This window comes from Panicum virgatum, chromosome 2N, assembly GCF_016808335.1.
Source record: "Panicum virgatum strain AP13 chromosome 2N, P.virgatum_v5, whole genome shotgun sequence".
Classification (NCBI taxonomy): Eukaryota; Viridiplantae; Streptophyta; class Magnoliopsida; order Poales; family Poaceae; genus Panicum; species Panicum virgatum.
In genome coordinates, this window is record NC_053146.1 from 20,115,501 (window position 1) to 20,178,654 (window position 63,154).

The following is a 63,154-nucleotide window of genomic DNA, read 5'->3' on the forward strand; positions in this document are numbered from 1 at the left end:
AAGTTTGGCCGGCACCAAAGTTTTAAAAGTTTTTGACTGTTAGAGGGGTAGTGGACCCTGGCTGTCAGTAGGGGGGCCCACCTAGGGTTCGGACAAACCTTAGGGTCGGCCGGCCCCCTGCCAACAGTTAGTGGACCCAGCCTTTTCCAACGGTCACAAGCCGTTGAGCCTGGTCTCTCCCAACAGTGCCCGGCCATTCTCCCTTTAAATAGAGGCCGAGGGGTGAGTTTTGATCTCTCACACTCAACTCTCATTCACTCACTCCTTCTCAAACTCTCTCAAACTTTGCTCTCGGGTTTTCATTGGATTTTTGCTCAAGATTTGAATTCAAGAGACCTCTCTCTCTCTCATTTCTTTGCTGCAAGAAAGAAGGAGCAACTCGCGGGTAAGAACATTCATTTCAGTTTCACTAACGTAACCCGTTTCGAGTTGCACGTGTTTTTGTTCCATCATGAAAGACTTAGAGCGGAAGGTTTCCGGCGCATTCAAGAAGATGATGGGTGGAAGTTCGTCCCATTCTCGGGGTGGCTCAAGCTCGTACACACCTGAACCTATGCCTACACCAAGCACGATGGACTACGAGGAAGAAGAACAGTACGAAGAGATGCAAGCCGATGTCATAGAGATTGATGCGGAAGATGCACTGTACCTCGACTTGCGAGATGATCATGAACGACAAGGCTACGCCATTCTCAAGAACAGAAGCTTCGTCCACACCCGAGCATTCAATCCGGACCTCCTCATCAAAACAGGTATGTACGAAGACTTCTCTAACGTTTGGCATGAAATTGGATGGGATAACTTCGTTCCCGTTGAGGAGTATGGTTCTCGACTCCTCACCATCCAACTTCTTTGCACTCTTCGGGAGGTGGAAAATGGGGTTTACTTTCGACTTTTTGGGAAAGAATATTTGCTTTCTTGGAAAAATTTTGCTGGCCACCTCGATTTCAACAAACACTGGCCAATTTCTCTTGACCAAGCTTGCCGAGGTTTTAATCGTCATGAGTTTTGGGGCCTGATTTCGGGTCAAGTTGTCCATGGCAAGTTCGCACCTCGGTGCGGCGACATTCATAATCCAACTCTTCAGTTGATGCACAAGTGGTTAGCCATCACTCTCTTTCCAAGAGATGATGTCCGACCCGTGCGCAACGATGAGTTGCTCATTCTTTATGCCATGGTCAACAAGATCAAAATCTCCCCCACGCAAGCTTTGGTAAGGCAATGGCTTTCGAATTTCAAGATGACGGGTCCTATTGAGTGCACTTCTTTGATTACTCGCATCGCTACACGTATCAGTGCCTTAGAGGGGAATTCTATTCCTTTCATTGAGGGTGACCGTACGTATATCGACAAGGCTTATTCGATCCAAGGTCACACACTCAAGAAAGGCCCGAATGACTCTTTGAATTTCTTTTACTTGGGCTATACAAATGAGATTTAGCTGCCCAATGTGGAGTTCCATTTGTATAATTGTCATTCGCTAACCATCCCTCTCGTTCCACGAGAAGGGGGTCGTAGGCATAGATCTTCTGGTTTGCCTGGCAGGATGACAAGAAGCAGGACCAGAAGGGAGACAGAGCCGACACCACCGCCTCAGCAGCCACTTCACTCATATCAGCATGAGGCCGGAGGTTCGTCATGGCACAGTGCCAGCATTGAGGAGTGGACACGGCAGGCACCAGGCTGCCGGTCCACCAGTTCCAGCTCCAGTGGAGCCCCGAACCTCATCAGACGGACGTTCTCGTCCCGAGGTTTCGGCGCCATCACCCAGCAGCTAGGTGAGCTGCGCGTGCAGGGCGACAACATACAAGAGACGCTGAACCAACATATCGATACAACCCAAGCATGGCAGCATCACACTGGCGAGAGAATCCACGACATGGAGCAGTTGCAGTTGCAGCGACAGGAGGAGTGGAGGGCATACTGCCGCTGGACAAGTTTCAACCCCGACCAGCCGTAGTGAGCCCGAAGCTAGCTTGGGGGAGGACCCCCACGAGAGGTAACTTGTATCACTTATCTTTACTGCTTTCATAACCTTGCATGAAATCCATAAAAATTTGCAAAATCAGAAAATCCATAAAAATTTGCATAACTAAACATAAATAAAAATTTACAAAAATTAAAAAACACCAAAAATATTTCTTTTAATATGTGTAGTAAGCATGGTGTAAGTTTTCCTTGTTGAGATGATGAATAATTGCTCTGTTAATTTCCTTCATATACTTAGTTACAACTTTATGCTCTACCTAGTTTTGGGTTTGGTGGCTTAAAATGTTTAAACCTTAAACTTGAAACTTGTGGGTAGCAAAAAGCATGATCCGAATCTAAGTTGTTGTGAGCTATGATATGGTTAAGTAGAGTTGCTATGATCTTCTCTTATGTGATACTTGACATCCGGAGTATTTAATTTTGAAAACACAAAAAAATATAATAAAGTTCCTCAATGATATGAAAATTCCTATCCAAAGCCATATGTTGTTTTTTATTGCAAAACCTTCCACATATGCAACATGCTATCTCATTGAGCTTTGTCAAATTATTGTGACCCTTAGTGACATTCATTTTATACTCCCATGATCAAGATCACGTACACGTTTCCACCACATGCTATGCTTCTACACTAGAAGTAAGCAAATATCCACACATCCACAAAATAAAACTCCAAGTCCATGTATGACACCTCTCTCTCAAAAAAAAATATATGTCAAGGATATGGGGCTATGAGAAAATAAAAGATGCATACCCAAAGAAGGTGTGCCACATGCTTCGGCATGTCAAGAAAAAAGAAAATAAAAGATACATACCCAAAGAAGGTATGCCACATGCCTAGGCATGTCAACAAAAAAAAGAGAGATAGCCCCTTATCCAAAAAGAAAGAAAAAGAGAGATGGTGCATACAAAGGAGTTCATACACCATCCACCAAATATATCCACACACTTGCACATCTTAATCAAGGTTTATGACTTGTTTCTCCTTTAGATCTGATCTTTGACTTAGCAAAGTATGGGAAGCAGGTATGCCTTCAAATCCTCCACACCTACAGCTCCACAAAAACAGCCATTAGAGATAGGTTGAGGAAGAAAGGCATAATAATGCCTTGGTGAGGAATTATACACATCGACCGATCCGAGAGATCATCCGAGAAACTTTATAAAATTCTTTTACAAAACCTCCGGAATGACGGTTGAACTAAAGAAAAGAAATATGAGCACTCTATGATACCGTTCTAACTCTCAACCGCCAAAAATGAGGTGAAGCTAAAAGCTCCACAGGAGTAAAGTAAGAGGTAAGAACAAAAGCTAGCTTATTCAAAATCAAGGTAAGAAGCATTTGGTTGTGCCTAAGTATAAATTGGGAATTCAACATTGTAGCAACTCCTGATCAACAAACGAGCGCCTTGTTTTGCTAAGGGACGAGCAAAAGGCTAGCTTGGGGGTGTTGTTGACGGTCGTTAAGTGTGAAATATGACCGTCAACTATACTCATAAAAGAAGAAAAACTATACCTCTTAATCGGATATCTGTATCACTAACCTAGCTCCATAGTTGTTTTCGAAGATTCATGATTTCAGGAGTACAAGTCTGGAATAAGACGAAAACACGACGAATACGCAGACAGAAGTCACAGACAATCGTGTCCTGCGTAACATGAGCAAAGGAGGCCCACAAACCAGACCAAACCGACCAACCAAGCCCCGGCACCGACCATCTGACATCAGGACCCACCAGGCAGTGTACTAGAGAAGGACGGTGCCAGTGGCAGGAAGAGGGGGTCGGTCGACCCCACATGTTAGCCATTCAGGCTGAGATTTGGCGGGAAGCTTGATCCTATCCTCCTGAAGGCGGTTGATGATGTTTCCATGTTTATAGATGGCGGGAACCGACCTCTCAAGCTATAAAAGGGGCCTCCCACCACACACACCACTTGAAGGCCTCTCTCTCTACACTCTCTTGTGACTTGTACTCCTTAGGGTAGTGGAGCTAGACTAGTACTTCATCTCCTTAGCGAATCCAGTCGTCCTCGGGGTCGGCGAGCAATCCTCGGCCTCTGGTATGGCTTTGTATTCCGACTTTCTTTATGCTATTCATTTAGAGTTCATTCTTGGCTATCTTGCTATGTTCGTAGCTTGCTTAGCCTTGATTAGTGCTTATTCAAGTTATACTAGTTGCTTGCTTAGACCAGATGATCTGTGTAAGGATATTGGTTCGTTGTGCTTTCGGGCTTGCCTTAGCATCTTACCTGTCCATCCGAAGGGTGGGGGACTCGGGAGTGCTAGGGTAGTGACTTCATATATGGGCATGGTGCCCGGGTATGCGGGATCCTTCGGATATGACGGTACTCCACGGTGTGACTGGGGTAGACCGCAGGTGGTGACAGCCCTGTCGGTCCGCTGGGAAACTACTTCTCGGTTAGCGTACTCCCCGATGTTCGGGTACTGTGTAGGAGTTCATGCAAAGATGAAACAGGACTGGATGTTCTCCAGTGCGTGTCATTCTCTCCGATGTCCCTAATTTCCTGGCACCTGCAGTTCTAAGCATGTGGCTAACGTAACTTATCTACTAACATGAATAGTATACTAGGATCTTTGCCTATGCTCCCGCTAACCTTAGGATTGCTTGTTTATTCTTTATTCATGAGAGTTGGCTGTTCTGTGTGTGTCACATTACCCGTAATTATCATTTATTTATCACTTACCCTTGTATAGTCAGTGGTCTTCATCTTACTTCATACGTGTCATGGTTATGGAACTTGTAAATAAACTTTACACTACCTAGCCATCCCTTGGGAAAATATAAATAACGATACCATGAATACTTCCGGGTGAAATCCTACAATGGTATATCCGTGCACTTGCGGATCCTTCTGTAAACGTTAAGACATACCACACGGCATTTTCGAGGCGCCGTTGCTAGGAACTAACCACTCCTAGTGATGACGCTAAGAAATGCTAACAATAACCTACCTCCAAGGTCACTTTGATCCTTCGGACGAGAAAGATGAAAAGATGATGTCTCTGAGGGCAAGAAACTATACAATATCATATGGTCACATGTACAAGTCTGGTGTGGTTGTCCCCATGGCTCAAGTGCATTACCATCGCTGAGGGCAGAGAGCTATTGTAGGAAATCCACTCCGGGCTCTGTGGCTCGCATATCGGGGTAAGACCCCTTGTGTCCAAGGCATTTGGGCAATGTTTCTTCTGGCTGTCAGCTCTAAAGCATGCAGAATACATTGTCAAAACCTGCGAGGGCTATCAGATGATGGACCACAAATATAACAGACCTTCGAACCTAACCCAACTGATACATCCAGCTTGGCCGCTCCAAAGATGGGGAATGGACCTTGTCGGACCGTTGCCAACTGCCCAAGGAAACTTGAATGATGCAGTCATGGCTTTAGAAAACTTCACTAAATGGATCGAGGCTAAGCCACTAGTCAATATAACCTCCGAGTCTGTCCGAAAGTTCTTCTGGCAAAACATCATTTGTAGATTTGGAGTCCCAAGGGAACTAACTGTAGACAATGACAAACAGTTTGACTCTCAGCTTTTCAAGGAGTTCTGCCACTCAGTCGGCACAAAGCTTCTATTTGCTTCGGTCTATCACCCACAGTCAAACGGTGCGGTGGAAAGGGCAAATGGCAAATGGCATAATCTTTACAGCCATCAAGAAGTGCTTGTTCGATCAGAAGAAAGAAAAATGGGCAGATGAGCTTCCGAAGGTTATTTGGTCTCATAACACTACCGAGTGCAGAGCCACTAAATTCACATTCAGTTTCTTGTACGGAGTAGAAGCAATGACCCCGGAGGAACTGAAACACCAGAGTCTCAAGTCGCAATGCAACAACATCGAACCTTCGATTGAGGCAGATCTAGCAAAATTAGACATCATGCAAGCCTCGGAGAACCTCCACAAATACCAATATGAAACAAGAAAGTGGAGAGATAATAAAGTCATCGACAAATTCATCTCTATAGGAGATTGGGTACTCAAAAGAAAACTGAATGCCGGAACCGTTGGCAAACTGCAGTCCAAATGGGACGGGCCTTACTTGGTTCTATACTCCAACAGGTCAGGTTCCTACCACCTAGCAGACCTCGAAGGCAATGAGCTATAGCATCCGTGGAATGCTAACAGCCTAAAAAAGTACTACGTGTAAACTAATGTAAAGAAGGCTAGGTTGCACAGCTATAAGAAATCCTAGACCTTCGATGTTGGGTAGAGTCTTTTTCTTTTCTGCATTGAGTCATGGGGCGTACTCTTTTCCTCATAGAAGGGAACCCAACACCGGGGGTGAGGTTTTTAATGAGGCGCACCTAATGTAAATCATCTATGAAGAAATGAAAACCTTTCCCTTCAAATGCTCTGACTCGAAGCAACTACAGAGTTGCAATTATTGACCATTGCATTTCATGCATGTTGGTAAGTTTACAAAATTCACAATCATAGCAAATTTCGCATACTTATCTAAAATGCCAAGGGGTTGTCGGTCAAGCTAAGACCCGAAGCTAAAACACCTTCGGCTAAGCAAAGTGCATAACGCACGAAAATGCCAAGGGGCTGTCAGTCAAGTTAAGACCCGAAGCCAAAACACCTTCGGCTAAGCAAAGCGCATAACGCATGAAAATGCCAAGGGGTTGTCGGTCAAGTTAAGACCCAAAGCCAAAACACTTTCGGCTAAGCAAAGTGCATAACACACGAAAATGCCAAGGGGCTGTCGGTCATAGACCCGAAGCCAAAACACCTTCGGCTAACAAAGCACCTATGGCATAAAAATGCCAAGGGGCTGTCGGTCAAAGACCCAAAGCCAAAACACCTTCGGCTAACGAAGCGCCTATGGCACAAAAATCGCCAAGGGGTCATCGGTCAAGTTAGGACCCGAAGCCAAAACACCTTCGGCTAACAAAGTACTTACCGCATAGACCTTTGGCAAAGAAGTACACAATGCTCAAACACCATTGAACTGCCAGGAAAATTACCGGCAAACCACCACAGATCAATCCTAGCATCAGCGCACCAAGTTCACATCCATTACAGATCGCACAACCCTCGCCAACAACCTGGATCGAAGGTCCTAACACAAAACATTCGCATAAAGATGGATCAAAAGAAGTATCCATAAAACCCCCAAGATTTCATCTCCCAATGATGCAAGAGGAGGGGGGAGACATTTTCTAAATTACGTCGTCCGAAGCTGAAATCAAGTCAAAGGAAAGCAGCAGACCCCTACAACTATACATCGTCATAAATCAAGCGCAAACATAGCAAAGTTCAAATGCTTCGCACCCCAGTCAACATCAAGTACTCCATGATGCTCGCCCCAAGACGAGCCCGACAAAATCCCTCCCACGTCAAGCCTTTCGGCAGTTCACCAAGACCTCCCAGCCCCTAAGCACCAGGAATATTACAATCAGCATGTCTCTCAAAAACTTCCCTAGCTATCACAAATACCCTAGAAGCTACACTTGCTCCCCTCGATTCTCTGCTTCATCTCGCAAGGAAGTGTCCAGAGCCACAGCACCAGCCTCAGTCGGAGGTTCATTGTCACCGGCTTGACCTCCAGAACCTTCGACATCAACCTTTTCCTGCCAATCACAAAGGGACATTAGCAAAGCACTCACGAACACAAAATACAAAAGCTTCTAGATCAAGAACACTTACAGCTTCTAGCTGCGCGACAGCGATGGCCCGCATGGTCTCCCTCCCTGATATCAGCCAGAACCTCCGAAAGAATGCCTTCTTTAAACCTTGAACACTCTCCAGCACAGAAGATAGCTCCTCGTGCGAAGGAAAATCGAAGTCTCGATCCACGAGCCGGTCTAGGTCGGCACAACCAGCATGCCTCAGGATAGCCATCAAGCCCTCTGAAGCAACTGCGGCTGCATTGTCCTCAGCGATCTCTGCGATTTCCTGAAGACCTTCGAACTCACTGAACAAACACAAGAACATCCTGAGAACCCCTTCCGGACCTTCGGCAGGAGGAGGAAGTGGCAGGGGATCACCTCCGAAGGTGGCTAGTGCTTTCTTGTAAGATTGATAAATTTCCTCGCTCTTGGGGACAATCTCCTTAAAAACAGTTTGTACCTTCGTGGTCTCATCATCCACCTTCGCCAGAATTTCATCTTTCTTTTTAGCAGCAAGCTCGAGCCCCTTAACCTGATTCCTCAGCTCCGAGACCTCTTTCTTCTCCTCCTCAACCAAGCCTTGAAGGTTCTCTATGACCTTCTCGTTATCCTCATGGTCCTTCACCAGCTTTTCAATAATTCTATTCTTCTCAGCGGAACCTTGTTCTCCTTCTCAAGAGCAATTTTCAAGCCCTCCAAGGACTTAACCAAACCTGTCATATCCTCGTTCTCCCTCTTAATACGGCCCAGCTCCCCACCCTGTATTGCTCGATCAGACCTTTCAATAGAAATCTTTCGCACGGCGATACGGTTTACCATCGCCGCACTCTGAGTAAGAGTCGCGGCCATGTCCGCAATCGCCACGGGGCTGAAGCGGGCAACAGAGGCCTCCATCCCTGGAAAAAAGAGGTGGAAAGCATAAACCTCACATCACAGAAAACAAAACCTCGCTCAAAAATAGTTGTTAGCCCCCAAAGGTAAAGCAATAGCCCCAAAAGGAGCAACTTACTTGCATCGTCAATTTCCAGCGTAGCAACTGCCTCGGTAAACTTCTTCGAGTCCGCCTCGCTTACAATCCAGCTCAATTCTAGAATCGAAGCTGCAACAGGTGTAGACGATCAACCAGAATTAGATAGCAAAACCTTCAATAGTGAACACACTAAAGGAACTCACCTCTCTCATCAAAGCTTTGCTCCGGAGGACGTTCCTCAAACGTCTCCGCGGCCAAGCTATCCCCAGACCCCACGGTGTGCACTGTTTCGGCTCTCCTATTGTCCTCAGACACCATTGCGTCCTTCGGTGCCTCGGCATCCATTTTGCCCTTGCATCCAGATGCCTCGCCCGCTGGGACAACAACCTTAGGAGAAGTCACCCACGGGGCCTTGGCGTCAGGGCCCTCCTCATCCTCATCAGACAAGTCGCCCATTATGCTCACTAGACGCTTCCTCTTTGTCGCGAGCAGCCCTTTGACATGGAGAGCCATCGTGGCCCTAGCCAGCCCTAGGCGAAAGCCGGAACCTGCGCGCATGGTACCATATTCATTGTCAAGATCAGCAAGCGACCGCACAGCACCATCACCACCCTAACCTTCCCCCCCCCCTCCGTCCTCCGCAGCTCCTTCATAAAAGAAATCGTACCGGAGTCGTCCGTACCGATAGGGTCGGTATTGGCGTTGTTGATGGTCACTAACGACCCATTTTGACCGTTAACTATCGTGCAAAAGTCGAGCATCAGAAGGAATACATGTTAGCATAGGATGATTATTTGACGAATTCCACAGATGCTGGTCTGAGAATGTGTGCAGGTGAATTTGGGCCAAAACTGCATGAAACAAGCATATTATCCAAGGCATAAATTCCTGGGCCAAGCACAAGCAAGCCCAAAGGCCAAAGGGGCCCACTTCGCAGCTGCACATGAGAGGGAGACTCAGCCCACATGCGTGACACGTCATCGATCCGAAGCAATTCCACCTCGACCAATCAGACGCGAGCAAGAAGATCCATGGACCCACCAGATCTCCAAAACCAACTCAAAATAGGCCCTTACCCAAATACATGACATGGGGGCCCACCTAACAGTCTTCTAACCAAAGACCGGGGTGAACAGAGCCAACCCACGGTCGGCCGACCAGCCAAGTCGGCCGGCCTAGTGGCGACGACCCATGGGCCCCACCGCCTCTCAGATGACACGTGGCGAGGTGTGGTTGATCCCCAATGGCGGTTGGGCTCATTCCTCGGGCGAATGGCTGGTGGCTCGCTCCTATAAATACAAGGGGAGGGGTGAGAATAGAAACACACTCACACAACACATCACACCATCTCTTCTCTTGAGTTCTCACTTGAGTGAGAGTAGTCTTAGGGAGTTTATGAGTAGAGGTACTCAGGAGGGGCGCTGGCAACGGCGCTCTTCTCCAAATTGTACCCTCTACGAGAGTGAGGGAGATAGTCGGGGGATGTGCCAGGCTTGTCGGCGCTCTTCTCCGCTTGTACCTCAACGGATGCTTATTCGGTTGTAAGTGTTCGAGACTTTCTTTGCTTATTTAGAATTAGAGTTTAGATCACAAGTTATCATCTCTGCCTTATATTAGTTGATGTGTATGCTAGCGAGTAGCATTTGACTCTAGAGTTGGGCTCCGGATAGAAAAGGATAACCATGTACGCCTCTAGAGTTAGTAGAAAAAGGCATAGACGTGGTGTCTAGGCTAGACTATACCACTCAGTTGTCTGATAGTCCCACGGTTTGTAGAGATAGCCGGCAGGTGGTGACAGCCCTGTTCGAGCCTTTTAGTAATCCTCTACGTTCGGATATTGGATAGAGCACATATTGGAACTATCGGCTTGTATAAGCTGGTCGATACCTTTAGCTCGAAGTATAATGGCGACGTGATCTCTTTTTCTAAACATAGATTCCAGATCTTAGAAAGTCCTCTCTTTTCATATCCTTCTACCCCAGTGTGTGTGTCCATAGACAGCCTGAACCTGTAGGTAGTGTACTCATGTTCCCTAGTGGATACGATACCCTGGAATACTCTTGGGTGAAAGCTACAGCGGTATCCGTGTGCTTGCGGATTTTATTCGTGACGTTACAAAATACCAACAAGCTTTCTGGCGCCGTTGCCGGGGAACGGCAGCTACATTATCTTTGGATCAGTCGTCCTCGTATCTTTTTCCTTTTCTTTCCTTCTACCTTTACCCCCGCTACCCTTGGAGCAGCTATCCTTTCCACAGCTCTCTACCCCAATGGGCGAGTTCTTTGAGCCATCACCATCTTCCTCATCTAACCATGAACTCGACCCTGGCTTTATAGCCATGGTTCGGAAGTGACCCTTCTCGGGAGAAATTCATGAAGATCCCTATGAGCATTTGCAAGAATTCGAGGAACTGTGTTCGGGTCTAGTAGTCCTAGGCATGACACAGGAAGCCTTGTAGTGGAAATTGTTTCCTTTCTCTCTTATAGAGAGGGCGGAGCAATGGTACACCCGCACGATAGGAAAAATGAGCGGTGATTGGGAGGAACTTCGAGATGACTTTTGTTACTCATTCTCCCTACCGATCGACATCCTCAATTTTGAGCAATTAGAGAAAGAGTCCATAGGTGCAGCATGGGCTAGATTCTCACGCCTTTTGGCATCTATCCCAGACATGTCTATACCCGATGAAGTATCATTGGAAGTTTTCTGCTCGGGTTTAGACATGGAAACTGCCCTAGAGCTTGACAACGCCAGTGGAGGATGGTTCGCACACACAACTCTGGAAGAAGGAAGAGACATCCTAGATAGTTTCTTAGAAGACTCTTTCTTCTCTACCGACCATAGTGAACCCCGCCGGGTGGAATCCGCGTCGAGCCATGAGAGTCTCTCAACACTCAAATCTGAGCCTTCATCTTCCACATCCCAATATTTGTTTGTTGAGCCCCCTCCCGAACCACGAACACCGAAGGAAGAAGAAATTCAACCTTCGGAGTTCTCTTCCCGATTCGAGGATGACCCTTCAGGGAACATCAAAAATACCTCGAATCATCTTAGGCACAAGGAGCCTATAAAACTGATGTGTCTTTATGAGACCCTCGATATAATTTCCCGTCATACACCCGCAATTGATTGGTCAAAGGAGGCAAAGCGTGCTTCCGAAGCGATTCGGATTAGCCCAATCTCTGCAACAATCACTTGCTCTATCAAGGGAAAACTCATAGAAGCTCTTCATGACCCTGCTACTGAGGTTTGCATCTTACCCAAGCGCCTTTTGGATACTCTCATGGGTAACAAGCCTCTAACCCCAACCGACAAGTACTTTAAAAATCCATCCGGACTGTACTTTGAATGTTGCGGGATTGCAAGGGATGTGCCTATCACCATAGACAAACTTGAGGTGCATTTAGATTTTGATATCTATGATATCCTCGATTTTGATCTTCTCCTAGGCCTCCCCCTAGAGAAAACTTCTCATGGGAGCCTAGATGAAAAGCTTAGGGAAACCAGCTCGGCCATTGCTACTCCTCATCTAGAAAATCTTCTAGCCAAGCCACTTCCCGAGCAGAACCCGCTCAAGGAGATGATGCATACATCTCCGTTCATATCATCTGAGCCCGTTCTCTTGGGAGTTCTAGAATCCTCTGAAGAATACGACTCGGAAGATAGCCTTCACTTTTGTGAAGAAGAACGTTCATCCTTCACTTTTGAGCCTCTTCCCGATGGCCTAGAATCTGATGTTCTCGACCTTGGTCGAGATTCAACTATGATCTTTCATTATGAACCTCTTGAGATGGAGAATCAATGGGCCATGGAATTTTGTGAGGCACCGACTCTAGAGTCCGAAGAAAAGGATTCCACAAATGAGCATGGGTGTTTCACCTTTGACATACCACGAAAGCCATGCTCATTCAATGCAACTCCAGAGTCAGGCATGTTTAGTGCACCGTGCACACACGAGGACTACAACCAACTCAAGGTCCTCCTCTTTAAAATCTTCAGAAGGTTGGTTGTAGATGTATATGTTTATCGTAAACATTGCAGATTTTGTGGGTGCACCGTGGCACTAACCTTGTAGCTAGCTTCAATGATTGGTGGTGAAACAATAACCCATCACCAATGATGGCTACAAGAGTTATCATGGTCGAGCTTATGACCAGAAACAAAGCACTGCCGGGGGATAGCCTAGACTATTATATACTTATTTATTTTCTTTTCAATAAAAAGCAAGAGCATGTCCTAGGATACAGTTTTCCTTCGGGTATCTTTGGTCGCTAACCATTCCAGGTGGAAATCAAAGAGAACGATGGATAGGCAACACCTACGAACATGAGAGCTACACCGACTACAACACCTCGATATGTGTTGATGGAAGAACAATCACTAAGGAGATTTGAACTCCATACACTTGAAGTTTGGCATACTCCAAGTGTGGGGGAGGTATGTAAGTATTCCGAAGTAAGATCTTTTTCTCAGTTCATATATTGTCTTGAAATTGGTGTATGTCCTCGCATCTTGCTCTATAAAAAAATGAAAAAAAAATGAAGGGAATTACCATGGTGACAACATTGAGTCTTCATCAACAAGACACCATGGTAAGTACTCTCAATGTTCTGCTTTTGACATTAAACAAAGCCCTGCCGGGAGGTCGCCCGAGGATCACCAGGTACAAACTCAAGCCTATCTCTCTTCGAATAATGCTCAATCATGCTTCATGCTCCCTTTATCTGTTCTCGTATGCTCTAGTTTGAATGTATGATTGCAACCTACATTCATAGGCTTTTTAAATCAAGCATGGTGTTTGGGTTAAAATGTCCTCTTCAGTCAACTAGACCTCGTGTCTAGATTGATTGACATTCTTGGAGTTAATACTTGTATAGATGTTGGTTGCATATATGGACTAACCCCTGCAGAAAAATCAAATCCAATTGGGTGAGTCATCGAGCTGAATTCAAATGGAAAGGTAAGACAAGGTTTTGGATTAATGTTGCACAACATACTCATGTTAATGTAATCTTAGTTCAGTCTTGCTTGAGTAAGTATCTTGGTGAGATTAAAATTTAGTTTCAAATAAATTTTAGGAGCTCCCTGGTTCTTAAAACCGGTAGAGCTATTAGTTTGTTTCCATATTTTTGTTTTTGAATAAGCACCAGGTACAAGGACAAGTGTGGGGGAGATATCTCGAAACTTTCATGCATATACACTCGAGATCTCCCACAACACGTGCACAACACCGAACGAACCAGCATGCAAAAGGCCAAGATGAATTGGTGCTAGCAAGGTTTGGCCAACCGGAACTACCACCATTTGTTCTTCATCGCGACGGTTTGCGCACTCTAACCCTCACTCTCCTCAGCCTATGAGTTTAAATGGAAGTCATTGCTTAATCATTATAATTAAACTCAAAAGGTATCCTCTGGTTTTGTGCTTCTCTATGATTTGCTTGCATACTTTTTATTCTTTGCTAAGCCTGAGCTTGTGAATCATATCTTAGGGAACCCATAATTGTTAAGTTGTTGACCAGTGTGATATGGTTTGATAGAAGAATCCTTGCTTTATCTGCTTATGTGTCTGGGAAATTTTTATCAAAAAGAAAACCTCCATAGCTTTACAACTCCATGTGTTCGTCCTACCAAAGCCATATGTTGACCTTCATGAAACAAACCTTACACATATGTGTCTTGTTGTTGCATTGAGGTTTTTCAAACTTTGTGACCCTAGTGAGATGTCATTTCATACTTGCTTGATCAAGATCATGTGCACTCCACCAGCAGAACTTCTACACTGGAAGTCAGCTATGCTATTTCATCCATCCACAAAATAAAACTCCATATTTAATGATCTCTCTCTCTCTAGTATCCTTCAAATGAGGCATGGGCTATTCAAAAAAGAGAGAGAGAAAAATGGACACATCAACGTTCATGAAAAAAAATATAATAATAATAAAATATATATATAGCCATGTCCTCATGTTATCCAAATAAAGGAGAGAGAGATTCATAAAAGGAGTATTTCATTCCATCATCCACCTTCCACATATGTGCACGATCTTTATCAGCTTATGTGATTTGTCATCTTCATGGATCCGTTGTTTGATTTTGCAATAAATGTGACACAAGTGCATGCTTCCATTTCCCTACCTTGAGCTCCACATAAGCTATCTTTAGAAGTAGGGTGAAAAGAGGCAATGCCTTGGTGAGGGTATATACACAATGAGCGACATGAGAGATCCTATGGAGAAGTAAAGCTACGGTTGGTCTTTACAAAAATATTTCCAATACCGTTCCACTCTTCAATCTCCCAAACATTTATGGTAGACACATCAAAATTCACAGACAAAGGTAAGGCCAAGAATAATTTGTATGCAGGTGTAAAATCATATGAAGTCGGGTCCGCCTTAGTTCTTGCCTTTGCTCGAGGACGAGCAAAGAACTAAGTGTGGGGGATCTTGTTGATGGTCACTAATGACCCATTTTGACCATCAACTATAGTGCAAAAGTCGAGCATCAGAAGGAATAAATGTTAGCATAGGATGATTATTTGACGAATTCCACAGATGCTGGTCTGAGAATGTGTGCAGGTGAATTTGGGCCAAAACTGCATGAAACAAGCATATTATCCAAGACATAAATTCCTGGGCCAAGCACAAGCAAGCCCAAAGGCCAAAGGGGCCCACTTGGCAGCTGCACATGAGAGGGAGACTCAGCCCACAGGCGTGACACGTCATCGATCCGAAGCAATTCCACCTCGACCAATCAGACGCGAGCAAGAAGATCCATGGACCCACCAGAGCACCAAAACCAACTCAAAATAGGCCCTTACCCAAATACATGACATGGGGGCCCACCTAACAGTCTTCTGACCAAAGACCGGTGCAAACAGAGCCAGCCCGCGGTCGGCCGACCAGCCAAGTCGGCCGGCCTAGTGGCGACGGCCCATGGGCCCCACCGCCTCTCAGATGACATGTGGCGAGGTGTGGTTGATCCCCAATGGCGGTTGGGCTCATTCCTCGGGCGAATGGCTGGTGGCTCCCTCCTATAAATACAAGGGGAGGGGGTGGGAATAGAAACACACTCACACAACACATCACACCATCTCTTCTCTTGAGTTCTCACTTGAGTGAGAGTAGTCTTAGGGAGTTTAGGAGTAGAGGTACTCAGGAGGGGCGCCGGCAACGGCGCTCTTCTCCAAATTGTACCTCTATGAGAGTGAGGGAGATAGTCGGGGGATGTGTCGGGCTTGTCGGCGCTCTTCTCCGCTTGTACCTCGACGGATGCTTATTCGGTTGTAAGTGTTCGAGACTTTCTTTGCTTATTTAGAATTAGAGTTTAGATCACAAGTTATCATCTCTGCCTTATATTAGTTGATGTGTATGCTAGCGAGTAGCATTTGACTCTAGAGTTGGGCTCCGGATAGAAAAGGGTAACCCTGTACGCCTCTAGAGTTAGTAGGGAAAGGCGTAGACGTGATGTCTAGGCTGGACTATACCACTCGGTTGTCTGATAGTCCCACGGTTTGTAGAGGTAGCCGCCAGGTGGTGACAGCCCTGTTCGAGCCTTTTAGTAATCCTCCACATTCGGATATTGGATAGAGCACATATTGGAACTATCGGCTTGTATAAGCCGGTCGATACCTTTAGCTCGAAGTATAATGGCGACGTGATCTCTTCTTCTAAACATAGATTCTAGATCTTAGAAAGTCCTCTCCTTTCGTATCCTCCTACCCTAGTGTGTGTGTCCTTGGACAACCTGAACCCGTAGGTAGTGTACTCATGTTCCCTAGTGGATACGATACACTGGAATACTCTCGGGTGAAAACTACAACGGTATCCGTGCGCTTGCGGATTTTATTCATGATGTTACAAAATACCAACAGGCGTCATCGGCCGTTCTCTTCTTCTCGGCTCGGCCACCACAGCCTTTGTAGATGAAGGCTTTGCGGATGACCGCGCCAAAGGCTTCGAAGTAGCCTCGCTCTCCAGTGCCTTTGCCAGGCCGGCTTTGGAACTCTCAGCCTTCGCTTTCCCCTTCCCCTTCCTCTTCGCGGGAAATTCGGAGCCAACATTCCCAACCCCTCGTCCACGATGGACGGGGGGCGGAAGAATCACACAAGCCTCGTAGGCCACTTGCATCTCCTCAAAGCAATGGTTGATTCGGCTCCCATGCTTGCAGACGGCCATCAAAGAATCATATTTTTTTTGGTTCCAGGGCCCAAGCAGGTTGCAGGCATCCCTCTCCACTTCGAAGACAATAGCATGGTCACTCGACCCCTCAGGTTTCTTCAGCCCAAGCACCGGACACTATTTCTCAAGAGCCAAACAAGTAAATTTCACTTTCTTCAGCTCCAGGGGGTACCAGCCACGAGACAGCAGCCAAACATTGTCCGCAATGAATTCCTCAACAAGGTCTCGACCTCCACAGGCTCGGCTAGCAACTGTAAATGCATTTTCGCAAGACCTGAACCCCGGAGCATGCTTGTTGGACTCGGGCTGGTAAGTATGCTCAAACATCTCAGCTTTCGCAGCCAACGGGTAACAAACCTCCGAAGTAGACTCGGGCTTCGGAAATTCAACCTTCGCATAGAACCAGTACTTCACCCAGTCATCCTCCCATTTGTTCTTGTGAGCAGTTGAAAGCTCAATACGCTCCAGCTTCGCCTTCTTGTTGTTCTTTCACCGAACAAACGTACAACAAGCATTTTTCGCCTCACTGGGATCGGTCTCGCCTTCCTTGAGGAAATGTAAAAGTTGATAGTTTTTTTATAGAAATTAATGAGGGTCCGAGAACCAGAGTCTTACGCTTCTCCAGCGCCATCAAGTCAGAAACACTCGCCGACACCCCGGACAAGTTTCCCCCAGAGACAGCCTGCTCCACTTCAGGCGCGTCACCTTCGGGCTGACTCGCAGAAATACCAGCCTCGCGCTCTGCACGGTGAGTGATCTGCATGATGTTAACCATAGCTAAAAATCAAAAGCAAAGCATATAAGTAAGATAGATCAAACCTCCAATGAGGCTCACAGTCTGCTTAACACGGGCCATAGGCGCAAGAGGTAAGCTCTACCCTCAGAGAAGAAAAAGCCTTCGCAGGGTCACCGCACACAGCTGAGCGAATCAAACGATGACATGTGTCGATGGCTAAAAGGAAAGCGAAGGTTGTGAAAGCTCAGAAGGCACGTCCCTTTCACCCCCTCCCCCCCCCCCCCCCCCCCCTCCCCCCCCTCCCCCCCCCCCCCCCCCCCCCCCCCCCCCCCACCCTCGCCTTTTATAGGCACGGTAAAACCGTACAGTAACTTGGCGTCAAAATCAAGAAGAAGACAAACCGACACCCAATCAAACATCACCACGTCAATACTCCCCCCCCCTCATAACCCTCGAAGTAGTGACGAAGTATTGACGTGCGAGGGGGAGATGTTTTCTCTGGAGGTTTTCATGCGAGTCCTGATCGCCGGACGAAATGGCCAGCGACCACTTCCCCCGGCGAGGGGCTACTGTTGGGGATCGCTACCTCCGGAGGCGCCATACCCAAAGGTTACAACAAAAATAGCGACTGCTACTGACCCATTTCCATAACCTTCGGCCCATTTGTCACTTTTTGTTGCCTCACAAGTCGGAGGTTTCTTCCGAAGGTTCAGAGATCACGAGCACTCGAAGGTAAGCGAAGGTCCCATTGCCACCTATGAGTGGGAGCCGAGGACACCAAGACCCTCAATCTCGAACCGGCAGGACGCATCCCAAAGGATGGAGCACCCCCGAGTCTTCAGGAACCTTTGGAAGAGCGGCAGAAGTGTAAGGATTACGACTCGGACAAGCTTGCGTGGCGTAAACGGCTCTTCAACTGAGAAGTGAGTGCAAAGACCAAACAAGACCTTCGAAGATGCTGACATAAGGGGAATCGGTATGGGCAGAGATGTAATTGTACCAAGGGTCGTAGAGTAAAGACTGATTAGGGGTTCCGAAAGTCCTGATGTAAGGTAAAAACACATGGACAAGAATGTAAATGTACCTCGAGGGTTGGGAGTTGTTGGCATTTGTTAACACAAACAGATAAATCCGCAAGCAAACGGATGCCGCTGTAGCTTTCACCCAAGAGTATTCCAGGGTATCGTATTTAGCCTCAGGGAAGCAACGGTTAAAGAAGTTGATAGATAGCCATCACGTAACTGCTAGCTAGTACACAGACTAGACTATTATGGGGTATAAGAAGGAATAGGAGTTTTGATTAAGCGACACACACAGGAGAACTCCATGATAAGATAGCAGAGCAGACAAGCAGAGCTAGGAGGTCAACGCGAGAGGTCAAGGTTCCTATTTACTTCTCCATTACTGTGGTTCTACTCTAATTCACACCAAAGGGGTCAACTAAGAAAAGGTCAAACACAGCGATTACACCTTGGCACATCGAGGCGACGGTACCTTTCCGATCCTCGAAAAGACTGGGAAGGGGTGATCGGGGTCAGGCCACCAATAGCCCTACTAAAACACCAATCCGAACATGGTGGAATACAAAGGCCTGGTCGGAGCTGTCACCTCCGGGGCTACCACAACTATCCGTGGGGTTGGGCGCAACCTCAGGTAACCGATAGTATAGACACCACGTCTAAACTATCGATTACTACTCTAGCCACATATGACAACCAGAGCATTCGGTCGAACGGAGATCCCGTGCCAAAATATAAACACTACACTTAACCATGCTTAACTAATACACTAAGAATGAAATAGATAACCATGAAGACATTTCAGTAAATAGAGAAGAATAAGATAAAGCACTTGAGTCTAACAAAGGGGCTGAGATGCCAGACCTCCGAGGACTCTTCCGAAACCTTGCACTACTCTCCCTAACTCCCAACTCCAACTAGTACTACTCTACTACATCTTGGAATGGTGGTGTTGCTCCTTGGTGGTGTGTGTGTTTTGAGGGGTGAGGGAGGCCCCCTTTTATAGCCGAAGAAGGTCGGTTCCCGCCAGAATTAAATATGGAAACACTGGGCACCGCATTCAGGAGGATAAGGACGATACTCCCACTAAAGGTGAGGCCGAATGGCGCCGACATGGGGCCGGCCGACCCTGTGGTACCAGGGCTTTGTACGTCAGTTTTCTCTGTCAAATGGGCCTCTTTTGGATGTGTAACGAAGGCTGCAATGTTTTGTATATTTCTGTTGTGTCTTCTGCGTGTTTTCATGTTATTCCCGACTTCTGTGCCTGCAAATCAAGAATCACCAAAACTCGTGGAATTCGTTATTAATAACTCCTACCACTACTATTGATGTTCATTCTTCATGTCTTTATGCAAGAGTTGATGGCACAAATTTTGCACTTAAGGACCGTCAACAGGAGTATAAATACCCCCAGCTTTCTCTACTATAACAACTTTTTTATCTTTGGAAAAAGCTTGTCCTGAGTAATTATCTGAAGGTCTTCAAGTGCTCCATTTTCCTTATCTGTCTAGTGTCCTAGTAACCCTCGGGTGCGAAGGTCCCAACATCGGCACCCACCGTGTTCTAGCTCGAGAAACAATCCCTGTGGCTCCCACAAAGAGAAAGACCACCAACCAAGCTACCACCGACGCGGAAACATCCAACCTCCATACCGTCGTGGTTCAAACCGTTGTTTCCCCAGAGCAAACCCCTACCCAAACCATCAGGGCAGACAAGCAAGTTCAAGCTCAGCGTGCCGCTCAAGAGAAGAACAAAGCCGCCATGATTAACCAAGACATAGATCAGTTCACTGAAGATGACGAAACACAACCCGATTAGGAAGACGAATACACACAAACTGCTCTCAAGCTCAAGGCCCTGTTGGCGGTCGATTTCGATGATTTTTACCACCAACATTCCTTCGGTTTTCATGCATTTGAAACTATATTACTATGATTTTTACTAACATTAACAAGTTCCATAAGTTTTGATGCTTATTTGAAGTTAGGATCAACACCTGCAAATTTGGGCCGAATTGGGGCAAATCCCAAGCCGGCCGGCCTAGGCCAGGCCGGCCGGCCTACCCCTACCACATTTTGCCATGAAACTTCAAGGGGGGCCACTGGAGCCCAGGGTCAGGTCATACCAAGATGGGTTCTACAAATTTCACAAGACAAGACCGAAAGGCCTGAACCAAGTCAAGTTGAGCCCAAAATCCAGTGATAACCCGAAGAATCAGAGCCCAATTCAACTTGAGAAGCAACATGGGTCAAGTGATCAACAAGTCGGTGCAACACGAGCCTGAGCCGAGTCAGAGCCAGGCCGGCCGGCCTAGGAGAGGGCGGCCAGCACCTAACTGTCGCCGTTGGAGCTACGCAACCGCTACCGACCTCCATAAAAGATCCAGAGTGTCCCTGCAAAGACGGTGGCCACGCGGCGACATCCCCAGGCCGGCCGGCCTAGGGGAGGCCGGCCGGCCCCACCTGGCGGCCTCTGAAGCTCCATCTTGGCATGGATGACAAGCGTAACCGTCTTACCTATATGCAACTGACGCTCAGCCCAGTACCGATCTCAGAGTAGTATAAATAGAGCACCATACCCCTCTTGTAACACACACCATTCCATAGAGAAGAGAGTCTCTTGTACACTTGTGTTGAGGAGGAAGAGAGTGAGGTGAGTGCTCTGGTGAAAGCCGAGCTGAAAGGAGCGGACTCGAGTTCTCTCGGTCTTACTCCACTTTGTATCCGCCTCGGAGGAATTTATTTGAGTAAGTTCCTTGTCTCAACTTCAGTTTCTCGCTAGCTTTACTTTCTGTCTTAGTTACTTGTTAAGTACTTACTTTGATCTGCAGGATCCTCAGTCTGCGTAAGTAGCAAGTTCTACTTATTTGAGGTTGCTTTCTATCTAAGTACACGGTAGGAGCAAGTAACTCGAGGGTTGTGGGCGTGGTGCCCAGGCTTGGTAGCTACCTTAGGTTGTGTTCCACCCCATGGAACCATTGTGGTAGTCGGTAGGTGGTGACAGTCCTATCCGTCCTTTGTAGTCCCCCATGTTCGGGTGTTTTTATAGCAGTAGTGCAGGTTGCCGTTGGACTCCCCTCTCATCTCTTTCTGAAGTCCTTCCTCTTCCAGCCGCCGAAGCAGATCAAGTCAGTAGTTAGCTCGTTAGCTAGTCAGAGTAGTAGGTTTTCTGGAGTTAGGCCCTCTTCCCGTATCTTCTTCTCGTTGGTTGTGTCCGGTTGACGATCTTTAAGTCTGGTCGGAGCTTTACCGTTTTTTGGATTCGATATCCCAGGTATACTCCCTGGTGAAAGCTACAATCGGTCTCTGTGCGCTTGCGGAATAATTCATTAGGCTAAAGAGTGCCAATAAGCTTTCTGGCGCTATTGCCGGGGAACGGTAGCAACACTAGGCTTAGAGCTAATCAGCCGTATGACTTTCCATCCATCCACATGGAGTATTCTCCTAGTTATTCGGCAGTTCCATCTTGCGGGTATTTGGAACCGCCACCATCCTGCCATCCCATACTATCTGATGGTTACGAGATCCGTCCTAGTCTCGTAGACATGGTTCGCGCATAGTCCTTCTCAAGAAAGAAGGATGAGTGTCCCTATGCTCACTTGCAAATCTTCGAAGAGAATTATTCTCTTTTGATTATACCCGGTATGTCCCAAAACACCTTACGGTGGAAGCTATTCCCGTTCTCTCTGACGGGGGAAGCCAAGTTCTGGTACAACCGGATGGCAAGGAGAGTCGGAGGAGATTGGATACAACTGAAGGATGAATTTTGCCTGTTCTTCTATCCTATCTCAAAAGTGATTCCCCATCGGAAATAGCTCCTATCATTCGAGCAAGGAGATGAATCACTTGGAGTAGCCTGGGCTAGATTCATGCATTTAGTAGACTCCGGGCCACCACATTAGATGCCGGAGGAAATACTTATGCAACACTTCTTCTATGGCCTTAAACCAGAAAGCGCACATTTCATGAATGTGACTTCCGAGGGATCCGTCATGTACAAGATAGTGGCTGAGGTCAGAACTCTCCTAGAGAAGGTTCTGAGTAGCACTGAATACACAGGTATTTATGACGATCCACCAGAGCCTTTAGAACAGCCCAGCGAGACACAGCAACTGCAAATCCTCTCAGCCACATCCTCTCCACCTCCACCATACATAGAGGAAATAACCGAACCACCAAAGTCCCCAGATCATGAGCCCTTCGTTGAGGATATGCCTATGTTCGTACCCGACCTCTTCACAGAGGAAGAGTATTTGGAACTCGGCAATGTGGCAAGCATGCCGAAGGAACACAAGTGCATTGGCTCAAGATCTGAGGCATTCATTCCCGAAGTTTCATCACAGATAGAGGGTCTTTCTGCGATTATAAGTAAAGAATGGACAGAGGAAGCCGAGGCCAGCAGTTGCATCATTCAGAACTACTGTAATCCTAGAGTGCTCCTCTGCACTATTGGGGACGCTGAACCACAAGAAACTTTTTACGACCCGAAGGTCGGGGCGAACGTGATGTCCAAAACTTTGGCAGATCACATTTCACCTGAGCCCCTGACCTCCTCTCGTAAGCACCTGAAGTGGATTAACAGCCAGATCATGGAAAGTAAGGGAATTCTACATGCTATGTCCCTAAAGATGGGACGTAACAAGGTCTTCATGTACTTCCACATCTTCGATAACCCGGAAGGTGAAGAGTTTCCCTTGATTGGTCAGCCAATAGAGACCCTTGTCAACCCAAATGGAGACCGAGCTACGCTCGAGGTCAAGGTTGGCAAGAAAAAAGTCCCGGTCAGCCTAGTTCGCTCATGCAACACCATTGCTGAAGCTAGGCCGGAGCAAGACCCATTGGAGGATGCAGTGAACATCAGCCAAGAAGAGCTAACTCAGCCCATTCTTGAGGAAGATGTCTCACACTTCGCCCAGTAAACAGATCCGGCTGGCAAAAGTAAGCTTGGCGGAGAGGAGATTCTGCAACCTCCTCTACCTGAGCTGAAGCCGCTGCCTCCTAGTCTGAAGTATGCATTCCTCCACGACAACAGAGCCACACCAGTTGTCATCAGCGACAAGCTGACAGAGAGTGAAACTCAGCGGCTTGTTGTAGTCTTACAGAAGTATCGGTCCATCATAGGATACTCCCTCCAAGACTTGAAGGGGATCATCCCCAATCTTTGCACCCATCGCATTCCAATGGAGCCGGAACATAAGCCGTCACTAGAACATCAACGGCGGCTTAATGATGCGATGAGGGAGGTAGTCAAGAAATAGGTACTCAAGTTGCTGCACGCGGGCATCATATACCCCGTGAAAGATAGCGAGTGGGTCAGCCCAGTCCAAGTAGTCCCAAAGAAGGGAGGCATGACGGTAGTCCGCAATGAGAGGAACAAGCTCATACCTCAACAGACAGTGACCGGATAGAGAATGTGTATCGATTACCGAATACTCAACAAGGCAACCCGGAAAGATCACTTCCCTCTTCCCTTCATCGACGAGATGCTTGAACGGTTGGCAAAGCACTCGTACTTTTGCTACCTCGACGGATACTCTGGTTATCATCATATTCCTATCCATCCCGATGACTAGAGCAAGACTACCTTCACCTGCCCCTATGGTACGTTCGCCTATCGGTGAATGTCTTTCGGTCTATGCAACGCACCAGTGTCATGATGGCGATCTTCTCGGACCTAATTGAGCACATCATGGAAGTGTTCATGGATGACTTTTCCGTCTATGGCAAAGACTTCGCTCAATGCCTTGAGAACTTGGAAAAGGTTCTCCAGAGGTGCCAAGAGACACACCTAGTTCTTAACTGGGAAAAGTGTCACTTTATTGTTAGAGAAGGAATTGTTCTCGGACATAGAGAGTCTGAGCGCGGAATAGAAGTGGATCGGGCCATGATCGATGTCATCGAACAGTTGCCACCTCCGACTAATGTCAAGGGAGTCAGGAGTTTCTAGGGTCATGCTGGTTTCTATAGGAGGTTCATTAAGGACTTCTCCCGTATAGCCAAACCCTTGACCAACCTGCTGGCAAAGGACGCCCCGTTCAACTTTGACGAGGAATGCATCGTGGCCTTCCATACCCTCAAGAAGGCACTCGTATTCACACCCATCATTCAGCCTCCCGATTGGAAACTTCCTTTCGAGATTACGTGCGATGCAAGCGACTACGCCGTAGGCGCAGTGCTCGGTCAATCTAGAGATAATCAACACTATGCTATATCCTATACGAGTAAGACATTGATCGGACCTCAACTCAACTACACCACGACGGAAAAGGAACTCCTGGTGGTAGTATTTGCCATGGACAAGTGCAGGTCCTACTTGGTCGGTGCTAAGGTGATTGTGTACACGGATCACGCAGCACTAAAGTACCTTCTAACCAAGAAGGACGCCAAGCCACGACTTATCCGTTGGATTCTGCTCCTACAAAAGTTTGATCTGGAAATAAGAGACAAGAAAGGAGCAGATAACTGTGTGGCAAACCATCTCTCAAGGATGCAAATACAAGGATCGGATCTCCCGATCAATGATTACTTGAGAGATGACACTCTCCTGAAGGTCACCTCATCCAGTCCATGGTACGCAAACTTAGTGACCTTTATGGTGACTGGATACATACCTCCGCGAGAAGACAAGAAGAAATTGATTCACCCCAGTAGATTCCATTTATGGGATGACCCATATCTGTTCAAAGTCTACGCAGATGGCTTACTCCGCCGCTGTATCCCATTATGTGAGACCCGCAAGATTCTAGAGCGTTGTCACTCCTCACCCTATGGAGGACATTACGGAGCTTTCCGGACCCATGCAAAAGTTTGGCAAAGTGGATTCTTTTGGCCAAACATGTATGGAGATGCAAAATAATTTGTACGGTGTTGCCCAAAATGCCAAAAACACGGGAATATCAATTCCCGAGACGCAATGCCCCTGAAGAGCAATCTTTAGGTGGATATCTTCGATGTCTGGGGAGTTGACTTCATGGGTCCTTTCCCAATGTCGGAGCAATGCGAATACATCTTGGTGGCTGTGGACTACGTGTCCAAATGGGTCGAAGCACTTCCTTGTGTTGCGGCCGACTCAAGGAGCTCCAGGAAAATGTTTCGGGAAATTATATTTCCTCGTTTTGGGGTTCCAAGAGTCGTGATCAGCGATGGAGGCTCACACTTCATCGACAGAACCTTCAGGAAGTGCCTCAGCGAGCTAGGAGTAGACCACCGGGTTGCAACACCATACCATCCCCAAACAAGTGGTCAGGCAGAAACGTCTAATAAGCAAATCAAGAACATCTTACAGAAGACAGTCAATGCCATGGGGAAGGGTTGGAAAAGCAAACTACCCGAGGCACTATGGGATTATAGAACGGCTTACAAAACGCCGATCGGTATGACACTGTATCAACTAGTCTATGGCAAGACTTGCCATTTTCCAGTTGAACTCGAGTATAAGTCCCATTGGGCTATTAAGAGGTGGAACATGGATCTCCAATCGGACGGAAACAAGAGACAAATCCAGTTGGCCGAATTGAATGAATGGAGGGAGAATGCCTAACATAGCTCTAAACTCTACAAAGAGCGAACTGTTGATATTTCTTAGCGCAATCACTAGGAATGGTTAATCCTTAGCAACAGCACCAGAAATGCTTGTTGGCAGTCCTTAGTGCAATCACTAGAAATGAGGGCGCCGAACCCATCCTAGCAACTGCACCCAAGGGGTGCCACTCTCGTGGTATAATCAATACGATTACAGATGGATCCGCAAGCGCACAGATATACCGTTGTAGCATTTCACCCGGGGAGTAAGGGTATCATCATTTATTTGTGTCCCAAAGGACGGCAGTGGCAAAGGTATTGTACTTAACATTAACCATGACATTGTGCCTCAAGCAATAGGCAATACTCTAACAGGGGTAAGTACAGATAAAGAATAAGGGTAATGTGACATAGCACACATCCACACTCCAAGAGGAAGGAATAAAGGAGAGAAACTATAAAACAAAGAACTACTCTATCCTACATCAAGTCAGCTAGAGCTTAGGCTAGGTTAGGTGTCCTAGTGCTTCTATCCAAAGTTGGGGTCATGTTAGATAATGGTTAGGACTGTAGGTGCTAGGAAAATGGGATAGCGGGGAGAAGGTCCCGCACCGGAGTACATCCAGTCCTGTTACCTCTTTGCATGAACTCCTACACCGAACCCGAACGTCGGGGAGTACGCTAAACGCAACACTGCTGTTACGCCGGACAGACAGGGCTGTCACCACCTGCCGTCTACCCTAGTCACACCGTGGAGTACGGTCATATCCGAAGGATCCCGCATACCCGAGCACCACGCTTGTGTATAAAGTCACTACTCTAGTGCCCCCAGGTCTCCCACCCTTCGGATGGACGAGTAAAACACTAGAGCAAGCCCAAAAGCACAACGAACCTCTATCCTTACCCGGATCATCTGGCCTAACCAAGACCGTAGCATAATTTATGAACGAACTAAGCATGGATTGATAAACTATCAAGATAGTAAAGCAACCATGGCAAAACACTATATTATGAATAGAAGTCTGACAAGTCGGATACAAAGCCATACCAGGAGCCGAGGATTGCTCAACGACCCCGAGGATGACTTGCTCGCTAAAGAGAACTAGCCTAGCTCCACTACCTAGCTAAGAGAGCAAGAGAGAGGAGAGCCTTCTTGGAGAGAATGGAATGGAGTGTGTGTGTGTGTGTGTGTGTGTGTGTGTGTGTGTGTGTGTGTGTGTGTGTGTGTGTGTGTGTGTGTGTGTGTGTGTGTGTGTGTGTGTGTGTGTGTGTGTGTGTGTGTGAGGGGTGAGAAGGGGCTCTATTTATACTAGTGGAGGTCGGTACACGCCAAATGCACGCATGGAAGGTAATCAGGAGACTTGGGACCGACTCCTCCTCGAAATGCACCTGGACGGGAGGCCGGCCAGGTTCGGCCGACCTAGGGGGTCGGCCGGCCCCACCTGGACGCCTCTCGTCCTTATCCTTCTCTGGCAGGCTGACATGTGGGCCCTGATATCTTTCCTTGTATGCATTATGCATGGCGTGCCCGTTTGCTCTGCCAGATGGGCCCTCCTTGTAAGTGGGTGACGCCGGATGCGATATTCTGCGTAGTTGTATGGCGTCTGCTGCGTGTTTTCGTCTTATTCTGCTCCTGCTCATCTAAAATGTACAAAACTCGAAAACAACTGTGGAGCAAGGTTAGTGATACAAATATGCGAGTAAGGCATGCAGTTTTTCTTTATTATTGAGTATAGTTGACAGATGAAAATGGCACTTAAGCACCGTCAACAACTCCCCCAAGCTAGCCCTTTGCTTGTCCTGAGCAAAGTTTTAGACTTAGATTGTTGATCAGGAGTTGCTACAATGTCGCATTCCTGACTTATGCCCAAGGCACAACCGAGTGTTCTTACCTTTATTCTGAATAAGTTGGCCTTGTTCGCACCTTTTTACCTTACTCCTGTGGGGCTTATAGCATCATCCTCATCTTTGGCGGTTGAAGGTCAGAATAGCTTGTAGAGTACCACTTACCACTCCTTTGTTCAACCGTCAATCCGGAGATTTTATAAAGTTTTTGAAAAGAAATTTCTAAGTTCCTCGGGTGATCTCTCGGATCGCTCAAATGTCATTCATTCCTCACCAAGGCCCTTTTCTATGCACCTTTCTTTTTCCACCCTACTTCTAATGGCTTCTTTTTGGTGGATCTATAGGTATGGAGGATATGACGGCAACCTTGCTTCTCATATTTTGCTAAGTCAAAGACCGGATCCAAAGGAGAAACAAGTCATAAGCCTTGATCAAGATGTGCAATTGTGTGGATATTTTTGGTGGATGATGGATGAGAACTCCTTTATATGAATTCTCTCTCCCTTGTAATGTTTTTGGTATGGGCTATATTTTCTTTTTCTCTCTCTCTCTCTTTTGACACACCTTGTGGGTGTGTGGCATACCTTCTTTGGGTATGCATCTTTTCTCCCTTTTTTTGACATGCCTTGTGACATGTGGCATACCTTCTTTGGGTATGCATCTTTTATTTCTTTTTGTATAGCCCATACATTATGATGATAACTTTGGAGAGAGATAAACATGGCACATCTTGGAGTTTTATTTGTGGATGGATGGGGGATGTACTTGCTATCTTCTAGGTGTAGAACTATAGCATGTGAGTGGACGTGTACGTGATCTTGATCATGGGCATATGAAGTGATTCTCACAAAGGGTCACAACAATTTGACAAAGCTCAATGAGAAGACAAGTTGCATAAGTAGAAAAGACTTTTCAAACTTGTAACTCATATGGATCTGGATAGGAATTGCATATCACTGAGGAACTTTATTTTATTTTTGTATTTTTGAAAAGAAATACTCCGGATATCAAGCATCACGTAGGAGAAGATCATAGCAACTCTTTTCAGCCATATCATAACCCACAACAACCTAGATTCGAATTCTGCTTTTTCGCTACCCACAAGTTTCAAGCTTAAGGTTTGAACAATTTAGCCACCAAACTCAAAATTTAGGCAGAGCACAAGGTTGTAACTAGGCATAAGAAAGGAACTAACAGAGCAATTATTCATCATCTCAACAAGGAAAAACTACACATGCTTACTACACATACTGGAAAGCAAGTAAATATTTTTGGGTTTTTAAAGGTTTTGCCAATTTTTATTTGATTTTAGTTATGCAAATTTTTATGGATTTTCAGAATTTTGCAAATTTTTGTTTGGTTTCATGCAAGGTTTTGAAAGCAGTAAAGGTAGAGTTTGATACAAGGTACCTCTCATGGGGTTCCTCCCCCAAGCTAGCTTCAGGCTTACTGCTGCTGGTTGGGATTAAACCCAGCCCAACGGTAGTAGGCCCTCCACTCCTCCTGGAATTGCTGCTGTTGCTGCTCCAGGTTGCGGATCCTCCCACCTGTGTATCGCTGCCAGTTTTGAGTTGACTTGATGTGCTGGCCTAGCGACTCGTCGATGTTGGTGGTGCGCACATTTAGCTTGCCCATCTGCCGAGTCAGAGTGGCGAAACCTCTGGACGAAGCTGTACGTCGCGGGGGTCCGCTGGAGCTGGAACTGGTGGACCGGTGCCCTGAGGCCTGCTGTGCCCACTCGGTGGAGCTGGCACTCTACCATGACGAACCTCCAGCCTCATATTGTTGTGGTTGAGGATGAGGTTGCTGCTGCATGAATTCTTCCCTTCTGGCCCTGCTTCTTGTAACCCTGCCAGGAAGACCAGAAACACTATGCCGGCGGCTCTCCTCTTCTGGAACAAGAGGGATGGTTAGCCAACGGCAGTTATACAAATGATACCCCGTGTTTGGCACCGGAATTTCATTTGCATAACCAAGCGAAAAGAAAATCAAGGAGTCATCCGGGCCTTTCTTAAACGTGTGTCCTTGGACCAAGTACACCTCATCGATCATAACACGGGGCTCCTCAATGAAGGGAACGGGGTTCCCATCTAAGATTCCCATGTTTGATGCGATGCGGGTAACCAAAGAAGTGCATTCAATAGGACCCGTCATCCGAAAATTTGTGAGCCATTGCTTAACCATTGCTTGTGCGGAGGAGATTCGGATTTTGTTGACCATGGCGTATAATATCATCAACTCATCGTTCCGCACTGGTCGTGGATCATCTCTTGGAAAGAGAGTGATAGCCACACACTTGTGCATCAAATGAAGAGTCAGATTTTGAATGTCATTGCACCGAGGTGCAAACTTGCCATGAACAACTTGACCCAAAATCAAACCCCAAAACTCATGTCGATCAAAACCGCGGCAAGCTTTTGCAAGGGAAATCGGCAAGCGCACGCTAAAACCAAGGAGGTGACTGAAATTTCTCCAATTAAAGTAGCGTTCAACTCCAAAAAGTCAGAAAGAAACACCATCGTCCACCTCCCGAAGAGTGCAAAGAAATTGGATGGTGAGGAGATGAGAACCATTCTCCTCAATGGGCACAAAACCATCCCATCCAACCGCATGCCAAACACGAGCGAAGTCAACGTCCATACCTATTTTTTCGAGAAGGTCCGAATCGAAGGCTCTGGTATGACCAAAGCTTCGATTCTTGATCATGGCGTAGGCTTGATGTTCGCGGTCATCTTGCAAGTCGAGGTAAGGTGCATCATCTTCATCTATTTCCATGTCCTCGGCTTGTGGTTCTTCAGCTTGCTCCTCTATTTGTTCCTCATGTTCGTCTTGCTCATAGTCCATCGTGGTCAGCGTTGGTGTAGGTTTGGGGGAATGACGGGAGCTCGACCCACCCCGTGAACGAGATGAGCTTGACCCTGTCATCTTCTTGATAGCTCCGGAAAGTTTCCGACCTACACCCTTCATGCTTGCAACAAGAGCGAACAAGAACGAACGAGAACAACTCGGTTCGGGTTATGTTAGCGAAATCAAAATGAAATTCTTACCCAAGAGTTGTTCCTCCAAATATGTGATCAATCTTGCAGCAAAGAAATGAGAGAGAGATTTCTTGAAACCAAACTTGAGCCAAAATCCAATGGAAACCCGAGCAAGAATGTGTGAGAGGGAGTGTGAGTGAGTGTGTGAGTATGAGAGAGCTCAACACCTCTCTCGGCCCCTAGTTAAAGAGAAGATGGCACGTGCACCAGAGGAGAGGCAAGCCACAACGGCTATGGAGCCGTTGGAGAAGGTGGGGCCCAGGAGCCGTTGGCCCTGGGTCGCCCTAGGGTGGGCCCCCTGGTGCCCCTCTTTGGCCTGGTGCTTCCTCAACGGTTAAGTTCTTTGAAAATATGGTGCACGGCCAAAAGTTTGCTCGAAAAGATGTCCAAATTATTTTTCCCAAAGGATTTTAAAACTCAGAAAATATTTTTGGTCTTTTTGTAAAAAAGGGAAAAATGCTAGAAAAAATTCCAGCATGCAGAAAACAATTTTGAAAATTTCAAACTTGCAGTGGAGAAAAACAAATAAGGTGCAAAGAAAATGTTGAAAAACGAATGAAACAAACATGAGATAAATATCAATTTACCTTTGGCAAGGGCGCGTCGTTTAAAGTCTGATGTGCACGACTTTTCTCCATCGTTCTTACCATTCATCGGCTTGTCCTAAAGAACTGGACGAGGCCGAACTCTCGACCTTCCGCCACACCTTCTTTTCCTTCTTCTTTCTTTTAGGTGCGGAGGGTCGTTGTTCTGGCTGGGGTTCTGGTGCACCCCAGAGTGCTTGCCCTTCACTGTCTTGTTGGATCATGAAGCGCTGCTCTTCCTTCTTCTTGAACCTGAAAAACATATCCTCTCTTCCGACAAGGAAACGGATTTCTCCCTTTCCGACATCGATCCTTGCCTTGGCAGACCGTAGAAAAGGTCGCCCAAGTCCAAGGTCGCCCGCCATATCTATTACCACAAAGTCGGCAAGGACGAAGGAGTCCCGTACGCATACAAAAACGTGTTCGGCTATCCCTTCGGGATACCGAATGGTTGAATCTACAAGCTGTACGAGCATAGTTGTTGGGGAAAGAGTAGGATATTCAAGTGCTTCATATATTACCTTGGGCATTATATTCATGCTTGCCCCAGATCGCATAGGCATTGCTCGAAGTGTTTGATGTAGATCGAGCAGCTGATCATGGGGACCCCTGGATCCTCTTGCACCGCTGCCACCATGCCATCCCAAATTTCGTTCCATGGGGGGATGTACCTACCTGCATGGTTATTGCGTGGTGGCCTCAGGGATGAGTTATCCCGTCCGGTAGACACCATGCTGACATTTTCAACGGGAGACTCGGGTTGCCTCGGGATCTTCCCGCTCTCAACAGTAGGTAACGAAGCAGCAATTTGTGCAAGCTGGGTTTCGATCATTTTGTTGAAACTTAACTGGTTTTTAAGAGTTGAAGACAAAGTTTCAAGCTTGACATTTAAACTTTCCAGGGATTTGTCATTGGCCAAAAGCTTTTTATTTATATTTTCGTTGATTTTAACTTGGCCAAGAACAAATTCCCTCAAGGGAGGTTGGTTTGAATTGAAATTCGAATTATAAGAAGGATTGTAGTTATTACCTCCCTGAAAAGGTGGGCGTGGCTGGTTCCATCCCTGGCCTCCTTGTTGTGGACGGTACCCGTTGTTGTTGTTGAGGTAGGCGCAGTCTTCATGGGTTTCGAGGCAGTCGTTCCCCGAGTGTCCATCATTACCACAGACTTCGCACGTGAAGTGCGAACCCATGGCGTAAACAGGAGCATGGATCGGTTGTTTGCTCCCTTCCTCCATCTTCTTGATTAGGAGGTCCAGCTTCGCGGCAATCATATCCATCTCTTTGATGGTATGCATGCCTTTGGTGCGGGGTTGGAGTCATTCATTGCTCCACCCCTGATTGGAGACCATCTTCTCGACCAATGCTTTGGATTTGGCTATGGTCAGGTCGAGGAAGGCTCCTCCAGCAGCGGCATCAATATTGGCTCGAGATGTCATTGTGAGCCCATTGTAGAAGCTTTGCAGGACGAGCCACTCGTCCATGCCGTGATGAGGACAGGCCAGGATGTATTCCTGCAGCCTCTCCCAAGCTTCTGGGATGGATTCCATCCCCGCCTGCTGGAAACTTGATATTTTCCCGCGCAGGGCATTTATTTTGCCCAGCGGGAAGAATTTTGCAAGGAACGCCTTGGAGCATTTGGCCCAGGTGTCGATGTCCTTTTCTTTATAAAACCACTGTTTTGCCTTCTCCAGGAGGGAAAAGGGAAACAGATGAAGCTTGACAACGTCGGCGGCGACACCCCGTATGACAACGGTGTCGCAGAGCTCCAGAAAATTCTGCAAATGTGCATTTGCGTCCTCATTTGCCTTGCCACAGAATGGGCTAGCCTGCACCATGTTGATGAGGCTTGATTGGAGCTCGAAGTTCACGCCCCCGACATTGATGTTGGGGCCAGTGGCCACATTGTCGGTGGAGGGGACGGAGAACTCGTGGAGAGTCTTTTCAGCCATAGCCTCAAGAACGAGTGGTGCTTCCGAAATGGGTTTCTGTGCCGGGAGGATAGCGAGAGGAGGAATGACGCGAGGTCGTGCCCTTCTCACGAGCCTCTCTAGATTGTCTGTGTAGTTTTTCGGCAGGGAGAAACCGGTCATACACTACCCCTGTCATCTTTTCAAATCAAAAATAAAAGAAGACATAAAGTGACATTAGCCTGAAAGAGTAAAGACTATATCCTGAGTACAAGATCTAAGTTAATATCAGTACAATATTTTTGTTCACATGCCGTCCCCGACAACGGCGCCAGAAATGCTTGTTGACATTTCTTAGCGCAATCACTAGGAATGGTTAATCCTTAGCAACAGCGCCAGAAATGCCTGTTGGCAGTTCTTAGTGTAATCACTAGAAATGAGGGCGCCGAACCCATCCTAGCAACTGCACCCAAGGGGTGCCACTCTCGTGGTACCACTCAAGCCCGAAATTCCCGAGCTCGAAGAAGTAGATGTCTACGAGCTTGCCAAGATGCAATCCGAGGTTGAGCAGCTCCAAAAGGCCTGCGAGAGTCATCAAGGTGCAAGCCAAATAGAAGCTTACCGTCATGCCCAAGTCAATAACCTTCGCCAAGAGCAAAACCACCACCCAGAACATCAATACCAAGCAAACTCTCCCTTCGATCCAACTTCCCCGCTATCCCTACAACTCCAGCTCACGCCCTGGCCCTTCGGCTATAAGCCAACACAGCTGCCAAAGTACAACGGCTCTATGGACCCGACCTAGTTCCTCATGACCTATGAGGCAACAATATCCTCGTCCGAAGGAAACGACCCCATCATGTCCAAATCGTTCATTATGGCTTGCGAAGGTCCAGTTGCAACATGGTACTCTTACCTTCCACCACTATCAATCACAAGCTATTTCCACCTCAGGGAAAGGCTGAAGCAAGACTTCCAAGTCTTCAAGAAAGCAGCCATAACTTCCGTAGAAGAATTTCAATGCTTCCAGATGGACCGGGAGCCGCTACCTCAGTACCTTCGAAGGTTTGTTCAGAAGAAGGCACAAACACCAAACTTCTTAGAAAAGGCAACAATAGAAAAGTGCATTATCGGACTGCTACCAAGCTAGTTAGCCTCACACCTCTCCAGAGAACCCCCGAAGTCATTGGGAGAACTGTACACTAAAGTGGAGAAGTACGTGAGATCCGATGCAGATCATCGCAGGAGAGTTGAACAAAGGAAGCTAATGAGGCAGGTCGAGCGGTAGAGGCATGTGCGGGCGTGCAGGCGAGCGGTAGCGGCGGCTGGCGTGGGCGAGCGGCCACAGGTCGACGCAACCGGAGCGGAGCGAGTGGGCCGCTGACTCTGTGGGTCTATGCGGTCGGGGTGTAGCGGGGATGAAGAGCCAGGTCAACGCGGTCGGGCTACCGCCACGGGTCGAGGCGACCGGGGTGGATTGGGGTGAGACACAGCCAAGCCGGCTCGAAGAGCTGGCGCCGCCATCTCAGCGTGAGGGCGCAACCGTCGCCGCTGTCTGGGCATTAGGGCGTCGCCGTCGTCGCATCATGGAAGACGAAGGGTAAAGCCCAACCGTCGCACTTGAGGGCGTTTTCTTTCTTGCGGGTGAAAAAAAGGAAAAAGACAGAGCGAGAAGGGAGATTTGAACCCTGGTCTTTTGGCGATTGGAGTCCGGTGGTGGGAGGGGCTTCAACGTTGGGGCGGGCTTCAACGGACGTGTTGAAGCCTGATTGGGGTGGCCGTCGGATCCCATTAAGAGCTAGTAGGGTCCGCTATGAGCCGTAGATCCTCATAAGTATGAATTTCTGGATACAAATTTCCGAGTGCAAAATGTTGTGGCTTCTCAGCGGGGACAGAGTTTGTGTGTGGCCATAGCAAAATTCACAGCATTGCTTCAGTGGATTGAAACCGTGGCACGGGTGGGCGTTTTCTTTTCTTGCAGGTGAAAGAAAAAAGAAAAAAGAGAGAGCGAGAAGGGATATTTGAACCTGGTCTTTTGGCGATTGGAGTTCGGTGGTGGGAGGGGCTTCAACACGTTGAAGCCTGATTGGGTGACCGTCGGATCCCATTGAGAGCTGGCAGGGACCGCTGTGAGCCGTAGATCCTCATAAGTATGAATTGCTGGATACAAATTTCCGAGTGCAGAATGTTGTGGCTTCTCAGCAGGGGCAGTTTTTGTGTGTGGACATAGCAAAATTCACATTGGTGCTTTAGTGGATGGATTACGGCAGGTGGTTTGTATAAGAGCATCTTTAGCAGTACCATAATAAATATCTTCTAATAAAATAGCATTAGCATATTCCAATACTACTTTTTATAGACTATTGGGGAAGATACCCTTACAATCCCCCATAATCTCATCCTAATACAATTACCATATTATGAGAGCAGAAATTCTCTCTTTTATTCGAGGGGAGTTGGGTGAAATATTGGGACAAGTCAATCTAGGAAAAATGGAGAGATTTGGGGAACTGCTGGAGTATATTATTTTTCCAATAATACAGTATATTGGGCTCTAATTTTTACAGTAATAATGTTTTTCAAAAAATCAAAAAATTACAATAATACAACTTTTGGTAGCACAATTCATCCAAGGACAAACTGGTTGTAAAGCCTCGGGGCATCTGCGAACCTCCTGCCCACCTACGCGCATCATGCGGCGCGGCGCTCCGGAATCAGCGCGAGCACGCGCGCACGACCCGAGTCGAGCGCGTCGCGTTTTTTTCTTTTTCTAGATCATCGCCATCATCAGTTTGTGAAAAAAACAGCTAAAAAGATTTTTTTCGTGAAAGAAGAGGAATCGAACCCAAAGGTAAATAAATTAGATATTACTCTAAGGCGAAGCCACAAACACCGGGCCCCACTCGAAGGCGAAGGCCGCGAAGCGGTTGCGAAGCGCAGGAACCGAAGCGTACTCCATCGAGAGAAATCCGGCAGCATCGCCGCCGTCATCTGGTAGAAAAGCAGAATCCATCGCCGCCCGCCCCCTTCGCTTTCCCTCCCCAGTCAACAATCCTAGCACTCGAGCACGCCTTCCATCCGCGCCGCCCGCCGCCAGCAGAATCCATCTGCACCGGAGCGCGCCGGTCGCTTTCGCTCGCCACCAACCGCGCCCACCTCGACGGCGCCCGTCATTGGCGAGGAGGAGGAAACCCCAGCACGGCCGCTCCCCTCCGGGTTCTTCGGCACCTCCGGGTTCACGCGCGATCCATCTCAAGTGCGAACCCTTCCCTCCCTCCCTCCCTCCCTCCCTCCGTCTACTTGCGCTAGCTCCTCGTTTTCCTTCGGTTAGAGTTAGAGGCACCGGCTCGATGCCGTTTCTCTTTCTCGCCGTTTGTTTTCTTGAAGTGCCATTTTTTAGGGTTTATGATTGTTAGTTACTGCTTCTTTTTGGTGTAGTTTGTGGCGTTTCCCTTTCTCCCCGTTTGTTTCATGTCGTGCAGGCGGTGTGGTCCTGACCACAACCCGGTTCGCTGATTGCAGATTTAATTCTGGGTGCTCGGGCATTGCAAGAATTTTTTTTAGTATTAGTTTAGTCGGACCAACTTCCCCGATTCCTTCCAGCTCGTATCTTGGTGTGCTCCTTTTTGACTGTGGGCTGAACTCAACTGAACAGCGCCGTGCTGCATGCCGCATCACTTTCGTTCTTTCTGTACTTCCTGTGGTCCACTTGGATAGTTAATCCCCCCCCCCCCCCTCTTTTATTCACCTTTCTTCATTATTTACCTTTCTTCATAAAGCGATATTCTTCCTTTCTTCTTTAATTTTAAACACCAGGCTTATTCTGATTCGTTCCTTTTTTTTATTGCGTTCTATATATATAGTACATACGAGTCTCTAACCTGTATAAAGTAATTAATTGACATAAAGCTTAATTGCTGCCCATCTTTGTCATGTGCGGTTGATTGCGTTCTATATATACATACGAGTCTAGCCTGTATAACAACCAATTCATGTGCCGATTGCAGCCATGTCTCACTCATTTCACTTGTGTGCGTGTGCAAGGTCCGCCGGAATGAAGCGTGAAGGGCCTGCTCTGTCTTTTAGGCAGGATGCAGTTGGGGACATGGCAGGAGCAATCTTCATGTCCAACACCCTCACGAGGGAGCAATGCTTCCAAGCGAGCATTTTCGGCCTGCCGATGGAGTATGAACCCTTTGTCCGAAATGTCAGAAAAGGGATGCCTTTGTTTCTCTTTGACCATACTTTGCGCAAGCTTTATGGAGTCTTTGAGGCTGCCTCCGACGGAGGGCTCAATATTAACAATGCCGCATTTCGGTCAACACAACGCTCGTATCCGGCGCAGGTAGTACACAACTAATATGTGCCTCTTTGTCAATCCTTGTCCTCTGACTTCAGATCACTTTAAACAACAATTCCTTATGACTTTATGAGTACAATTTCTCCACAACTGTTCCTTTTCTGCATTTGTGTATGCACATCTACACGTGAGGGTGGCTGTGCTAAGTTGAACTTGCTAAGCTGAGAATAATGTAAGGTTTGTAGGACCAGGAACTGAACCTCCTGACATTACACTAATTACCTTGGGTTTTTTCTTGTTATTACTAGTAGAATTGTAATGCACCTTTCATTTTTGTACGCAGGACATATGAATAGACAACACCCAAATTGCCTTTACATTTTGTGACTTTTGCACATTATATCAGCTAACAAGCTTTAAAGCTCAGATTATACTGATGATTGTATGATTAAGAAAAAATATCCGTGTGGTTTTGAGCTGTTCTTTTTCCCCTAGGTTCGCATCAATATTATCTGGAAGTGCAGGCCACTAAGTGAAGATGAGTTTTCCCCTGCCATAGAGGACAACTACTATCTGCCAACGAAGTTCTACTTTGACCTTTCCTACAATCAGGTTTGCTGTACTACCACTTTGTGCTATATAATGTTACAAATGTACCTTCTGATGGCACGTCTATGACAATGGAAACTTCTATTGACTCGCAGGTTGTTCGGCTATATGAGTTGTTTGACAACAGGAGGGTACAGCTCCCTATTCATGAATATTCAAAAAATGAGAGTTTGGAAACAAACTGCTCTAGCAAAAGGGGGCAGGACAAAGAAAGCATGACTCCAGATGTTCCTCATTCTGTTGATCATTCATGCCTTTTGGTTCCCAACATTTCAGAAGTTGTAAGAAGATATTCTACTGCTACAAGCATGCACACAGATTTACCACTTAGTGTTGAGACACACCCAAACATGTCCAAGCCCCTGGGAACAGAAATTGGAGCCCAAATTGCTTCCGCCCGCAGACACCATGACCAGATTGAATTCCAATCTCAGAGTGAGCTTTTCCCAGCTGCTGTTATGACCGATGCTGTTTCAACTCAAGTATCTGCACCTTGCTCTCAAACTTCTAGGCACTACCAGTTGGTTGCGAAGCAGCCATATCCATTACCACAAGACTATCCACAAAATATCTTACGTTCTGGATGTACAACTCAGGACCCAACTGAAGCAGCTAAATTTATTGCAAATCAGCCATACCCATTATCTAGTGGTTATTTGCACAGTGGCTCGTTAACTTCTGGATATGCAACTCCAAATTCAACTTACAATGGAAGGTGTCATTTGAATCCATCTTTTGCTCCACATGACCATTTATATCCTGGTTTGTCTCTGTCAAATCTGCAAAGTAACCCTGACCATCAAGTTCATTGTGACATTTGCCTTAACCAAGGACGCTCCAGGGCACATAATAGCGGCACATATGAATGTGAGCGGCAGCGTTTCAGTGAAGGAGAAGCTCCAACACCGGCAAAACTGAGCCTACAATGTATTCCAACCTACACTGAAGTTCTCGAACGTGATGGAAAAACAGTACCAGCCATTGATCAGAAAAGGAATTATGCTGATTACATTCAGATCCCTTATTGTGATGTAGACTTTGCAAATGATCAGATGAGATATGGTGGCCCCCGTAGTAATGCTTCGGATTCATCCGATATTGAAAATTTTATTGTTGATCCATGGTCTACACAGCATAATATAAGAGCTGAAAACAACACAAAGAATCGGTGTAGCGCTCCGCAAAGAAGTGTTTTTTCTCGCTTAACACTGAACAAGCAACTGTCTTGCCAAGAGTACACAGGTCCTTCGCTGAACCAATTGGTTTCTTCTCTTTCTCAGAAAACAGAACAGTGGAGCCACAAGAATAAACCAATTGCAGATGGTCTTGTCATACCGTTGATCGGGGAGGAGGCTATGGACTGTTCTCATAAAGAGCTGAACCTGCCAAGTCAACTAGAGCTGGGAGAAGAAAGCATGGGACCACAAGTTCCTTTCTACAACTTCAAGAGGCGAAGTGAAGCGGGGAAGGTGGATGCAAAATTGGGGAAGGAAATCAGTGGGAAAGTAAAGAGAAGAAAGCTTGTGCGCCCTTCCTTTGAAGAAAACAATGCTTCTACAAATGTTGGAGAAGAGCTTAAAGGAAACTGTATAAAAGACAGGAAAGAAAACCATCTGGGCGTTAGTGAAAACCATTTTGGCATTGACCTAAACATACCGACTCCTTCAGTAGATAGTTATCCTGTGCAGGATAACAGAATGGCAGTGTGTCCTAGTGTTATCAAGGTACTGCATGGAATAGAAGCAAACAAGCTAAACTCAGATGTGATGGAGACAACAAAAGAACAAGATCCATCCAGTGCATCCACACAAAAGATTTCAATCGATCTTAATGTCTCTGAGTTGAATTCAATGGATGAATCGAAACTGCAGACAGTTCTTGATCAGGCTTCCTTGTTGCTGCAAACACTTGGTAAACTCAAAAATGGGAAGCCTAACAACCCGGAAAGGGCTAGGTCAAGCGTTTCCAGCGAAGACGCTAAAGTAAATATGGCGTGAACTGTGATGGGGGACACCAAATCTGAGTACAATTTACGGTGACAACAAAAAAGGGAGGATCCATCTTGATTAGAATATCTATGCTAGCACAAGTTTAAGTTTGTACGGGCAATTAGTGCCAGTTATATGTAGGGGTGGTTTATCTTCCCCATGTTAACATTTTGTAATTTTGGGGGAAATGACATTTCTGGAAGGGTGACTTATCATAGAAATTTAGAACTTTGGCCGAAGATGATGACATCTATGTTAACCATGGAATCTAGTTAATGTTTCCTTCATAAAAAATCCAGTTAATGTGCAATGCAAACAAATTTTTTTCTACTTTTTTTCTCTATGTGCATGTCTTTTCTGTGGATTTGGTGCCATCTGCTTCTGCAGTTTAGCGGCAAGGAGTTCCTGATATTTTTTTTACAGAGGATGTGGGAATGAGCAACGTTTAAACTTTGCTGAATACACTTGCTCTTGCATTACTACTGCTTAGTAGCTCACACAGATTCGGGTATAATTTCTTAGCTCAGCATTATATCTGATATTCTGATAAAGCCCACTGCGCATGACAAAAGTGAATTGACATCATCGGTACTGGGCCAAAGTCACAGCTGATGTACAACATTTGAACATTATCTCGTGGAGATCTGCCCCAGTGTTTTCTTCTACCTATTTCTCCTGTTCTACGTCAGAGGGCATCTTGTGTTACTGTACAGCTTCTCCGATGAGAGACAAGATGACTCAACTGTATGTACATCATAGTCCCCAGCATCCTCATCATCTGACAGAGCCTCCTGGGGTTGTAGGACTTGGGGGTGTCCGTGGGATGACAAACCGGTCGATAATGTGCACCGCGTTAATCGGGTCGAGGCCTGAGGCGGACCTCCATTTGCTTGGGAACTTCCTGGTGTAGCTCATCTGGAATGGCTGCTTGGGTTCCATATCCCAGTCTGGATCCAGCATCCAATCTTTTGGCACCTGATTCATTCAGTGTTGAGTTATTTATGACATTACCACAGTTGTTTTTATTAAAAAAAATTGAAGTCTTACCTTGTCCACAGCCAATGTGAAGACCTCAAGGTCTCCATTCTTCTTGATGTGGAACCGTGTGAACGCCTTATAATTTGCTATGCGCAGTGAGGAGAAAGCCTCATCGAAATGGATATGGAACCAGTTTATGCATACATATAAGTAGCTCCCAAACACCAGTGATACAACAGGTGTCGATAACACCCAGAAGTACAGGAAAACACAGACGTAGTAGATTATGGCACCTCCCCGGGGAAGGGACTCTATTCCTTTTCTGCAAATTGTGCTTCTCGTTACCGCCATGACCTGAAGAGGGAGTATATGACAGATAACAGTAACAACCATTAGAAAGGATCTCCTTGTAGTTAACAAAGATGAAAGATTACAATGATGAAAGAATACCTCTGGAACGTCGAATGCAGACATGAGGTACTTAATACATGCAGGGTAAAGCCCAAAGGTCCAATGCTCAAGACGAGCGCGAAGTCCTGTGGGGTCAGGGAAATGCTCGCTTTCCACTTTGCGATACCATTCGTAAAGGGTATGGTAGCCTGAGAACAAGTAAAAGAACAAACATTTTTATACATTGTGGATGAAGATGGGAACATAATAACACGAGGCCACCACAAAGAATATACAGTTGACGCAAACAATTACACTATCCGGAGGATATAAGAACAGGTGATGAAAAAAAGGATCAGCCATTACTATCATCTTGCTCTCCTAATTGCAGCCAGGCTTTTTAAGACAAAAAAATATTTACTAATGTGAGAATCAACGCTGCAGTTAGCAACAAAGCTAGATGTGCCTAGGCATCAATAATGGATCACTTTCTCGGGATGGACACTGCCAAGTGCCAATTAATGATAACACATCACTATTTATTCAAAGGAACTGCAGATGCACTGGAACAATACTAGTGGATCACTGTGGACCTGCAGTGTTAAAGAATCTGACTGGAATGAAAGTAACTTGCGCGCCTCTCACGCTATCATCTTATATTTGAGATGCAAGGTCACTAGGGTTCAAGCAGAGGATATAGCATGTTTCATCAAGTGTGATGCACGTGAAAAGAAAAAATGAACCAACCTGACGTTGCTAATAGATGGTTGCGGATGCAGATTTCAATAGCTAATTCCATAAGTAGCATCAGTAGCACTGCCGAAGTTATATGAGCAGCAGCATGAAGAAAACCAAGCAAAGCACGTCTCCTACGTGACAATTTTGTGGGTACAAAGAAAAATGATACCATCAATAAGGTGACAACACCAGCTAGGGATACATAAGACCGCTCTAGAATCTCAAAAATAGCATTCCACATTGCAACGAAGAAACCATTGACACGACCAGCCCAGGAGTCTTCATGTAAGATGCGAAACGAGTCACACTGCATAGCACAACATATTGCATCAGGCCGCACATAGAAGTAACTGAATCAGTGTATTAGTGCTTGCGCAATATACATTGATTAGTAATGTAGTCTGTTGCTACTTTCTTTTCATTATATATGATCTTTGCAAATTCCCTAATTGGACAAGAAGAATATAACCCCATTTGTTGGTTCACAGAAATTTGTGCGGGGGTAGAAAATTGATATAATTTTAGTCCACTTCTACACCAAAAAAAATTGTAACATTGTATAAATCTTATTAGAGATGTATCCACAAAGTCTCAGAATATGTCTAAAGTCTCTAAAAGACCCTTCAAGACAGGCGGATGAGCTGGCTGGTCCTATGAACATGTCACCACTGCTTACAGGATGGCAAGAATCATCACAGCCCTTAGGTAGTCTATTATTTGCAATCCTTAGTGTCAACTCTCGGTAGCAGTCATAATCATAGATGAACTTGTAACACCAAGAAGAAAGGGACCATGAATTAATGCATAGGATAACACCATTTCTCATGCATTTTAGAATTTACCATTGTGAGCGTGAAAACCAAATGAACTTTTAGGCTTTTACTTTAACCTGTGGAAACATTGACTTTATCCAGATTCTTTAACACTTTGAGTCTTCTACCAAGAACTGCACAGTTCATAAAGAGCAAATTTATCTAGTTTTTTCTCTCACCTGTGGAAACATTGAGAAAACCAGTATGAAGTACACAAAACCACCAATAACATCAAATTGCCAATTTTTCCTTCGAAACTTCAAAATGTTACCAAGCGCAATCTGGAGAGACAAACAATGAAGGAAAGGGTCACTTGACAACACAAAACCCTCAAACATGACCAATCAAACACTGCAAAATGAACTAATAATAAGGTAAAAATGATGGAGTAAAGCTTACCTTGCTAGAATCATTATAAGAAGGATATGTAGATTTTGTTTCATATTTGTTCCCATAAAATACTCTGAAGTTCTCAAAGACATGTGTTGGATGCAAAAAGGCACCACCACATCCATTAACAAGTAAGTGCTGTACATGAACTGGCTCTTTTGCCTCGACACAAGAATGTCGCATATAATGGTGCAGGTCTCCAGCCATCCGCAGTTTGCATCTCCCCCTGAGGTACTCCTGTATTAAATATGCAACGTTCGCTCCAGTTTTATCGCCCCAGTACCAATCAAGGAGCCAGTTTGGTTCATGGGTTATAACAATAACAGAATCATTTTCACCGATCTGCATACTTCCAGTGGTAAATATGAGGTCACTAAAAAACATGTCCTGTAATCTTCAATGTTTTCTGCTTATGATGAAAAGATATTCTAGCTGACATGTTACTATTGAACCATCAAATTTAAAATAAAAGACATAGCACCTATAACAAAAATAAGTTGCTGACCAAATGAAGATCAGAGAACGAAATTACCTTCTGTCTACACAACTCGGCAAAAAACTTGAACTGGTAGACATCAATGTCGCCATGAAGAGCTTGGTCAAGGCCAAAAATCCACCAGCCATTGGGAAGCTTCAATGCAAAATAACTCTTCTTCTGAGGTAGGAACCACCCACCCAACCAACTCTTATGACAGATATACCTCATGAATGTGTGTAGTCCATCAAACCAATCTGTTCATGGCCGTGTAGATTCAGTCACTCCGATTGTTTGTGTTGGTGTATATGTGAGCCCATGTATAGAGGCTCATCTAGAGGTATAGGAACTATATCCCACCCTTCTAGGGTTGGAGGAATACAAGTCATTATTCTCTCCTACATGGTATCAGCTAACTTCTCCTTCCTCTAGCCGCTGCCGCCGCCGCCATGGCTGGCCGGCCACCGGCGCCTCATTCCCTTCCTCCCATTGCTGCAGTTGTTCCCTTTCCCGCCGCCGCCGCTGGCCCCATGGCCAGCCGGCCGCCGGCCCCTCCCCTCTCCTCTTTCCCGGCGGGTGCCGTGGGTGCCGCCACCACCGCCGCCGCGGGCGCCGCGGCCCACCTCGTGGCCGCCCCTCCTCCCCTGGCGCCGGCCGCTGCTCTGCTCCCCGCACTGGCGCCGCCCGCTGCTCCTCTGGCGCTCCGGCAGCCCCCTGCTCCAGCAACCGCCGCCGCCTGGCCCAGGCCCGCCGCCGCCGTCTCTGGCGCCCCTGGCGCCGCCGGATCCGCCGCCACCGTGGGCGCGGGGGGCGCGGGCGCGGCCTGCACGTGGCCGCCCCAGGTCGCCATTGCCGCCGGATCCGCGGCGCCCGGCACGGGCCCTGCTGCCGCGGCCGCCGTCAGGCCGCCGCCGGTCCCTGCTCTGCCCGCCCTGGCCCCGATGGTCGTGGGCGCGGGCGCGGCCGTGGGCACGCTGCCTGGGCAGCCTGCGCCACTGCAGCCCATGCCCAGGCGCGGCGCGGCCTCCCCTGCTCCCGGCGCCGCGCGGGCGTGGCCCGCGGGGGCCGCCGGATCTGCTTCGGCCGCCGGCCCGTGGCTCTGGGCGCCTAGACAGGGGCTCGGCCGCCGCTGCCTGCCTCCACCGCTGCCGCCTTCGCCGCCGCAGCGGGGGGCGCCGGGGCCCCTCCTCCACCTCCTTTGCCCGCCGCCGTCGCGGCCCTGGGCGCGAGCGCGGCCCAAGACGCCGCTGCTGCAGCCCAGGGCGCGGGAGGCGCGGGCGCCCCTGCCTCTGCGCCCGGCACTGTTGCCGCCTACGGATGGCCTGCGCTCGGGATACCCGTGCCCGCGGCGCCCCCGCCTGCGCCGCGCCCTGCGCTCCTGCACACGCTCGCGGCGCCGCCCCTGCCCGCGCCCGTATGGCCTCCGTTCGGTATGCCACCCGCTGATGCGCCGTTCGCCGCTGCCGCCTTCCGCGGGCAGCAGATCGCCGCCGACGCTGCTACGGCCGAAGCTGCTCTCGCCGCGGCCCTCTTCGCCGCCAAGTCCGAGGCTTCGGCAGCTCAGGAGCGCATCCGTGCGACTGCCCTCGCTTGGGAGCGTATTCAGCTTGTCGTCCCCTTCAACGAGCACGGCGCTCTGTCCTCCCACCAGGCTCCGCCCTCTAGATCTGGACCCCGGACCGACCCCCTCCTTGGTGCTCCTCTCACCGGCCAGACCGGGGGTGGGGGAGGCCGCGGGCGTCGGCGGCGGGGGGGGAGGGGGGGCCGTCGTGGTAGTGGTGCTGACGGCACTACTCCGGCTCCGGGTTGTGTTGGTGGAGGCCGTCGGGGCACTCCGGACCCGACGCCAGCTCCCACTCCTGCTCCTGGAGATTCACCCTGGCCATCCTTCAGCGCCCCATGGTCAGGACGCATCCCACTGTGACCGTTTCAGGGTTAGGGGGGCTCGTCCTCAGCCCCAGCCGGCGGCCATGTACACCGGTGCTGCTCCCCTGTTCACGCCGTTCTGGACCCCGCCCGCTCAGCCCAGCCAGCAGCCGACCTGGCCTGGAGGTGGGACCAGGCCACACTGGCGCAGTCCTTCAGCGCCATCGGGCGGACGCCGCCAGTCAGCACCGAGTGGATCGCCGACTCGGGTGCCTCTTTCCACACCACCCCTGATGCCGGTATCCCCTCTTCTGTCCGACCCCCACACCCCTCTTGTCCTTCTTCCATCATGGTTGGTGATGGGTCTTGCCTTCCTGTCACCGCCGTCGGTTCTGCTCCTGCTTCTTTTCGTCTTCCCAATGTCCTTGTTTCTCCTCAAATGGTTCATAATCTTCTTTTCATTCGTCAGTTTACAGCTGACAACTCTTGTTCCATCGAGTTTGACTCTTCTAGCCTCACTGTAAAGGATTCGGCATCCCGGCGTCCGCTCCTCCGGTGTGACAGCACGGGGCCCTTTTACACCCTTCGCCTTCCGTATTCCGCTGCACCACTCTCGCCTTCTTCGTCTGCCGCTTTTGCCGCGACGCCGTCTTCCACCACCTGGCACCGCCGTCTTGGTCACCCTGGCCGCGACGTTCTAGCTCAGCTCAGTCGTAGTACCGATGTTCCTAGTACTAGGACTCCTGCTGAGCACCTCTGCCATGCGTGCCAGCTTGGTCGTCATGTTCGGCTTTCTTTTTCCTCTTCTTCTTCGCATGCGACGCATGCCTTCGATCTTGTTCACTGTGACCTGTGGACCTCTCCTGTTCTCAGCCTCTCTGGCTACAAATACTATCTGGTGGTGGTCGATGATTTCTCACACTATTATTGAACTTTCCCTTTGCGCACTAAGTCTGAGACCTTCACCACCCTCCTCCACTTCTTTGCCTGGGTGTCCACTCAGTTCGGCCTCACCATTAAGGCCGTCTAGTGTGACAACGGGCGTGAGTTCGACAACTCCACCTCACATTCTTTCTTCCTCTCTCGGAGTGTTCAGCTGCGTATGTCTTGTCCGTATACCTCTCCCTAGAACGGCAAGGCTGAGCGGATGATTCGCACGACGAACGACATCGTGCGCGCCCTTCTGATCCAGGCCTCTCTGCCCCCGCGCTTCTAGGCCGAGGGCCTCCACACCGCCACCTACTTGATTAACCGTCTTCCGTCCACTGCTTCTCCTGCTCCCACTCCACATCACGCTCTCTTCGGTACCCCTCCTCGCTACGACCACCTTCGGATCTTCGAGTGTACGTGTTACCCCAACACCTCCGCCACTGCTCCTCACAAGCTGGCGCCCCGCTCGACTCGTTGTGTGTTTCTTGGGTACTCCCCTGACCACAAGGGGAACCGATGCTTTGACCTCACCTCTCGCCGCGTCCTGATCTCCCGACACGTCGTGTTTGACGAGTCGGACTTCCCCTACTCCACCTCCTCCACACCTTCTCCTGACCACGAGTTGGAGTCCCTGTTTCCGATTGACCCGGTGGTTCAGCCACCGTTACCTGTCTGCCTTTTCCCTGCAGGTTTTCCCAGCACACCGGCACCGCTTCCGGTGATGTCTGTTGCGCCACGCACGGCCCCGGTGCCCGCTGTCGCGCCACGCGCGGCCCAAGGACCTCCTGTCGTGCCGTGCGCAGCCCCGGAGTCTCCTGCTGTGCCACGCGCGGCCCCGGTGCCTCCTCCTACACCTGCGCGGTACACTCAGCCGGTGCAGATGTACCTGCGTCGTTCGGCGCCGACACCGGCGCCGCCGTGGTACGCTCAGCCGGTGCAGGTGTACCGGCGTCGGTTGGCGCCGCCTCCGGCTCCGGAGGCTCCTGCGACGCCTACACCGGTGCCGTCGCCGCCGCCGACTCGCTCTTGAGTCGAGCCGGAGGTGTACCACCCGCCAGTCGTCCATCGGGATCCTCGGCATATCCATCCCATGGTGACTCGACGGATGGCGTCTCAGGCCGCGACTCTCTCCGCCACCGAGGGGGAGCCGCGGGTCTCTCCGGTACCCTCCTCTGTCCGCGACGCCTTGGCGGATCCTCACTGGCGTCGCGCGATGGAAGAGGAGTACGCGGCTCTTCTCGCCAACCAGACATGGGACCTCGTGCCGCGTCCGTCTGGTTGCAATGTGGTCACAGGCAAGTGGATCTGGACGCACAAGCGTCGGGCTGACGGCACACTGGAGCGCTACAAGGCTCGCTGGGTTCTCCGGGGTTTCACCCAGCGGCCTGGTGTGGACTATGATGAGACCTTCAGTCCCGTGGTGAAGCCCGCTACGGTGCGCACGGTCCTCTCGCTTGCGCACTCTCGCTCTTGGCCTGTGCACCAGCTAGATGTGAAGAATGTGTTTCTTCACGGTACTCTGTCAGAGACTGTCTACTGCTCTCAGCCAGTAGGATTTGTGGACTCGAGTCGTCCGGATATGGTCTGCCGGCTCAACAAGTCCCTCTATGGTCTGAAGTAGGCTCCTCGAGCTTGGTACTCTCGGTTCGCCACGTTCTTGCTGACTTTGGGGTTCACCGAGGCCAAAGCTGACACTTCTCTGTTCATCTACCGTCGTGGGGATGAGACTGCCTACCTGCTGCTCTATGTTGATGATATTGTGCTCACCGCCTCCAGTCAGCAGTTGATTGAGCGCGTCATCTCCTCTCTGCAGCAGGAGTTTGCTATGAAGGATCTTGGTCAACTCCACCACTTCTTGGGCGTTACTGTGGAGACTCGCGAGTCTGGTTTGTTCCTTCACCAGCGGCAGTATGCTCTCGACATTCTGGAGCGGGCTGGAATGACTGATTGCAAGCCATGCTCCACTCTTGTCGATACTCAGGCGAAGCTGTCTGCTGATCTGGGTGATCCTATGGCTAATCCTACTGCCTACCAGAGCCTCGCTGGTGCCTTGCAGTACCTCACCTTCACCCGGCCGGATCTCACCTATGCCGTTCAACAGGTCTGTCTTCACATGCATGATCCCCGGGAGTCTCACCTTGCTGCACTGAAGCGTCTCCTCCGCTACGTCCGTGGCACTGCTGGCTTCGGTTTGGTTCTTCACCGCTCTCCCACCTCTGAGCTGGTGGTCTACACCGACGCTGACTGGGCTGGCTGCCCGAACACTCGCCGCTCCACTTCCGGCACTTCCGGCTACGCCGTCTTCCTGGGTGGCAACCTTGTCTCCTGGTCGTCCAAGCGGCAGCCGGTTGTCTCCCGCTCCAGTGCTGAGGCAGAGTACTGGGCTGTCGCTAACGGCGTGGCGGAGGCGTCCTGGCTCCGACAGCTCTTGGCGGAGCTCCACAGCCCGCTCGGCAAGAGCACGCTCGTCTACTGCAACAACGTCAGCGCCGTGTACCTCTCCACCAACCCCGTTCAGCATCAGCGGACGAAGCACGTGGAGATCGACTTACACTTCGTGCGCGACAGAGTCGCCGTCGGCGATGTTCGAGTACTCCATGTCCCGACCACCTCCCAGTTTGCCGACATCTTCACCAAGGGACTACCCTTCTCGACCTTCTCGGAGTTTCGCTCCAACCTCAACGTAGCAGGTGGCTAGTTGGGGCTGCGGGGGTATTTGCACTTTGTACTTTCTTTTTGTCTAGTCTTGAACACTGCTGCGACGGTTGTTCAGAGTTCAGACTACGGAGGATGTTGGCTTTCTTGTTGTCCGGTCTTGAACACTGCTGCGCCGGTAGTTCAGACTGCGCGGGGGGGTGTTGGTGTATATGTGAGCCCATGTATAGAGGCCCATCTATAGGAACTATATCCCACCCTTCTAGGGTTTGGAGGAATACAAGCCATTATTCTCTCCTACAGTTTGAAACATCAATCCACAATGCTAAATTTTGGAAAATATGTTTGACATTTCCATGTTAACAAATCATTGACATAATATATTCAGAAATAGGCAAATGACAAAAGGCATAAACAAACATCATTGCACATGATTATATGGCATGCTTTTATACAGATGGTGATAATTACCATGGTTTCCGGGGATCATAAAACATTGTGGTCCACGATATCGCCTGAGCTCAGAAACTCCAAGAGGAAGTTCTGGTTTCTCCAGTGCAATATGTTCAGGCTTATACCAAGCAGGAGGCTGGAGAGCATACTCAAAAGGGCAGAAAAAGCGCCGTTCATACGAAAATGAGGATGGATTTGGATATCTGTAGACATAAGCAAGGGGGACTCGCATCATATAGGTAAACGAAATAATAATGGAATCTAAAGTAGCAAAATATTAATATATAGCTTGAATGTCAAGAACTAAATGAGTTTTTATTGGTTATCTAGAGTCAGTTCTAATGAGAAACATACGCAAGGTCTCCACCAATTAGTAGCAGCTGTCCACGGGGAAATGTTAGCCTTGAATCATCAGATTTTATGACTAACGAAGGTTGAGCAAGCAATCGTGCTACAGCATATGTAGAGTTACCACCATCGCCAGTATCTGCAATGAAGTCAAACCAAAGCTCATCTTTTTCATCAAGATGATCATACAAAAGGTCGTGGCTGTTAGCTTCATCAGGAGTTTTATTCATAGCAGCCTGGTCAAGGTTAGGAAAAAAAACTGTCAATAACTGCCTTAAGACAACCATAGACTCAACCTGCTAGTGCAAAAATAAACCCAATTTGCAAAGCAAAGTCAATAGTGATTTTAAATCACTATTATTATGTGCCTATCAGGGAAAGATGCACAAGAAGAAACCAAGGAAAACGGGCACAGCAGGGATGCAAAGAATTGATGTACCTGCATCATACGCATGTCAAATCGTCCAACAAAGAGAGTCACAGATATCATGAGGTCGAAGACAGTTTTAAATAAATCAGTTGATGTCCTGCAGAACAAAATTACCAACGTGTAAGTTACTTCTTCCATATCAAGTGCAGTATAAGAACTTATGTACTCCCTCTATTCCAAATTGTAGGCCGTTTTGGCAAATCAAGATGCATAGCTTTTGCTATGCAATTAGATATACGCTATGTCTAGATACATAGCAAAAAATGTCTAGATACAAAGCAAAAAACTATGTATCTAGATTTGCCAAAACGACCTACAGAAGGGAGGGAGTATTAAATAATAACATACCCAGAGTACCAAGGAACCATGTCCTCAAAATCTGGTTTCAACTGCTTCTTCAATTTCTCATACTCCGAAATTGTCAAAGGATGAGTTAAAGCCCATCTGCACAACAAATCAGAGAGAGAAATGTGAAATGACCCCAAAAATAAACCAACCCAAAATAGATTTCAGTTCCTGTTACTCAACAGCAATTATATGCTTAGTTGCCTCTTTAACTACAATACACATGGCAACTAAGGTGATACAATGATAGGTGCCACTTGCAAATGACCCCAATTTATGATGTAATAACATGGGAATCACTGTAAATATGATTTGACACATTTAGTTGCCTCATTGATCACATCAGTATGCACACATGCATAGACAGTGCGACTAGGTTGAATGCTACCGTGTGCAGAATAACCTAATTTAGTAAATACAAATATGAGAATATATTACTCTTATCATAATGCTACTGCACCAAAAACAGATATACTGTTCTAAAGCATTCACAATGTAACTGATAGGTGATAAGCTGAATCAATGCTTTCGTCCTTTCCCAAGTTCCAGTAAGAAATTCTTCAAAAAAAAAATCTGTTTATGGAAATGGGGAAGGCTCAAGTGCTCAGAGAGTTGACGTACCCTGTTGAACGCTCTACAACATAATTGGCAATGTAAAGACCAATAAATGTAGCCCACAAAGAGTAGACTGGTGAAATTTCATTGGAGGACCCAGATCCATTGGAAGACAACTGGAGCAGATAAAGACAAGAATAAACTTAAAACCAACAAACCAATATAATTATGTAAAGGCAGATAAGAGGTATAATAATACTAACTTCTCCATAAATAGCCCATTTAGAGAGAAGAGGGTAATCACTAGCAGAACCAACTGGAGCAAACCAGGAGGAGCAAATCTGCTCTTTAAATTTATGCATACGTAATAGCCTTGAAATCAGTGTGTTGTCATCATGTTTTGTCCAAAGTGAGAATGCAATCCAGCTAGCAGTTCTACGATCAATAGATTTATCTCTTGTAACAGTCCTGTTACCACAGTGGCTGTAAAACACACAGCAAGCTATGCTTATAACCTGCAATAAGATACAAGATATATTAAAAAATGTAAATTAAAATAAACATAATGCAAAGGTAACTAAGAGAAGATAAGTGAATAGGAAGATACATAAACCAATGTCACCATTGAACTTACCGCACAGTTTTGTATTATAGTAAGTGGCTCTGGCTTTTTCTCAGCCATACGAGACACAAGACCCAAATACCAAAGGCCAAGAAATATGATATGAAAGACCATCAAGAAAATTAGAGAAGAGATATAAATTGTGAGGAAGAGGGAAAGATTCATCTTCAAATCCAAGCCCATTGACTGAAAACTGGGCAGATGGTACAGTGCTGCCAAGAATATCCAAGCGATGTACCTACATTTAGAAATAACTTCAGAGAACCAAACATCTTGTTTTACTTAAGAGTACTAGTCCACATACGAGAGGTTAATGCTTACCATCGGTTGAAGTTTGAATAGTTTGGTTTGATGGTCTTCCTAATAAAAGGCGATGAGAAGAAATAGAAGAAGCCAATTAAACAAGCATACATGGACCACCATTTAAAATTCTTGTCCAACTTCATGATAAGGTTTTGCAAGTTATCGGAGGAAATGAAGAAAACCCAACAAGCAAACACAGCAATCATGAAATGTCTTGAGTGCTCATGTGGGTATGGATATCTATGAGTCAGGATGTTTCTCATCCTCTCCATTTTGAGGGATTCAATCAGACGGACAGAAGGCTGCTTATGGAGTTTTTCTTTACCCATAAAAATATTGCATCCCAAGTCAGTGATTCATGCTCCTACTCAGGGAAACCATTAGTGTACTTTATCTCTTGAGAAACGTCTCAAATTTGTGTCCAGATCTGCATAATGAAATAATTAAGATGTCTACCTTCATCTGACAGGATAGGATAACAAAAAAAAATTGAAAAAAAAATGCAATCGATAAGTTCACAAAGGCATGGAAACAAAGTATGTAGAACAGAAATATAAAAATTCACTACTGGAAGAAAAAACAAACAGCCAAACATCGATGAGAAAATAAACTGAATTTTAGTATGCTGACTCCCTTTCTCCTAACATAGAAAACATATTGGATTCTGGTGCTTGAAATTGACTTGGGAATCCAATTGATACTGCATCAAATTGATACTGCTTGTACCATGAACACACAAGCATGACATTTTAGAATTTATCTCACTTGCTAAGCATTTTGACACAATCATCCATTCATTTAGCCATCAGAGCTACATTGTCCGTCTATTGTCGCTCACCACTCCCTAGAAAATAAATGTCACTCACATAACAAGACAGAAGAATGTTGTAACTCGGTGCGTGGTCAGATACGGCTAGAAGGATGCAGGGTACATTTGCAAATGTTGAAACTCACAAAACTAAATCATTACATAGTCACAGTATATATCCTAAAAGATGCGCACCCCATGCTACATCATCCAAGATGGAAATTAGACAATGGAACAAAATAACGCAAGCAAACAAATGTAGGTAGACAAACTGACGAAGCAGACAGAGCAATCAACAGACCGCAAGAAAATGGGGAAATCATTGCAACAAACAAAAATGAAAGGAAAACCTACTCATAACCGCTTATCCACAGCATGAGAAATAAGCTAGCTAGCTGCAGCTGAAACTTGGTACAATACCTCATCACTACTAGGACCCCTGGCAGTGCCATACAGGTAAACTGAACTAAGAACTGAAAGTCTGAAACCACCCATTCGCTATTAAGACGTAATTCATGGAACAAAGCAAAGCCCAAAATTCAGTGAGAACTGTGCACCGGGCAGATACAATCAAACTAATGCTCGGAAACAAAGGAGTTGAACAAACCAATCTGCCAATTCGAATACATCACCAGAAGGAACAGTTCCACCCGTTGACAGCACAAATCACATGACTTTGGGAATTTCGAGTGGATAGAGGATAGAGGACAAATTTGACCGCACGTGCGGATTTGACAACGAACTGGACAGATTTTTTTTAAAAGAAAAATATATGCGCTTTATGAAATACGATTTCGATATATGGGGCGGCGCGCGCAGAAGCACAAAGATCGCACCTTTGCCTCGAAATCCGCCAAGGAGCCGAGATTTTCAGATTCCGGAACAACACAATTATCAAGAAAGCGGGGCCAGTAAACAAGATTTTGTATATGAGAAAGAAAAAAAAAAAGAGGAATGGGGGGCCAGAATCAGGGAACTGAAGCTTGAGAGAAGGAACTGCGCCGCGCTCGCAGCCCTGGAACCGCCCCCAAGATCCGCACCTACCCGTCCCTACGAGGGGGCCGGCGAAGAAACACCACGGAATTGCAACACGAAACGAAACCGGAGATTGGAATTAATAAAGCTTGGAGAAACCGACCTGGGGCCGCGGCCGTGGGTAGCTTCCCGGGGCAAGAAAGAGGGGGTGTTTCCCGTTTCGCAGCGAAATTCTGCTCGAATCTCCCACCGAATCCGCTGCTTCGTCTGGGGGAGGCGGAGGGAGGAGCTGGTAGCAGTCCCAATCCAGACTCTACCATGGAGTCTAAGCCTCCTATTTATTGTGTTTTACTGATGTGGCAGTATATTTATGGAAGAGAGAGGGAGAGAAATTAAGACTCTAAGTCTTATTTAGACTCTAAGTCTTCACGCAAATCAAGAATGAATATGAGAGAGACAAGTGGGCCATATAAACCAAAGTAACACACTTTGCATTGGGAAGTATAGTTTCTTGTGATGGAGTCTTTGAGGCTTAGACTCTATGAGTGGAGTCTGCATTGGGACTGCCCTGACACGAAATGGCAAGAGGAAGAAATTTAAAAGGGTTTTTTTTATCCATGCCATCGTTATTTTCTGAGTTTTGAAATATGCTATTACTATGCACGATATTGAAACCATGCCATTGCTATTCTGAAAAACTTTAATCCATGCCATAACGCACGTATTCGATGGCTTTCCCAAGTACCGTATTTTAGTATGGACAAAAATGCCCCCAGCTCTATACTTTACTTGCTCTGGTCCGCCCGTCCCCCGTGCGCGGCCGCACACCGCCACTCAACCCCCGCGCGCGGCCGCCCGCGGTCCTACGCCGCTCGCGCCCCCGAACGCGTCCACCTATCCAGGATTTGATCCATGACCCGTCCATGGCGTTGGCAGGACGGCCCCGGCGGTCGCTCGTCACGGAGGGCCGCCGCGCCACGCCGGCCTCGGGCTCCACGTGCTGCTGCGCGAGGGCAACATTGTCGCCGCGCTCTGCGCCGCCGCCAGCTTCGCTGCGCTCCTCCTCGGCAGCCGCGACGACCACGATCGCTCCTAATCACTGCTGGATTTTCTGCTGCAACCTCTGTTCTTGGCGTCCGCTAATTTGTTCGTGTAGGGAGCACGACCCGGCCGCACGAGCGGGCAATGTCGGTGGCGACTATGGCAGAGCGAAGCCGCCGGCGAGCTGGGGGGTGAGCGGGCGCAGGCTGGCGGCCGGCGCACAACGTGACCATAGCTGAGCGGTTTGGCGGGAGAGCTGGGGTCGGCCGCCGCCGCCGTGCGCGCCGAGGCAGGGGAGCACGAGCCGGCGGCGAGCTGGGGGACGAGCACGCGCGGGCTAGTGGCAGGCGCACGGCGAGGCTGTAGCGGAGCGGCTAGGCGGGAAAGCTGGGTCGATCGCCACTGTCGCGGGCGCCGAGGCAGGGGAGCACGAGCCACCGGTGAGCTGGGAGGCCAGAGCGCGCGAGCGGGCGGCCGGCGCATGGCTCCGTGCGGCCGCCTCCCCAGCTCCGCGGAGCCACCTCCCCTCCTCTCAGCCGCGCGGGCGGAACGCAGGCCTCGCGGCCGCGGTGGTGCGCGGGGCGGCGGGGCGGAGGTAACGCCGCGCTGGCGGAACGTGGGCCTCGCAGGCGCGGCAGCGCGCTTGGAGCAGGCGGAGGCCTCACAGGTGGCACAGCAGCGCAGGAGTGGAACAGGGGCGGCGGCGCGGGCGTGGAACAGGGGCACGGCGGCGTAGGGGGGAGCAGGGGCACGACATCGCGGGGGGGAGCAGGGGCAAGGCGTCGCGGGCCATGGAGAGGGGGAGGATCCGAGCACGATGCGATGGCGGGGAGCAGGGAGTCGTCGGCGTCCATGGCTTATGCCGTTAACCGGCTGCTCCAGGGGCAAGACCGGAAACGGTGGCCTGCATGTGGATCCAAATGCTCGAGAAGCATACATAATGGCATGGATCAAAGTTTTTCAAAATAGCAATGGTATGGTTCCAATATCGTGAATAGTAACGGCATATTTCAAAACTCAGAAAATAACGGTGGCATAGATAAAAAAAATCCAATTTAAAATACTTGTGGTTGGCCCTCGGCGCAGGTGTGCCTTCCTTATGGTTTTGGTGCGGTCCAACGAGCACGAAGCCACGAACCGAGAGGGACAGACAGCCACGGAGACGGAGGAGAGGAGGGAGGGGTTGGTGCTTCGGTCAGCTGCGGGTTTGCGGGAAAGATTCTGAGGCTTTGGCCTCGATGCGCTGGTACATTCGCTTCTTGGCGAAGCATGATGCCTACCCCGCCGCTGCTTGCGTCGTCAAAGTTGCAGGTCTCCTCGGTAGGGGAGGCGGTCGCGGACACGTCGTCTCGTCCTGCAGCAGCTCGCTGGGCGCTTTTCCATCGGTCAGCTGTGCAGCGACACATACGAGTCTGAGACGCCACGCGGCGAGAGGCTGCTGCTGGGGAACACGCACGACGGTGCTGGCGGACTCGGCTCCCCCCAGCGCTCGGAGAAGACGGTGGTTGCTCGATCAACCACGCGTCCACGCCGTTCGGCTCCGTGCAAGAGCATGAACACAAGTGCCGTGTTTGGTTTGGGCGTGAAAAAATTCGCAAATTTTTTTTCATCTTTAACTACTAATTTAAAGTATTAAATAAAATCTAATTACAAAATCATCTGCAGGACTTCTGATAAATTCGCGAGACCAATCTAATAAAACATTTGACCGCATGATTAGATGATGGTTACCGTAGCATCACTATAGCAAATCATAGATTAATTATTGTCATTATATTCGTCTCGAAAAGTTACACCCACTCGTGAAAAGATTTCGCAAATAAACTTTATTTAGTACTCCATCCATACATTTATCCTTTTGTGAAAAAAATTTCACGCTCTCAACCAAACACGGCCCATTATGTCAATCTTCAGAGTTCCTATATATGTTGTCCGAATTGTTTCCCTTTTTCACTTTTTGTCAGGTCGCCCTGCACGTTAGTCCGTTTGTCTTGCACGCTACCGCAATGGTGTTGGTGTAAAAGGCCGAAACTTCAGCGGTTTTCACATCTTGTTCTGTCAGAGAAAATACAAGAATCAAAATAATGGTCAAGAGATATTTTAAAGTGTCCGAGGAGGATTAACACATTAGTCTTTTTGCTGTCTAAATGGCCGAGGGTTTTTAAGTATAACCGAACCATTTTGTTGGAAGTGGAAATGAATTCCCTACCAACTATCACCGACCAGCAAAAGCAAACCTGTGCCTAAACAAACTACCGCAACCACCCCATCACAGTCGGTTCCAAACCCCCGGTTTGGGGAATATTGGATTAAACTCGGTAGTGATGGATGGGGATGCAAGTTTTATATATTTTGGGTCATTGAGATGATCTAAAAAGTTGATAAAGTGATCTAGAATGGCCCTGCGTACACAGTTTGAGAGGAAAGACAAATTAAAATGACACGGCATCGTAATTAATTAGCTGATCCAAAAAACATATCGGTACTCACTTGCATCTGTAGAGATGGGATATCACTGCCAGTTAAAAAAAACCAAAACTAAATCATTGTGCTGCTCCGCTCGCTCGTAGTCGCACGTGCTATTCCACGCCTCTCGCAGCCACACGCGGTGTTCCACTCCTCTCGGGGCTATGTGCACCGCATGCGCTCCTCCTCCCACCTCCACCTGCTCCCTGCCTACACCGCTCCTCCCACCTCCGCCCGTGCCACGCGAGAGAAGGAGGAGGGTAGACGGCGCGGGAAGGGAGAGGAGGCGGCGTTGTTGGGAGGAGGAAGAAGGGAGGAGAGGCACGGCCCGGAGGAGGAGGAGGAGTGGTAGGGGAGAGAGGTGATGGAAAAGGAATGAGGGGAGAAGTGGAAGAGTGTTAGGGAAAAGAATATAAGTATGGGATTACCTCATCACAATCGGGGTGTTTTACGAATCAACGGTTATGCGCACCATCACCGCTAAGTCCAAGAGTAACCGGTGGTGATAAGATGTTTGGAAAGCCCGAATCTGTAGCAGAAAGCAAACTCTGTCGGCTACGTGCTAGCAATTTGTCTGCAATAGTCACAAATCTAGTAGTGAGAGGAGGAATTGTAACATGCGAGTCTTGCCCCCGCCCCATATGACGATATGTATGAATATGGAAATTCAAGAGTTGCTCTACAAAACAACCAACGTGTCAACTACCAAAGGGATGAAAACGGACAGAACGGGCGGGAAAGTCCTTCAACCAATTTCTATTTCTGTATTTTATTACGAAAATGGGAGCAGAATAACTAGGAACAGGAGCGAAAACGGGATATATATATATAGGTTACGGAAATGGATAGGAACCGAAAGGCATTATTGTCTAATCTCCATTCACTTTGTATGAATATAACACTACACATTCCTTTACACAAGCTATTTTTCCAAAAAAAAATATGATTAAGGCTTCATGTATCCTATATTTAAACGTGAAGTGCACCATTGATGTTGTGTAATAAGAAAGAATATATTATGTGCCTAATAAGTCTCTTCCGGATTTTATAAATACAGCACTAATACGGGATCATCCCGGTTAGAAATGGGATCCCGCAAATACGGGCGGGATACACCCTTCTCGCTTCCCGTCCTATTTCCGTATTCGTCCGTAAATACGGAAACAAGCAGAAAAGATATAGAAATACAGGCGCGACGAGATGGGATTTTTTTTCGTCCGTTTTCATCCTTTGCCAAGCCATGGATAAGAGAGAGAGAGAGAGAGAGTTCATCGTGGAAAGTTGTTGGCTCCGTAAGGCCATTCTCAATGAAAATTTTATAGACATGTTTATCTAGAGTGACATATTATGTAAAATATTTGAAACTAGAATGAAACACATACTCTCAATGTATAGTTTCATCTATTGTTGTTTTCTAGATTACATGCAAGACACAAGTTGTCTAGGTAACCGTGTACATCCTTGAATTTTATCCCCATAAAACTTATTTTTTCCTTTCTCTTCATTAATATACTGCTACATCATCAAAATGAAACTCATTTTATCTCTCTTTATTAATACACTATCACATCATCAAATACTAACATAATAGTTTATTTACCCGTAAAACCTAACAACATGAGCGGCCGAGCGCTACCTTGGTGGTCGCTTTCTTTGCTGGCAATCTGGCATGTTGCTGCCGGAGCGAGTGGGCGTGGAAGGAGTGGAGGCGGCTTTGAAGCTTTCAGGCACGTCTGCCTCGCAGATTCCACCGGAACAAACCACAGACCATCTACATGAACGCATTGCGCGCAGGTTCCTACTAAGGCCAGTCTCAATGCTTTTATGGTGTTATCTATACTGGAAATTAGGCCTCGTTCGGTTAGAATCGAACCGATCTGCTCGGTTTCTCGATTCTTGGAGAAGTCGGTTTCTGGAAAACAGGAACCGTTCGGCTCTTTTCAGAACTAGGAACAGAGGAGCTTTGGTTTCGGTTCTTTTCGGTGCGATTCTGGTTATAACCGATGGAACCGAACTTCCAAGATGCACCAAAAAATAGCTTATTGAATAGCGAATTTCGACAATATTTCGCCTTATTTTTCATGCAATCCACACAACACAAGTGTAGCGAAAATGGCCTCTCATGCCATATTTTAATATAATATTTTGGCGATTGATGACACACACAACACTTGGACTAATGTGATTGTTAAGATGACTATTCTCAGGCTTTTAGGTTCAAGTGATGACAAAGAGAAGAGAGGCGTAGCAAGGCTCTTCGGTCCAAGGGACAAGAATTGAGGCATTTTGCTATCATCGGTTAAACCGACGTAGGGCAAAATGAACTCACCGGTGCAATCACAGAGAAGGTCTGCGGGCTAGGGTTTAACACCGGATTAACCGACGTTGAAGAAAATGTATACGTCGGTGCATTGCCAGATGAAGACCGAGGAAATTACATACACCGGTTGAACCGACGATGCATCGGTCAATTGCATCGGTTCAGTTGTCCAGAGAGGTGGTTTTTGGAAGAACGTGAAGAAGTTACAATCACCAGTTAAACCGACGCTAATTTTACATACATCGGTTGATTGCATCGATTAAACCGGCGATACACCGGTTAATTGCTAACGGCTAATTTTTCAAGTAGCAGTTTACATACACCGGTTGAACCGATGATGGCTTTTGGGGTACGTCGGATTAACCGGCGTTAAGCACATTTCTGGCAGCTTTTCTCCAACGGCTATATTTGCTTGTGCTGCCTATATATACCACCAAGGCCGGGTCATTTGGGAGTGCTGGAGTTCAAGGAAGTATACAAGAGCTAAAGATCATCTCCAACCACCATAGAGCTTCATTGTACATCATATAGGCTTAAGCACACTTGTGAGAGTGCTTAGTGCTTGTTTAGGCTTAGTTCTTGAGAGAACTAGCTTGAGAGAAAGTCTTGCTGCGGCAAGCAACTTGTGTACTCGTCGTGTGACCCTCCGACTTGGTGTGGAGTGGCAACGACACTTTGTGCGGGGAAGGAGGCCCCTACTTGGTGTTAAAGCTCCAAGATAGTGAAGACGGTGCCGTGGTGACGCTTCGAGATAGACGGTGGCGGTGACCTCGTCTTTGTGACTTGGCGTCACTTAGCCTTTGCTTGTCGGGAGCCTTGGAGGCGTGGCAAGACGGTGATCAAGCGAAGAGACTCGGCATCACACTTGTTCTTTGTGAGCAAGTGGCCGTGGACGTAGGGAGGGACTTTGGTGTCCTAACCGAACCACGTTAAATCGTGTGTCTTGGTGTCTTCACGAGAGTTTGCATATCCTCTCCCTTACCGCTTTACTTACCACATTACGTTTCCGCATTTACTCTTTCTTGCTTACCTTTACTTTCCTAGTTAGTTTGATTAGGATTGGCTATAGGTTGCAAGTCTTTTGGAGTAAGTAGAGGGTAGCATAGATAAACCTTAGTCATAACTAGCATGTGTAGGACGTGTTAGGTTTATCTTATGCAATTAGATTGAGCCATAGGATAGAAAAGCAATTAGCGACCCTATTCACTCCCTCCCCCTCTAGGGTCGGACACCCCGGTGATCCTTACAATTGGTATCAGAGCCTGGTCTCACACCTCTTACGAGGATTAGCCAATTCTATTGGTAAATTTGTGAGAAAGCTCGTAGGAGAACCGTCGACTTAACCGTCGAGTGAGTATATGTCCGGGGAATGGATGAGTACCGATAGGGCTCCGTTTTTCGATGGCACGGGTTTTTCACGTTGGAAAGTGCTTATGCAAGCACATCTTCAAGCCCGGGGGCTTGATGTTTGGCGTGTCACCGAAGAGGGCAAGAAAAATGAGAATAAGGCCGAGAGACAATACGATGCTATTGCAAAATCAATTCTATTGTCATCTCTATGTGATAGTATGTTTAATCGTGTATTTGCTAATGAAAATGCTCATAAGCTATGGAAGCAAATTGTCGAGAATCATGAGGGCACAAAGGATGTTGCCAATCAAAAATACCATATTCTCGGCGAGGAGCTAAGTAGCTTTAAGCAACTTCCAAATGAAAATGCTCATGACATGTACTCACGATTAAATACTCTTGTCAATGAAATTAATGCCTTAGGTCTCAATCAAGTTGATGATGGGGAAATTAACCGCAAGATTCTCCGAAGCCTTCGCAAACCCGACTACAACATCATCAACACGATCTTGCAAAAGGAAGACTTGGTCAAGCTTACACCAAACCAAATCATCAATCAAATCATCGCCCATGAGTATAGTATGGGGATGACAAAGAAGAAAGAGCAAGAGTCCACCTCTTCTCCAAGCAAAAAGAGTCTCGCCGCCAAGCACTCATGCAAGCATCAACCAAGGCGACAAGACTCATCAAGCTCAAGCTCAAGTGAACAAGAAGAAGAGGATGACGAAAATAGTGATGATGAATCAAATTCAAGTGATGAAGAATACCCAAGGGCCGTGCTATACCACCACCGCAAGATTGCCAAGCATGTACATGAGCTCTATGAGCTTGGGTACAAAACACTCATTAAAGGGAGTGCGGTTGCGATGGAGAAGATGGCGAAGAAAAAGAACAAGTCAAGAGCCCAAGCTCTCTCCGCCATCCACAAGCCCAAGAAAAGTGGTGAAAGCTCAAGTCACAAGAAAAATTCCAAGAGCTCCACCACCCATCACCCTCGGAGATTATCACCACCTCCCATGTGTCTCATGGCACTAGGTAATAACGATGTAAGTGATGACTCCTCCAATGATGAATCCGATGATGAAACCAATGACATGTGTGAGATGATGACACTCCTCCATAATCAACAAGAATATCTCATTAAACAAAATGAAGAAATCAAAGCTCTCAAGAGTAAAGAAAAACTTCATGCTTTATTTGTCTCAAGATATGAAAACTTGCTAAACAAATTCAATTTCTTAGACAATGAGCATAAAGAACTTAAAATGAAATATGAGAGTCTTGAGTCTAAAAGTGAATCATCATCGGATAAATCATTTCCTTGCAATATTCCTTGTGCTATCTCTTTTGACAAGGTAGATGCGTCTACCTCTTGTGATCTAACCCCTTGCAATGAGAATGTGATTATAGAAACATGTGATGATCTCATTGCTAAGGAAAATGATGAGCTTAAACAAGAGGTAGAAAGGCTAATGACGGACTTGAGGCGGCTCAAAGGAAAGGACACTCAAGAGCAAGTCCAACCTTCTCAAGATAACACCTCCGCGGGCGTGAATAAGCTTGAGAAGGGAGAAGCAGTGACT

At 47.5% G+C, this 63,154-nt stretch overlaps 2 protein-coding genes and 1 non-coding gene across 6 annotated transcripts; 2 read left to right on the plus strand and 1 right to left on the minus strand.

Moving 5' to 3' along the window:
* Positions 1 to 32,996: 32,996 nt before the first annotated feature.
* Positions 32,997 to 33,100, plus strand: LOC120663227. The gene has a single exon (XR_005670445.1). It is a non-coding gene; the product is annotated as a small nucleolar RNA R71 (small nucleolar RNA).
* Positions 33,101 to 36,319: 3,219 nt separating this feature from the next.
* On the plus strand, positions 36,320 to 40,631 carry LOC120659972. Of its 2 annotated transcripts, XM_039938277.1 has the most exons (4): positions 36,320 to 36,680; positions 37,469 to 37,769; positions 38,220 to 38,336; positions 38,429 to 40,631. In XM_039938277.1, exons 2-4 carry the CDS (start codon positions 37,479 to 37,481, stop codon positions 40,328 to 40,330), a joined length of 2,310 nt encoding a protein of 769 aa, XP_039794211.1. In that variant the 5' UTR covers positions 36,320 to 36,680; positions 37,469 to 37,478; the 3' UTR covers positions 40,331 to 40,631. The 2 variants fall into 2 exon arrangements, with proteins under 2 accessions (XP_039794211.1, XP_039794213.1); XM_039938279.1 differs by having other exon boundaries at positions 36,320 to 37,769.
* Positions 40,632 to 40,824: 193 nt separating this feature from the next.
* LOC120659971 lies at positions 40,825 to 54,711 on the minus strand. Of its 3 annotated transcripts, none has more exons than XM_039938276.1 (16): positions 54,558 to 54,711; positions 52,630 to 53,038; positions 52,321 to 52,546; positions 51,950 to 52,201; positions 51,753 to 51,862; positions 51,135 to 51,230; positions 50,796 to 50,883; positions 50,363 to 50,592; positions 50,027 to 50,211; positions 44,162 to 44,361; positions 43,639 to 43,866; positions 43,419 to 43,520; positions 42,437 to 42,734; positions 41,750 to 41,898; positions 41,369 to 41,653; positions 40,825 to 41,296 (listed from the first exon to the last, which is right to left on the minus strand). In XM_039938276.1, exons 2-16 carry the CDS (start codon positions 52,938 to 52,940, stop codon positions 41,096 to 41,098), a joined length of 2,961 nt encoding a protein of 986 aa, XP_039794210.1. In that variant the 5' UTR covers positions 52,941 to 53,038; positions 54,558 to 54,711; the 3' UTR covers positions 40,825 to 41,095. The 3 variants fall into 3 exon arrangements, with proteins under 3 accessions (XP_039794210.1, XP_039794208.1, XP_039794209.1); XM_039938274.1 differs by having other exon boundaries at positions 43,639 to 43,971; XM_039938275.1 differs by lacking the exon at positions 54,558 to 54,711 and adding an exon at positions 54,256 to 54,512 and having other exon boundaries at positions 43,639 to 43,971.
* Positions 54,712 to 63,154: the final 8,443 nt, after the last annotated feature.

Coding starts and splice junctions, on each gene's coding strand:
- LOC120659972 (XM_039938279.1), top strand. CDS start 37,434: ATGTCTCACTCATTTCACTTGTGTGCGTGTGCAAGGTCCGCCGGAATG. Junction 37,770..38,219: donor AACGCTCGTATCCGGCGCAG/GTAGTACACAAC, acceptor TTTTTCCCCTAG/GTTCGCATCAATATTATCTG. Junction 38,337..38,428: donor TTGACCTTTCCTACAATCAG/GTTTGCTGTACT, acceptor ATTGACTCGCAG/GTTGTTCGGCTATATGAGTT.
- LOC120659971 (XM_039938274.1), bottom strand. CDS start 52,940: ATGGGTAAAGAAAAACTCCATAAGCAGCCTTCTGTCCGTCTGATTGAA. Junction 43,972..44,161: donor CCGAGTTGTGTAGACAGAAG/GTAATTTCGTTC, acceptor GGAAGTATGCAG/ATCGGTGAAAATGATTCTGT. Junction 41,654..41,749: donor CTGCATTCGACGTTCCAGAG/GTATTCTTTCAT, acceptor CTCCCTCTTCAG/GTCATGGCGGTAACGAGAAG.